This window comes from Symphalangus syndactylus, chromosome 7 (assembly GCF_028878055.3).
Source record: "Symphalangus syndactylus isolate Jambi chromosome 7, NHGRI_mSymSyn1-v2.1_pri, whole genome shotgun sequence".
In the NCBI taxonomy this organism is placed as follows: domain Eukaryota; kingdom Metazoa; phylum Chordata; class Mammalia; order Primates; family Hylobatidae; genus Symphalangus; species Symphalangus syndactylus.
Window position 1 is genome coordinate 146,677,735 of NC_072429.2, and position 72,089 is coordinate 146,749,823.

The window sequence follows — 72,089 nt, forward strand, 5'->3', positions numbered from 1 at the left end:
ATTCTGTGAAACTTCTTTCTGATCTGAGCATTCAGCTAACAGAGTTAAACCATACTTTTGATTGAGCAGTTTTGAAACACTCTGTCTGTAGAAAATGCAACTGGACATTCGTATCGCTAAGTGGGTAATTGTGGAAAAAAGAATATGTTCAAATATAAACTACACAGAAGCATTGTATGAAACTACTTTCTGTTCTGTGCATTCAACTAACAGAGTTGAACCTTACTTTTGATTGAGCCTTTCTGAAACACTCTTTCTGTAGAAACTGCAATTGGACATTCTGAGCGCTAAGAGGCCTCTATTGGGAAAAATAATATCTTCAAATAAAAACTACACAGCAGCATTGTGTGAAACTTATTTCTGATATGTTCATTAAGCTAACCGAGTTAAACCATACTTTTGATTGTGCAGTTCTGAACACTCTTTCTGTAGAAAATGCAAGTGGACATTCGGAGCGCTAAGAGGGTAATTGTGGAAAAAGGAATATATTAAAATATAAACTACACAGTAGCATTCTGTGAAAATTCTTTCTGTTCTGTGCATTCAACTAACAGAGTTGAACCTTACTTTTGATTGAGCCGTTCTGAAACACTCTTTCTGTAGAAACTGCAATTGGACATGCTAAGCGCTAAGAGGCCTACATTGGGAAAAAGAATATCTTCAAATAAAAACTACACAGATGCATTCTGTGAAACTTCTTTCTGATCTGTAAATTCAGTTAACAGAGATAAAGCATATTTTTGATTGAGCAGTTATGAAACACTCTTTTTGTAGAAAATGCAAGTGGAGATTCGGAGCGCTAAGAAGGTAATAGTGGAAAAAGGAATGTCTTCAAATATAAACTACACAGAATCATTCGGTGAAACTTCTTTCTGATCTGTGCATTCAGCTAACAGAGTTAAACCATACGTTTGATTGAGCAGATCTGAACACTCTTTCTGTAGAAAATGCAACTGGACATTTGGAGCGCTAAGAGCGTAGTAGTGGAAAAAGGAATATATTCAAATATAAACTACACAGAAGCATTCTGTGAAACTTCTTTCTGATCTGAGCATTCAGCTAACAGAGTTAAACCATACTTTTGATTGAGCAGTTTGGAAACACTCTGTCTGTAGAAAATGCAACTGGACATTCGTAGCGCTAAGTGGGTAATAGTGGAAAAAAGAATATGTTCAAATATAAACTACACAGAAGCATTGTATGAAACTTCTTTCTGTTCTGTGCATTCAACTAACAGAGTTGAACCTTACATTTGATTGAGCCGTTCTGAAACACTGTTTCTGTAGAAACTGCAATTGGACATTCTGAGCGCTAAGAGGCCTATATTGGGAAAAAGAATGTCTACAAATAAAAACTACACAGAAGAATTGTGTGAAACTTCTTTCTGTTCTCTTTGTTCAACTAAAAGAGTTGAACCTTAGTTTTGATTGAGCCGTTCTGAAACACTCTTTCTGTAGAAAATGCAAGTGGAGATTCGGAGCGCTAAGAGGGTAATAGTGGAAAAAGGAATGTCTCCACATATAAACTACACAGAATCATTCTGTGAAAATTCTTTCTGATCTGTGCATTCAGCTAACAGAGTTAAACCATACTTTTGATTGAGCAGATCTGAACTCTCTTTCTGTAGAAAATGCAACTGGACATTTGGAGCGCTAAGAGAGTAGTAGTGGAAAAAGGAATATATTCAAATATAAACTACACAGAAGCATTCTGTGAAACTTCTTTCTGATCTGAGCATTCAGCTAACAGATTTAAACCATACTTTTGATTGAGCAGTTTTCAAAAACTCTGTCTGTAGAAAATGCAACTGGACATTCGTAGCGCCAAGTGGGTAATAGTGGAAAAAAGAATATGTTCAAATATAAACTACACAGAAGCATTGTATGAAATTTCTTTCTGTTCTGTGCATTCAACTAACAGAGTTGAACCTTACTTTTGATTGAGCCTTTCTGAAACACTCTTTCTGTAGAAACTGCAATTGGACATTCTGAGCGCTAAGAGGCCTATATTGGGAAAAATAATATCTTCAAATAAAAACTACACAGAAGCATTGTGTGAAACTTATTTCTGATATGTTCATTAAGCTAACAGAGTTAAACCATACTTTTGATTGCGCAGTTCTGAACACTCTTTCTGTAGAAAATGCAAGTGGACATTCGGAGCGCTAAGAGGGTAATAGTGGAGAAAGGAATATATTCAAATATAAACTACACAGTAGCATTCTGTGAAAATACTTTCTGTTCTGTGCATTCAACTAACAGAGTTGAACCTTACTTTTGATTGAGCCGTTCTGAAACACTCTTTCTGTAGAAACTGCAATTGTACATGCTAAGCGCTAAGAGGCCTACATTGGGAAAAAGAATATCTTCAAATAAAAACTACACAGATGCATTCTGTGAAACTTATTTCTGATCTGTAAATTCAGTTAACAGAGATAAAACATATTTTTGATTGAGCAGTTATGAAACACTCTTTTTGTAGAAAATACAAGTGGAGATTCGGAGCGCTAAGAGGGTAATAGTGGAAAAAGGAATGTCTTCAAATATAAACTACACAGAATCATTCAGTGAAACTTCTTTCTGATCTGTGCATTCAGCTAACAGAGTTAAACCATACTTTTGATTGAGCAGATCTGAACACTCTTTCTGTAGAAAATGCAACTGGACATTTGGAGCGCTAAGAGCGTAGTAGTGGAAAAAGGAATATATTCAAATATAAACTACACAGAAGCATTCTGTGAAACTTCTTTCTGATCTGAGCATTCAGCTAACAGAGTTAAACCATCCTTTTGATTGAGCAGTTTTGAAACACTCTGTCTGTAGAAAATGCAACTGGACATTCGTAGCTCTAAGTGGGTAATAGTGGAAAAAAGAATATGTTCAAATATAAACTACACAGAAGCATTGTATGAAACTTCTTTCTGTTCTGTGCATTAAACTAACAGAGTTGAACCTTACTTTTGATTGAGCCGTTCTGAAACACTCTTTCTGTAGAAACTGCAATTGGACATTCTGAGCGCTAAGAGGCCTATATTGGGAAAAAGAATGTCTACAAATAAAAACTACACAGAAGAATTGTGTGAAACTTCTTTCTGTTCTGTTTGTTCAACTAAAAGAGTTGAACCTTAGTTTTGATTGAGCCGTTCTGAAACACTCTTTCTGTAGAAAATGCAAGTGGAGATTCGGAGCGCTAAGAGGGTAATAGTGGAAAAAGGAATGTCTCCAAATATAAACTACACAGAATCATTCTCTGAAACTTCTTTCTGATCTGTGAATTCAGCTAACAGAGTAAAACCATACTTTTGATTGAGCAGATCTGAACACTTTTTCTGTAGAAAATGCAACTGGACATTTGGAACGCTAAGGGAGTAGTAGTGGAAAAAGGAATATATTCAAATATAAACTACACAGAAGCATTCTGTGAAACTTCTTTCTGATCTGAGCATTCAGCTAACAGAGTTAAACCATACTTTTGATTGAGCAGTTTTGAAACACTCTGTCTGTAGGAAATGCAACTGGACATTCGTAGCGCCAAGTGGGTAATAGTGGAAAAAAGAATATCTTCAAATATAAACTACACAGAAGCATTGTATGAAATTTCTTTCTGTTCTGTGCATTCAACTAACAGAGTTGAACCTTACTTTTGATTGAGCCTTTCTGAAACACTCTTTCTGTAGAAACTGCAATTGGACATTCTGAGCGCTAAGAGGCCTATATTGGGAAAAATAATATCTTCAAATAAAAACTACACAGAAGCATTGTGTGAAACTTATTTCTGATATGTTCATTAAGCTAACAGAGTTAAACCATACTTTTGATTGCGCAGTTCTGAACACTCTTTCTGTAGAAAATGCAAGTGGACATTCGGAGCGCTAAGAGGGTAATAGTGGAGAAAGGAATATATTCAAATATAAACTACACAGTAGCATTCTGTGAAAATTCTTTCTGTTCTGTGCATTCAACTAACAGAGTTGAACCTTACTTTTGATTGAGCCATTCTGAAACACTCTTTCTGTAGAAACTGCAATTGGACATGCTAAGCGCTAAGAGGCCTACATTGGGAAAAAGAATATCTTCAAATAACAACTACACAGATGCATTCTGTGAAACTTATTTCTGATCCTTAAATTCAGTTAACAGAGATAAAACATATTTTTGATTGAGCAGTTATGAAACACTCCTTTTGTAGAAAATGCAAGTGGAGATTCGGAGCGCTAAGAGGGTAATAGTGGAAAAAGGAATGTCTCCAAATATAAACTACACAGAATCATTCTGTGAAACTTCTTTCTGATCTGTGCATTCAGCTAACAGAGTTAAACCATACTTTTGATTGAGCAGATCTGAACACTCTTTCTGTAGAAAATGCAACTGGACATTTGGAGCGCTAAGAGCGTAGTAGTGGAAAAAGGAATATATTCAAATATAAACTACACAGAAGCATTCTGTGAAACTTCTTTCTTATCTGAGCATTCAGCTAACAGAGTTAAACCATACTTTTGATTGAGCAGTTTGGAAACACTCTGTCTGTAGAAAATGCAACTGGACATTCGTAGCGCTAAGTGGGTAATAGTGGAAAAAAGAATATGTTCAAATATAAACTACACAGAAGCATTGTATGAAACTTCTTTCTGTTCTGTGCATTCAACTAACAGAGTTGAACCTTACTTTTGATTGAGCCGTTCTGAAACACTCTTTCTGTAGAAACTGCAATTGGACATTCTGAGCGCTAAGAGGCCTATATTGGGAAAAAGAATGTCTACAAATAAAAACTACACAGAAGAATTGTGTGAAACTTCTTTCTGTTCTGTTTGTTCAACTAAAAGAGTTGAACCTTAGTTTTGATTGAGCCGATCTGAAACACTCTTTCTGTAGAAAATGCAAGTGGAGATTCGGAGCGCTAAGAGGGTAATAGTCGAAAAAGGAATGTCTCCAAATATAAACTACACAGAATCATTCTGTGAAACTTGTTTCTGATCTGTGCATTCAGCTAACAGAGTTAAACCATACTTTTGATTGAGCAGATCTGAACACTCTTTCTGTAGAAAATGCAACTGGACATTTGGAGCGCTAAGAGAGTAGTAGTGTAAAAAGGAATATATTCAAATATAAACTACACAGAAGCATTCTGTGAAACTTCTTTCTGATCTGAGCATTCAGCTAACAGAGTTAAACCATACTTTTGATTGAGTAGTTTTGAAACACTCTGTCTGTAGAAAATGCAACTGGACATTCGTAGCGCCAAGTGGGTAATAGTGGAAAAAAGAATATGTTCAAATATAAACTACACAGAATCATTGTATGAAACTTCTTTCTGTTCTGTGCATTCAACTAACAGAGTTGAACCTTACTTTTGATTGAGCCTTTCTGAAACACTCTTTCTGTAGAAACTGCAATTGGACATTCTGAGCGCTAAGAGGCCTCTATTGGGAAAAATAATATCTTCAAATAAAAACTACACAGAAGCATTGTGTGAAACTTATTTCTGATATGTTCATTAAGCTAACAGAGTTAAACCATACTTTTGATTGCGCATTTCTGAACACTCTTTCTGTAGAAAATGCAAGTGGACATTCGGAGCGCTAAGAGGGTAATAGTGGAAAAAGGAATATATTCAAATATAAAATACACAGTAGCATTCTGTGAAAATTCTTTCTGTTCTGTGCATTCAACTAACAGAGTTGAACCTTACTTTTGATTGAGCCGTTCTGAAACACTCTTTCTGTAGAAACTGCAATTGGACATGCTAAGCGCTAAGAGGCCTACATTGGGAAAAAGAATATCTTCAAATAAAAACTACACAGATGCATTCTGTGAAACTTATTTCTGATCAGTAAATTCAGTTAACAGAGATAAAACATATTTTTGATTGAGCAGTAATGAAACACTCTTTTTGTAGAAAATGCAAGTGGAGATTCGGAGCGCTAAGAGGGTAATAGTGGAAAAAGGAATGTCTTCAAATATAAACTACACAGAATCATTCGGTGAAACTTCTTTCTCATCTGTGCATTCAGCTAACAGAGTTAAACCATACTTTTGATTGAGCAGATCTGAACACTCTTTCTGTAGAAAATGCAACTGGACATTTGGAGCGCTAAGAGCGTAGTAGTGGAAAAAGGAATATATTCAAATATAAACTACACAGAAGCATTCTGTGAAACTTCTTTCTGATCTGAGCATTCAGCTAACACAGTTAAACCATACTTTTGATTGAGCAGTTTTGAAACACTCTGTCTGTAGAAAATGCAACTGGACATTCGTAGCGCTAAGTGGGTAATAGTGGAAAAAAGAATATGTTCAAATATAAACTACACAGAAGCATTGTATGAAACTTCTTTCTGTTCTGTGCATTCAACTAACAGAGATGAACCTTACTTTTGATTGAGCCTTTCTGAAACACTCTTTCTGTAGAAACTGCAATTGGACATTCTGAGCGCTAAGAGGCCTATATTGGGAAAAAGAATGTCTACAAATAAAAACTACACAGAAGAATTGTGTGAAACTTCTTTCTGTTCTGTTTGTTCAACTAAAAGAGTTGAACCTTAGTTTTGATTGAGCCGTTCTGAAACACTCTTTCTGTAGAAAATGCAAGTGGAGATTCGGAGCGTTAAGAGGTTAATAGTGGAAAAAGGAATGTCTCCAAATATAAACTACACAGAATCATTCTGTGAAACTTCTTTCTGATCTGTGCATTCAGCTAACAGAGTTAAACCATACTTTTGATTGAGCAGATCTGAACACTCTTTCTGTAGAAAATGCAACTGGACATTTGGAGCGCTAAGAGAGTAGTAGTGGAAAAAGTAATATATTCAAATATAAACTACACAGAAGCATTCTGTGAAACTTCTTTCTGATCTGAGCATTCAGCTAACAGAGTTAAACCATACTTTTGATTGAGCAGTTTTGAAACACTCTGTCTGTAGAAAATGCAACTGGACATTCGTAGCGCTAAGTGGGTAATAGTGGAAAAAAGAATGTGTTCAAATATAAACTACACAGAAGCATTGTATGAAACTTCTTTCTGTTCTGTGCATTCAACTAACAGAGTTGAACCTTACTTTTGATTGAGCCTTTGTGAAACACTCTTTCTGTAGAAACTGCAATTGGACATTCTGAGCGCTAAGAGGCCTCTATTGGGAAAAATAATATCTTCAAATAAAAACTACACAGAAGCATTGTGTGAAACTTATTTCTGATATGTTCATTAAGCTAACAGAGTTAAACCATACTTTTGATTGCGCAGTTCTGAACACTCTTTCTGTAGAAAATGCAAGTGGACATTCGGAGCGCTAAGAGGGTAATAGTGGAAAAAGGAATATATTCAAATATAAACTACACAGTAGCATTCTGTGAAAATTCTTTCTGTTCTGTGCATTCAACTAACAGAGTTGAACCTTACTTTTGATTGAGCCGTTCTGAAACACTCTTTCTATAGAAACTGCCATTGGACATGCTAAGCGCTAAGAGGCCTACATTGGGAAAAAGAATATCTTCAAATAAAAACTACACAGATGAATTCTGTGAAACTTATTTCTGATCTGTAAATTCAGTTAACAGAGATAAAACATATTTTTGATTGAGCAGTTATGAAACACTCTTATTGTAGAAAATGCAAGTGGAGATTCGGAGCGCTAAGAGGGTAATAGTGGAAAAAGGAATGTCTTCAAATATAAACTACACGGAATCATTCGGTGAAACTTCTTTCTGATCTGTGCATTCAGCTAACAGAGTTAAACCATACTTTTGATTGAGCAGATCTGAACATTCTTTCTGTAGAAAATGCAACTGGACATTTGGAGCGCTAAGAGCGTAGTAGTGGAAAAAGGAATATATTCAAATATAAACTACACAGAAGCATTCTGTGAAACTTCTTTCTGATCTGAGCATTCAGCTAACAGAGTTAAACCATACTTTTGATTGAGCAGTTTTGAAACACTCTGTCTGTAGAAAATGCAACTGGACATTCGTAGCGCTAAGTGGGTAATAGTGGAAAAAAGAATATGTTCAAATATAAACTACACAGAAGCATTGTATGAAACTTCTTTCTGTTCTGTGCATTCAACTAACAGAGTTGAACCTTACTTTTGATTGAGCCGTTCTGAAACACTCTTTGTAGAAACTGCAATTGGACATTCTGAGCGCTAAGAGGCCTATATTGGGAAAAAGAATGTCTACAAATAAAAACTACACAGAAGAATTGTGTGAAACTTCTTTCTGTTCTGTTCGTTCAACTAAAAGAGTTGAACCTTAGTTTTGATTGAGCCGTTCTGAAACACACTTTCTGTAGAAAATGCAAGTGGAGATTCGGAGCGCTAACAGGGTAATAGTGGAAAAAGGAATGTCTCCAAATATAAACTACAGAGAATCATTCTGTGAAACTTCTTTTTGATCTGTGCCTTCAGCTAACAGAGTTAAACCATACTTTTGATTGAGCAGACCTGAACACTCTTTCTGTAGAAAATGCAACTGGACAATTGGAGCGCTAAGAGCGTAGTAGTGGAAAAAGGAATATATTCAAATATAAACTACACAGAAGCATTCTGTGAAACTTCTTTCTGATCTGAGCATTCAGCTAACAGAGTTAAACCATACTTTTGATTGAGCAGTTTTGAAACACTCTGTCTGTAGAAAATGCAACTGGACATTCGTAGCGCTAAGTGGGTAATAGTGGAAAAAAGAATATGTTCAAATATAAACTACACAGAAGCATGGTATGAAACTTGTTTCTGTTCTGTGCATTCAACTAACAGAGTTGAACCTTACATTTGTTTGAGCCTTTCTGAAACACTCTTTCTGTAGAAACTGCAATTGGACATTCTGAGCGCTAAGAGGGCTATATTGGGAAAAATAATATCTTCAAATAAAAAGTACACAGAAGCATTTTGTGAAACTTATTTCTGATATGTTCATTAAGCTAACAGAGTTAAACCATACTTTTGATTGCGCAGTTCTGAACACTCTTTCTGTAGAAAATGCAAGTGGACATTCGGAGCGCTAATAGGGTAATAGTGGAAAAAGGAATATATTCAAATATAAACTACACAGTAGCATTCTGTGAAAATTCTTTCTGTTCTGTGCATTCAACTAACAGAGTTGAACCTTACTTTTGATTGAGCCGTTCTGAAACACTCTTTCTGTAGAAACTCCAATTGGACATGATAAGCGCTAAGAGGCCTACATTGGGAAAAATAATATCTTCAAATAAAAACTACACAGATGCATTCTGTGAAACTTATTTCTGATCAGTAAATTCAGTTATCAGAGATAAAACATATTTTTGATTGAGCAGTTATGAAACACTCTTTTTGTAGAAAATGCAAGTGGAGATTCGGAGCGCTAAGAGGGTAATAGTGGAAAAAGGAATGTCTTCAAATATAAACTACACAGAATCATTCGGTGAAACTTCTTTCTGATCTGTGCATTCAGCTAACAGAGTTAAACCATACTTTTGATTGAGCAGATCTGAACACTCTTTCTGTAGAAAATGCAACTGGACATTTGGAGCGCTAAGAGCGTAGCAGTGGAAAAAGGAATATATTCAAATATAAACTACACAGAAGCATTCTGTGAAACTTCTTTCTGATCTGAGCATTCAGCTAACACAGTTAAACCATACTTTTGATTGAGCAGTTTTGAAACACTCTGTCTGTAGGAAATGCAACTGGACATTCGTAGCGCTAAGTGGGTAATAGTGGAAAAAAGAATATGTTCAAATATAAACTACACAGAAGCATTGTATGAAACTTCTTTCTGTTCTGTGCATTCAACTAACAGAGATGAACCTTACTTTTGATTGAGCCTTTCTGAAACACTCTTTCTGTAGAAACTGCAATTGGACATTCTGAGCGCTAAGAGGCCTATATTTGGAAAAAGAATGTCTACAAATAAAAACTACACAGAAGAATTGTGTGAAACTTCTTTCTGTTCTGTTTGTTCAACTAAAAGAGTTGAACCTTAGTTTTGATTAAGCCGTTCTGAAACACTCTTTCTGTAGAAAATGCAAGTGGAGATTCGGAGCGCTAAGAGGTTAATAGTGGAAAAAGGAATGTCTCCAAATATAAACTACACAGAATCATTCTGTGAAACTTGTTTCTGATCTGTGCATTCAGCTAACAGAGTTAAACCATACTTTTGATTGAGCAGATCTGAACACTCTTTCTGTAAAAAATGCAACTGGACATTTGGAGCGCTAAGAGAGTAGTAGTGGAAAAAGGAATATATTCAAATATAAACTACACAGAAGCATTCTGTGAATCTTCTTTCTGATCTGAGCATTCAGCTAACAGAGTTAAACCATACTTTTGATTGAGCAGTTTTGAAACACTCTGTCTGTAGAAAATGCAACCGGACATTCGTAGCGCCAAGTGGGTAATAGTGGAAAAAAGAATATGTTCAAATATAAACTACACAGAAGCCTTGTATGAAATTTCTTTTGTTCTGTGCATTCAACTAACAGAGTTGAACCTTACTTTTGATTGAGCCTTTCTGAAACACTCTTTCTGTAGAAACTGCAATTGGACATTCTGAGCGCTAAGAGGCCTATATTGGGAAAAATAATATCTTCAAATAAAAACTACACAGAAGCATTGTGTGAAACTTATTTCTGATATGTTCATTAAGCTAACAGAGTTAAACCATACTTTTGATTGCGCAGTTCTGAACACTCTTTCTGTAGAAAATGCAAGTGGACATTCGGAGCGCTAAGAGGGTAATAGTGGAGAAAGGAATATATTCAAATATAAACTACACAGTAGCATTCTGTGAAAATTCTTTCTGTTCTGTGCATTCAACTAACAGAGTTGAACCTTACTTTTGATTGAGCCGTTCTGAAACACTCTTTCTGTAGAAACTGCAATTGGACATGCTAAGCGCTAAGAGGCCTACATTGGGAAAAAGAATATCTTCAAATAAAAACTACACAGATGCATTCTGTGAAACTTATTTCTGATCTGTAAATTCAGTTAACAGAGATAAAACATATTTTTGATTGAGCAGTTATGAAAAACACTTTTTGTAGAAAATGCAAGTGGAGATTCGGAGCGCTAAGAGGGTAATATTGGAAAAAGGAATGTCTTCAAATATAAACTACACAGAATCATTCGGTGAAACTTCTTTCTGATCAGTGCATTCAGCTAACAGAGTTAAACCATACTTTTGATTGAGCAGATCTGAACACTCTTTCTGTAGAAAATGCAACTGGACATTTGGAGCGCTAAGAGCGTAGTAGTGGAAAAAGGAATATATTCAAATATAAACTACACAGAAGCATTCTGTGAAACTTCTTTCTGATCTGAGCATTCAGCTAACAGAGTTAAACCATACTTTTGATTGAGCAGTTTTGAAACACTCTGTCTGTAGAAAATGCAACTGGACATTCGTAGCGCTAAGTGGGTAATAGTGGGAAAAAGAATATGTTCAAATATAAACTACACAGAAGCATTGTATGAAACTTCTTTCTGTTCTGTGCATTCAACTAACAGAGTTGAACCTTACTTTTGATTGAGCCGTTCTGAAACACTCTCTCTGTAGAAACTGCAATTGGACATTCTGAGCGCTAAGAGGCCTATATTGGGAAAAAGAATGTCTACAAATAAAAACTACACAGAAGAATTGTGTGAAACTTCTTTCTGTTCTGTTTGTTCAACTAAAAGAGTTGAACCTTAGTTTTGATTGAGCCGTTCTGAAACACTCTTTCTGTAGAAAATGCAAGTGGAGATTCGGAGCGCTAAGAGGGTAATAGTGGAAAAAGGAATGTCTCCAAATATAAACTACACAGAATCATTCTGTGAAACTTCTTTCTGATCTGTGCATTCAGCTAACAGAGTTAAACCATACTTTTGATTGAGCAGATCTGAACACTCTTTCTGTAGAAAATGCATCTGGACATTTGGAGCGCTAAGAGAGTAGTAGTGGAAAAAGGAATATATTCAAATATAAACTACACAGAAGCATTCTGTGAAACTTATTTCTGATCTGAGCATTCAGCTAACAGAGTTAAACCATACTTTTGATTGAGCAGTTTTGAAACACTCTGTCTGTAGAAAATGCCACTGGACATTCGTAGCGCCAAGTGGGTAATAGTGGAAAAAAGAATATGTGCAAATATAAACTACACAGAAGCATTGTATGAAACTACTTTCTGTTCTGTGCATTCAACTAACAGAGTTGAACCTTACTTTTGATTGAGCCGTTCTGAAACACTCTTTCTGTAGAAACTGCAATTGGACATTCTGAGCGCTAAGAGGCCTATATTGGGAAAAAGAATGTCTACAAATAAAAACTACAGAGAATTGTGTGAAACTTTTTTCTGTTCTGTTTGTTCAACTAAAAGAGTTGAACCTTAGTTTTGATTGAGCCGTTCTGAAACACTCTTTCTGTAGAAAATGCAAGTGGAGGTTCGGAGCGCTAAGAGGGTAATAGTGGAAAAAGGAATGTCTCCAAATATAAACTACACAGAATCATTCTGTGAAACTTCTTTCTGATCTGTGCATTCAGCTAACAGAGTTAAACCATACTTTTGATTGAGCAGATCTGAACACTCTTTCTGTAGAAAATGCAACTGGACATTTGGGGCGCTAAGAGAGTAGTAGTGGAAAAAGGAATATATTCAAATATAAACTACACAGAAGTATTCTGTGAAACTTCTTTCTGATCTGAGCATTCAGCTAACAGAGTTAAACCATACTTTTGATTGAGCAGTTTTGAAACACTCTGTCTGTAGAAAATGCAACTGGACATTCGTAGCGCTAAGTGGGTAATAGTGGAAAAAAGAATATGTTCAAATATAAACTACACAGAAGCATTGTATGAAACATCTTTCTGTTCTGTGCATTCAACTAACAGAGTTGAACCTTACTTTTGATTGAGCCTTTCTGAAACACTCTTTCTGTAGAAACTGCAATTGGACATTCTGAGCGCTAAGAGGACTCTATTGGGAAAAATAATATCTTCAAATAAAAACTACACAGAAGCATTGTGTGAAACTTATTTCTGATATGTTCATTAAGCTAACAGAGTTAAACCATACTTTTGATTGCGCAGTTCTGAACACTCTTTCTGTAGAAAATGCAAGTGGACATTTGGAGCGCTAAGAGGGTAATTGTGGAAAAAGGAATATATTCAAATATAAACTACACAGTAGCATTCTGTGAAAATTCTTTCTGTTCTGTGCATTCAACTAACAGAGTTGAACCTTACTTTTGATTGAGCCGTTCTGAAACACTCTTTCTGTAGAAACTGCAATTGGACATGCTAAGCGCTAAGAGGCCTACATTGGGAAAAAGAATATCTTCAAATAAAAACTACACAGATGCATTCTGTGAAACTTATTTCTGATCTGTAAATTCAGTTAACAGAGATAAAACATATTTTTGATTGAGCAGTTATGAAACACTCTTTTTGTAGAAAATGCAAGTGGAGATTCGGAGCGCTAAGAGGGTAATAGTGGAAAAAGGAATGTCTTCAAATATAAACTACACGGAATCATTCGGTGAAACTTCTTTCTGTTCTGTGCATTCAGCTAAAAGAGTTAAACCATACTTTTGATTGAGCAGATCTGAACAATCTTTCTGTAGAAATTGAACTGGACATTTGGAGCGCTAAGAGCGTAGTAGTGGAAAAAGGAATATATTCAAATATAAACTACACAGAAGCATTCTGTGAAACTTCTTTCTGATCTGAGCATTCAGCTAACAGAATTAAACCATACTTTGATTGAGCAGTTTTGAAACACTCTGTCTGTAGAAAATGCAACTGGACATTCGTAGCGCTATGTGGGTAATAGTGGAAAAAAGAATATGTTCAAATATAAACTACACAGAAGCATTGTATGAAACTTCTTTCTGTTCTGTGCATTCAACTAACAGAGTTGAACCTTACTTTTGATTGAGCCGCTCTGAAACACTCTTTCTTTAGAAACTGCAATTGGACATTCTGAGCGCTAAGAGGCCTATATTGGGAAAAAGAATGTCTACAAATAAAAACTACACAGAAGAATTGTGTGAAACTTCTTTCTGTTCTGTTTCTTCAACTAAAAGAGTTGAACCTTAGTTTTGATTGAGCCGTTCTGAAACACTCTTTCTGTAGAAAATGCAAGTGGAGATTCGGAGCGCTAAGAGGGTAATAGTGGAAAAAGGAATGTCTCCAAATATAAACTACACAGAATCATTCTGTGAAACTTCTTTCTGATCTGTGCATTCAGCTAACAGAGTTAAACCATACTTTTGATTGAGCAGATCTGAACACTCTTTCTGTAGAAAATGCATCTGGACATTTGGAGCGCTAAGAGAGTAGTAGTGGAAAAAGGAATATATTCAAATATAAACTACACAGAAGCATTCTGTGAAACTTATTTCTGATCTGAGCATTCAGCTAACAGAGTTAAACCATACTTTTGATTGAGCAGTTTTGAAACACTCTGTCTGTAGAAAATGCCACTGGACATTCGTAGCGCCAAGTGGGTAATAGTGGAAAAAAGAATATGTGCAAATATAAACTACACAGAAGCATTGTATGAAACTACTTTCTGTTCTGTGCATTCAACTAACAGAGTTGAACCTTACTTTTGATTGAGCCGTTCTGAAACACTCTTTCTGTAGAAACTGCAATTGGACATTCTGAGCGCTAAGAGGCCTATATTGGGAAAAAGAATGTCTACAAATAAAAACTACAGAGAATTGTGTGAAACTTCTTTCTGTTCTGTTTGTTCAACTAAAAGAGTTGAACCTTAGTTTTGATTGAGCCGTTCTGAAACACTCTTTCTGTAGAAAATGCAAGTGGAGGTTCGGAGCGCTAAGAGGGTATTAGTGGAAAAAGGAATGTCTCCAAATATAAACTACACAGAATCATTCTGTGAAACTTCTTTCTGATCTGTGTATTCAGCTAACAGAGTTAAACCATACTTTTGATTGAGCAGACCTGAACACTCTTTCTGTAGAAAATGCAACTGGACAATTGGAGCGCTAAGAGCGTAGTAGTGGAAAAAGGAATATATTCAAATATAAACTACACAGAAGCATTCTGTGAAACTTCTTTCTGATCTGAGCATTCAGCTAACAGAGTTAAACCATACTTTTGATTGAGCAGTTTTGAAACACTCTGTCTGTAGAAAATGCAACTGGACATTCGTATCGCTAAGTGGGTAATTGTGGAAAAAAGAATATGTTCAAATATAAACTACACAGAAGCATTGTATGAAACTACTTTCTGTTCTGTGCATTCAACTAACAGAGTTGAACCTTACTTTTGATTGAGCCTTTCTGAAACACTCTTTCTGTAGAAACTGCAATTGGACATTCTGAGCGCTAAGAGGCCTCTATTGGGAAAAATAATATCTTCAAATAAAAACTACACAGCAGCATTGTGTGAAAATTATTTCTGATATGTTCATTAAGCTAACCGAGTTAAACCATACTTTTGATTGTGCAGTTCTGAACACTCTTTCTGTAGAAAATGCAAGTGGACATTCGGAGCGCTAAGAGGGTAATTGTGGAAAAAGGAATATATTAAAATATAAACTACACAGTAGCATTCTGTGAAAATTCTTTCTGTTCTGTGCATTCAACTAACAGAGTTGAACCTTACTTTTGATTGAGCCGTTCTGAAACACTCTTTCTGTAGAAACTGCAATTGGACATGCTAAGCGCTAAGAGGCCTACATTGGGAAAAAGAATATCTTCAAATAAAAACTACACAGATGCATTCTGTGAAACTTCTTTCTGATCTGAGCATTCAGCTAACAGAGTTAAACCATACTTTTGATTGAGCAGTTTTGAAACACTCTGTCTGTAGAAAATGCAACTGGACAATTGGAGCGCTAAGAGCGTAGTAGTGGAAAAAGGAATATATTCAAATATAAACTACACAGAAGCATTCTGTGAAACTTCTTTCTGATCTGAGCATTCAGCTAACAGAGTTAAACCATGCTTTTGATTGAGCAGTTTTGAAACACTCTGTCTGTAGAAAATGCAACTGGACATTCGTAGCGCTAAGTGGGTAATAGTGGAAAAAAGAATATGTTCAAATATAAACTACACAGAAGCATTGTATGAAACTTCTTTCTGTTCTGTGCATTCAACTAACAGAGTTGAACCTTACTTTTGATTGAGCCTTTCTGAAACACTCTTTCTGTAGAAACTGCAATTGGACATTCTGAGCGCTAAGAGGGCTATATTGGGAAAAATAATATCTTCAAATAAAAAGTACACAGAAGCATTTTGTGAAACTTATTTCTGATATGTTCATTAAGCTAACAGAGTTAAACCATACTTTTGATTGCGCAGTTCTGAACACTCTTTCTGTAGAAAATGCAAGTGGACATTCGGAGCGCTAATAGGGTAATAGTGGAAAAAGGAATATATTCAACTATAAACTACACAGTAGCATTCTGTGAAAATTCTTTCTGTTCTGTGCATTCAACTAACAGAGTTGAACCTTACTTTTGATTGTGCCGTTCTGAAACACTCTTTCTGTAGAAACTGCAATTGGACATGCTAAGCGCTAAGAGGCCTACATTGGGAAAAAGAATATCTTCAAATAAAAACTACACAGATGCATTCTGTGAAACATATTTCTGATCTGTAAATTCAGTTAACAGAGATAAAACATATTTTTGGTTGAGCAGTTATGAAACACTCTTTTTGTAGAAAATGCAAGTGGAGATTCGGAGCGCTAAGAGGGTAATAGTGGAAAAAGGAATGTCTTCAAATATAAACTACACGGAATCATTCGGTGAAACTTCTTTCTGATCTGTGCATTCAGCTAACAGAGTTAAACCATACTTTTGATTGAGCAGATCTGAACACTCTTTCTGTAGAAAATGCAACTGGACATTTGGAGCGCTAAGAGCGTAGTAGTGGAAAAAGGAATATATTCAAATATAAACTACACAGAAGCATTCTGTGAAACTTCTTTCTGATCTGAGCATTCAGCTAACAGAGTTAAACCATACATTTGATTCAGCAGTTTTGAAACACTCTGTCTGTAGAAAATGCAACTGGACATTCGTAGCGCTAAGTGGGTAATAGTGGAAAAAAGAATATGTTCAAATATAAACTACACAGAAGCATTGTATGAAACTTCTTTCTGTTCTGTGCATTCAACTAACAGAGTTGAACCTTACTTTTGATTGAGCCGTTCTGAAACACTCTTTCTGTAGAAACTGCAATTGGACATTCTGAGCGCTAAGAGGCCTATATTGGGAAAAAGAATGTCTACAAATAAAAACTACACAGAAGAATTGTGTGAAACTTCTTTCTGTTCTGTTTGTTCAACTAAAAGAGTTGAACCTTAGTTTTGATTGAGCCGTTCTGAAACACTCTTTCTGTAGAAAATGCAAGTGGAGATTCGGAGCGCTAAGAGGGTAATAGTGGAAAAAGGAATGTCTCCAAATATAAACTACACAGAATCATTCTGTGAAACTTCTTTCTGATCTGTGTATTCAGCTAACAGAGTTAAACCATACTTTTGATTGAGCAGATCTGAACACTCTTTCAGTAGAAAATGCAACTGGACATTTGGAGCGCTAAGAGAGTAGTAGTGGAAAAAGGAATATATTCAAATATAAACTACACAGAAGCATTCTGTGAAACTTCTTTCTGATCTGAGCATTCAGCTAACAGAGTTAAACCATACTTTTGATTGAGCAGTTTTGAAACACTCTGTCTGTAGAAAATGCAACTGGACATTCGTAGCGCTAAGTGGGTAATAGTGGAAAAAAGAATATGTTCAAATATAAACTACACAGAAGCCTTGTATGAAACTTCTTTCTGTTCTGTGCATTCAACTAACAGAGTTGAACCTTACGTTTGATTGAGCCGTTCTGAAACACTCTTTCTGTAGAAACTGCAATTGGACATTCTGAGTGCTAAGAGGCCTATATTGGGAAAAAGAATGTCTACAAATAAAAACTACACAGAATAATTGTGTGAAACTTCTTTCTGTTCTGTTTGTTCAACTAAAAGATTTGAACCTTAGTTTTGATTGAGCCGTTCTGAAACACTCTTCCTGTAGAAAATGCAAGTGGAGATTCGGAGCGCTAAGAGGGTAATAGTGGAAAAAGGAAGGTCTCCAAATATAAACTACACAGAATCATTCTGTGAAACTTCTTTCTGATCTGTGCATTCAGCTAACAGAGTTAAACCATACTTTTGATTGAGCAGATCTGAACACTCTTTCTGTAGAAAATGCAACTGGACAATTGGAGCGCTAAGAGCGTAGTAGTGGAAAAAGGAATATATTCAAATATAAACTACACAGAAGCATTCTGTGAAACTTCTTTCTGATCTGAGCATTCAGCTAACAGAGTTAAACCATACTTTTGATTGAGCAGTTTTGAAACACTCTGTCTGTAGAAAATGCAACTGGACATTCGTAGCGCTAAGTGGGTAATAGTGGAAAAAAGAATATGTTCAAATATAAACTACACAGAAGCATTGTATGAAACTTCTTTCTGTTCTGTGCATTCAACTAACAGAGTTGAACCTTACTTTTGATTGAGCCTTTCTGAAACACTCTTTCTGTAGAAACTGCAATTGGACATTCTGAGCGCTAAGAGGCCTATATTGGGAAAAATAATATCTTCAAATAAAAAGTACACGGAAGCATTGTGTGAAACTTCTTTCTGATATGTTCATTAAGCTAACAGAGTTAAACCATACTTTTGATTGCGCAGTTCTGAACACTCTTTCTGTAGAAAATGCAAGTGGACATTCGGAGCGCTAAGAGGGTAATAGTGGAAAAAGGAATATATTCAAATATAAACTACACAGTAGCATTCTGTGAAAATTCTTTCTGTTCTGTGCATTCAACTAACAGAGTTGAACCTTACTTTTGATTGAGCCGTTCTGAAACACTCTTTCTGTAGAAACTGCAATTGGACATGCTAAGCGCTAAGAGGCCTACATTGGGAAAAAGAATATCTTCAAATAAAAACTACACAGATGCATTCTGTGAAACTTATTTCTGATCTGTAAATTCAGTTAACAGAGATAAAACATATTTTTGATTGAGCAGTTATGAAACACTCCTTTGTAGAAAATGCAAGTGGAGATTCGGAGCGCTAAGAGGGTAATAGTGGAAAAAGGAATGTCTTCAAATATAAACTACACAGAATCATTCGGTGAAACTTCTTTCTGATCTGTGCATTCAGCTAACAGAGTTAAAGCATACTTTTGATTGAGCAGATCTGAACACTATTTCTGTAGAAAATGCAACTGGTCATTTGGAGCGCTAAGAGCGTAGTAGTGGAAAAAGGTATATATTCAAATATAAACTACACAGAAGCATTCTGTGAAACTTCTTTCTGATCTGAGCATTCAGCTAACAGAGTTAAACCATACTTTTGATTGAGCAGTTTTGAAACACTCTGTCTGTAGAAAATGCAACTGGACATTCGTAGCGCTAAGTGGGTAATAGTGGAAAAAAGAATATGTTCAAATATAAACTACACAGAAGCATTGTATGAAACTTCTTTCTGTTCTGTGCATTCAACTAACAGAGTTGAACCTTACTTTTGATTGAGCCATTCTGAAACACTCTTTGTAGAAACTGCAATTGGACATTCTGAGCGCTAAGAGGCCTATATTGGGAAAAAGAATGTCTAGAAATAAAAACTACACAGAAGAATTGTGTGAAACATCTTTCTGTTCTGTTTGTTCAACTAAAAGAGTTGAACCTTAGTTTTGATTGAGCCGTTCTGAAACACTCTTACTGTAGAAAATGCAAGTGGAGATTCGGAGCGCTAAGAGGGTAATAGTGGAAAAAGGAATGTCTACAAATATAAACTACACAGAATCATTCTGTGAAACTTCTTTCTGATCTGTGCATTCAGCTAACAGAGTTAAACCATACTTTTTATTGAGCAGATCTGAACACTCTTTCTGTAGAAAATGCAACTGGACATTGGGAGCGCTAAGAGAGTAGTAGTGGAAAAAGGAATATATTCAAATATAAACTACACAGAAGCATTCTGTGAAACTTCTTTCTGATCTGAGCATTCAGCTAACAGAGTTAAACCATACTTTTGATTGAGCAGTTTTGAAACACTCTGTCTGTAGAAAATGCAACTGGACATTCGTAGCGCCAAGTGGGTAATAGTGGAAAAAAGAATATATTCAAATATAAACTACACAGAAGCATTGTATGAAATTTCTTTCTGTTCTGTGCATTCAACTAATAGAGTTGAACCTTACTTTTGATTGAGCCTTTCTGAAACACTCTTTCTGTAGAAACTGCAATTGGACATTCTGAGCGCTAAGAGGCCTCTATTGGGAAAAATAATATCTTCAAATAAAAACTACACAGAAGCATTGTGTGAAACTTATTTCTGATATGTTCATTAAGCTAACAGAGTTAAACCATACTTTTGATTGCGCAGTTCTGAACACTCTTTCTGTAGAAAATGCAAGTGGACATTCGGAGCGCTAAGAGGGTAATAGTGGAAAAAGGAATATATTCAAATATAAACTACACAGTAGCATTCTGTGAAAATTCTTTCTGTTCTGTGCATTCAACTAACAGAGTTGAACCTTACTTTTGATTGAGCCGTTCTGAAACACTCTTTCTGTAGAAACTGCAATTGGACATGCTAAGCGCTAAGAGGCCTACATTGGGAAAAATAATATCTTCAAATAAAAACTACACAGATGCATGCTGTGAAACTTATTTCTGATCTGTAAATTCAGTTAACAGAGATAAAACATATTTTTGATTGAGCAGTTATGAAACACTCTTTTTGTAGAAAATGCAAGTGGAGATTCGGAGCGCTAAGAGGGTAATAGTGGAAAAAGGAATGTCTTCAAATATAAACTACACGGAATCATTCGGTGAAACTTCTTTCTGATCTGTGCATTCAGCTAACAGAGTTAAACCATACTTTTGATTGAGCAGATCTGAACACTCTTTCTGTAGAAAATGCAACTGGACATTTGGAGCGCTAAGAGCGTAGTAGTGGAAAAAGGAATATATTCAAATATAAACTACACAGAAGCATTCTGTGAAACTTCTTTCTGATCTGAGCATTCAGCTAACAGAGTTAAACCATACTTTTGATTGAGCAGTTTTGAAACACTCTGTCTGTAGAAAATGCAACTGGACATTCGTAGCGCTAAGTGGGTAATAGTGGAAAAAAGAATATGTTCAAATATAAACTACACAGAAGCATTGTATGAAACTTCTTTCTGTTCTGTGCATTCAACTAACAGAGTTGAACCTTACTTTTGATTGAGCCGCTCTGAAACACTCTTTCTTTAGAAACTGCAATTGGACATTCTGAGCGCTAATAGGCCTATATTGGGAAAAAGAATGTCTACGAATAAAAACTACACAGAAGAATTGTGTGAAAATTCTTTCTGTTCTGTTTGTTCAACTAAAAGAGTTGAACCTTAGTTTTGATTGAGCCGTTCTGAAACACTCTTTCTGTAGTAAATGCAAGTGGAGATTCGGAGCACTAAGAGGGTAATAGTGGAAAAAGGAATGTCTCCAAATATAAACTACACAGAATCATTCTGTGAAACTTCTTTCTGATCTGTGCATTCAGCTAACAGAGTTAAACCATACTTTTGATTCAGCAGATCTGAACACTCTTTCTGTAGAAAATGCAACTGGACATTTGGAGCGCTAAGAGAGTAGTAGTGGAAAAAGGAATATATTCAAATATAAACTACACAGAAGCATTCTGTGAAACTTTTTTCTGATCTGAGCATTCAGCTAACAGAGTTAAACCATACTTTTGATTGAGCAGTTTTGAAACACTCTGTCTGTAGAAAATGCAACTGGACATTCGTAGCGCTAAGTGGGTAATAGTGGAAAAAAGAATATGTTCAAATATAAACTACACAGAAGCATTGTATGAAACTTCTTTCTGTTCTGTGCATTCAACTAACAGAGTTGAACCTTACTTTTGATTGAGCCTTTCTGAAACACTCTTTCTGTAGAAACTGCAAATGGACATTCTGAGCGCTAAGAGGCCTCTATTGGGAAAAATAATATCTTCAAATAAAAACTACACAGAAGCATTGTGTGAAACTTATTTCTGATATGTTCATTAAGCTAACAGAGTTAAACCATACTTTTGATTGAGCAGATTTGAAACACTCTGTCGGTAGAAAATGCAACTGGACATTCGTAGCGCTAAGAGGGTAATAGTGGAAAAAGGAATATATTCAAATATAAACTACACAGTAGCATTCTGTGAAAATTCTTTCTGTTCTGTGCATTCAACTAACAGAGTTGAACCTTACTTTTGATTGAGCCGTTCTGAAACACTCTTTCTGTAGAAACTGCAATTGGACATGCTAAGCGCTAAGAGGCCTACATTGGGAAAAAGAATATCTTCAAATAAAAACTACACAGATGCATTCTGTGAAACTTATTTCTGATCTGTAAATTCAGTTAACAGAGATAAAACATATTTTTGATTGAGCAGTTATGAAACACTCTTTTTGTAGAAAATGCAAGTGGAGATTCGGAGCGCTAAGAGGGTAATAGTGGAAAAAGGAATGTCTTCAAATACAAACTACACAGAATCATTCGGTGAAACTTCTTTCTGATCTGTGCATTCAGCTAACAGAGTTAAACCATACTTTTGATTGAGCAGATCTGAACACTCTTTCTGTAGAAAATGCAACTGGACATTTGGAGCGCTAAGAGCGTAATAGTGGAAAAAGGAATATATAAAAATATAAACTACACAGAAGCATTCTGTGAAACTTCTTTCTGTTCTGTGCATTCAACTAACAGAGTTGAACCTTACTTTTGATTGAGCCGTTCTGAAACACTCTTTCTGTAGAAACTGCAATTGGACATGCTAAGCGCTAAGAGGCCTACATTGGGAAAAAGAATATCTTCAAATAAAAACTACACAGATGCATTCTGTGAAACTTATTTCTGATCTGTAAATTCAGTTAACAGAGATAAAACATATTTTTGATTGAGCAGTTATGAAACACTCCTTTGTAGAAAATGCAAGTGGAGATTCGGAGCGCTAAGAGGGTAATAGTGGAAAAAGGAATGTCTTCAAATATAAACTACACAGAATCATTCGGTGAAACTTCTTTCTGATCTGTGCATTCAGCTAACAGAGTTAAAGCATACTTTTGATTGAGCAGATCTGAACACTATTTCTGTAGAAAATGCAACTGGACATTTGGAGCGCTAAGAGCGTAGTAGTGGAAAAAGGTATATATTCAAATATAAACTACACAGAAGCATTCTATGAAACTTCTTTCTGATCTGAGCATTCAGCTAACAGAGTTAAACCATACTTTTGATTGAGCAGTTTTGAAACACTCTGTCTGTAGAAAATGCAACTGGACATTCGTAGCGCTAAGTGGGTAATAGTGGAAAAAAGAATATGTTCAAATATAAACTACACAGAAGCATTGTATGAAACTTCTTTCTGTTCTGTGCATTCAACTAACAGAGTTGAACCTTACTTTTGATTGAGCCATTCTGAAACACTCTTTGTAGAAACTGCAATTGGACATTCTGAGCGCTAAGAGGCCTATATTGGGAAAAAGAATGTCTAGAAATAAAAACTACACAGAAGAATTGTGTGAAACATCTTTCTGTTCTGTTTGTTCAACTAAAAGAGTTGAACCTTAGTTTTGATTGAGCCGTTCTGAAACACTCTTACTGTAGAAAATGCAAGTGGAGATTCGGAGCGCTAAGAGGGTAATAGTGGAAAAAGGAATGTCTACAAATATAAACTACACAGAATCATTCTGTGAAACTTCTTTCTGATCTGTGCATTCAGCTAACAGAGTTAAACCATACTTTTTATTGAGCAGATCTGAACACTCTTTCTGTAGAAAATGCAACTGGACATTGGGAGCGCTAAGAGAGTAGTAGTGGAAAAAGGAATATATTCAAATATAAACTACACAGAAGCATTCTGTGAAACTTCTTTCTGATCTGAGCATTCAGCTAACAGAGTTAAACCATACTTTTGATTGAGCAGTTTTGAAACACTCTGTCTGTAGAAAATGCAACTGGACATTCGTAGCGCCAAGTGGGTAATAGTGGAAAAAAGAATATATTCAAATATAAACTACACAGAAGCATTGTATGAAATTTCTTTCTGTTCTGTGCATTCAACTAATAGAGTTGAACCTTACTTTTGATTGAGCCTTTCTGAAACACTCTTTCTGTAGAAACTGCAATTGGACATTCTGAGCGCTAAGAGGCCTCTATTGGGAAAAATAATATCTTCAAATAAAAACTACACAGAAGCATTGTGTGAAACTTATTTCTGATATGTTCATTAAGCTAACAGAGTTAAACCATACTTTTGATTGCGCAGTTCTGAACACTCTTTCTGTAGAAAATGCAAGTGGACATTCGGAGCGCTAAGAGGGTAATAGTGGAAAAAGGAATATATTCAAATATAAACTACACAGTAGCATTCTGTGAAAATTCTTTCTGTTCTGTGCATTCAACTAACAGAGTTGAACCTTACTTTTGATTGAGCCGTTCTGAAACACTCTTTCTGTAGAAACTGCAATTGGACATGCTAAGCGCTAAGAGGCCTACATTGGGAAAAATAATATCTTCAAATAAAAACTACACAGATGCATTCTGTGAAACTTATTTCTGATCTGTAAATTCAGTTAACAGAGATAAAACATATTTTTGATTGAGCAGTTATGAAACACTCTTTTTGTAGAAAATGCAAGTGGAGATTCGGAGCGCTAAGAGGGTAATAGTGGAAAAAGGAATGTCTTCAAATATAAACTACACGGAATCATTCGGTGAAACTTCTTTCTGATCTGTGCATTCAGCTAACAGAGTTAAACCATACTTTTGATTGAGCAGATCTGAACACTCTTTCTGTAGAAAATGCAACTGGACATTTGGAGCGCTAAGAGCGTAGTAGTGGAAAAAGGAATATATTCAAATATAAACTACACAGAAGCATTCTGTGAAACTTCTTTCTGATCTGAGCATTCAGCTAACAGAGTTAAACCATACTTTTGATTGAGCAGTTTTGAAACACTCTGTCTGTAGAAAATGCAACTGGACATTCGTAGCGCTAAGTAGGTAATAGTGGAAAAAAGAATATGTTCAAATATAAACTACACAGAAGCATTGTATGAAACTTCTTTCTGTTCTGTGCATTCAACTAACAGAGTTGAACCTTACTTTTGATTGAGCCTTTCTGAAACACTCTTTCTGTAGAAACTGCAATTGGACATTCTCAGCGCTAAGAGGCCTATATTGGGAAAAATAATATCTTCAAATAAAAACTACACAGAAGCATTGTGTGAAACTTATTTCTGATATGTTCATTAAGCTAACAGAGTTAAACCATACTTTTGATTGCGCAGTTCTGAACACTCTTTCTGTAGAAAATGCAAGTGGACATTCGGAGCGCTAAGAGGGTAATAGTGGAAAAAGGAATATATGCAAATATAAACTACACAGTAGCATTCTGTGAAAATTCTTTCTGTTCTGTGCATTCAACTAACAGAGTTGAACCTTACTTTTGATTGAGCCGTTCTGAAACACTCTTTCTGTAGAAACTGCAATTGGACATTCTGAGCGTTAAGAGGCCTATATTGGGAAAAAGAATGTCTACAAATAAAAACTACACAGAAGAATTGTGTGAAACTTCTTTCTGTTCTGTTTGTTCAACTAAAAGAGTTGAACCTTAGTTTTGATTGAGCCGTTCTGAAACACTCTTTCTGTAGAAAATGCAAGTGGAGATTCGGAGCGCTAAGAGGGTAATAGTGGAAAAAGGAATATATTCAAATATAAACTACACAGTAGCATTGTATGAAACTTCTTTCTGTTCTGTGCATTGAACTAACAGAGTTGAACCTTACTTTTGATTGAGCGGTTCTGAAACACTCTTTCTGTAGAAACTGCAATTGGACATGCTAAGCGCTAAGAGGCCTACATTGGGAAAAAGAATATCTTCAAATAAAAACTACACAGATGCATTCTGTGAAAGTTATTTCTGATCTGTAATTTCAGTTAACAGAGATAAAACATATTTTTGATTGAGCAGTTATGAAACACTCTTTTTGTAGAAAATGCAAGTGGAGATTCGGAGCGCTAAGAGGGTAATAGTGGAAAAAGGAATGTCTTCAAATATAAACTACACAGAATCATTCGGTGAAACTTCTTTCTGATCTGTGCATTCAGCTAACAGAGTTAAACCATACTTTTGATTGAGCAGATCTGAACACTCTTTCTGTAGAAAATGCAACTGGACATTTGGAGCGCTAAGAGCGTAGTAGTGGAAAAAGGAATATATTCAAATATAAACTACACAGAAGCATTCTGTGAAACTTCTTTCTGATCTGAGCATTCAGCTAACAGAGTTAAACCATACTTTTGATTGAGCAGTTTTGAAACACTCTGTCTGTAGAAAATGCAACTGGACATTCGTAGCGCTAAGTGGGTAATAGTGGAAAAAAGCATATGTTCAAATATAAACTACAGAGAAGCATTGTATGAAACTTCGTTCTGTTCTGTGCATTCAACTAACAGAGTTGAACCTTACTTTTCATTGAGCCGTTCTGAAACACTCTTTCTGTAGAAACTGCAATTGGACATTCTGAGAGCTAAGAGGCCTATATTGGGAAAAAGAATGTCTACAACTAAAAACTACACAGAAGAATTGTGTGAAACTTCTTTCTGTTCTGTTTGTTCAACTAAAAGAGTTGAACCTTAGTTTTGATTGAGCCGTTCTGAAACACTCTTTATGTAGAAAATGCAAGTGGAGATTCGGAGCGCTAAGAGGGTAATAGTGGAAAAAGGAATGTCTCCAAATATAAACTACACAGAATCATTCGGTGAAACTTCTTTCTGATCTGTGCATTCAGCTAACAGAGTTAAACATTACTTTTGATTGAGCAGATCTGAACACTCTTTCTGTAGAAAATGCAACTGGACATTTGGAGCGCTAAGAGAGTAGTAGTGGAAAAAGGAATATATTCAAATATAAACTACACAGAAGCATTCTGTGAAACTTCTTTCTGATCTGAGCATTCAGCTAACAGAGTTAAACCATACTTTTGATTGAGTAGTTTTGAAAAACTCTGTCTGTAGAAAATGCAACTGGACATTCGTAGCGCTAAGTGGGTAATAGTGGAAAAAAGAATATGTTCAAATATAAACTACAGAGAAGCATTGTATGAAACTTCTTTCTGTTCTGTGCATTCAACTAGCAGAGTTGAACCTTACTTTTGATTGAGCCTTTCTGAAACACTCTTTCTGTAGAAACTGCAATTGGATATTCTGAGCGCTAAGAGGCCTATATTGGGAAAAAGAATGTCTACAAATAAAAACTACACAGAAGAATTGTGTGAAACTACTTTCTGTTCTGTTTGTTCAACTAAAAGTGTTGAACCTTAGTTTTGATTGAGCCGTTCTGAAACACTCTTTCTGTAGAAACTGCAATTGGACATGCTAAGCGCTAAGAGGCCTACATTGGGAAAAAGAATATCTTCAAATAAAAACTACACAGATGCATTCTGTGCAACTTATTTCTGATCTGTAAATTCAGTTAACAGAGATAAAACATATTTTTCATTGAGCAGTTATGAAACACTCTTTTTGTAGAAAATGAAAGTGGAGATTCGGAGCGCTAAGAGGGTAATAGTGGAAAAAGGAATGTCTTCAAACATAAACTACACAGAATCATTCGGTGAAACTTCTTTCTGATCTGTGGATTCAGCTAACAGAGTTAAACCATACTTTTGATTGAGCAGATCTGAACACTCTTTCTGTAGAAAATGCAACTGGACATTTGGAGCGCTAAGAGCGTATTAGTGGAAAAAGGATTATATTCAAATATAAACTACACAGAAGCATTCTGTGAAACTTCTTTCTGATCTGAGCATTCAGCTAACAGAGTTAAACCATACTTTTGATTGAGCAGTTTTGAAACAGTCTGTCTGTAGAAAATGCAACTGGACATTCGTAGCGCTAAGTGGGTAATAGTGGAAAAAAGAATATGTTCCAATATAAACTACACAGAATCATTGTATGAAACTTCTTTCTGTTCTGTGCATTCAACTAACAGAGTTGAACCTTACTTTTGATTGAGCCGTTCTGAAACACTCTTTCTGTAGAAACTGCAATTGGACATTCTGAGCGCTAAGAGGCCTATATTGGGAAAAAGAATGTCTACAAATAAAAACTACACAGAAGAATTGTGTGAAACTTCTTTCTGTTCTGTTTGTTCAAATAAAAGAGTTGAACCTAAGTTTTGATTGAGCCGTTCTGAAACACTCTTTCTGTAGAAAATGCAAGTGGAGATTCGGAGCGCTAAGAGGGTAATAGTGGAAAAAGGAATGTCTCCAAATATAAACTACACAGAATCATTCTGTGAAACTTCTTTCTGATCTGTGCATTCAGCTAACAGAGTTAAACCATACTTTTGATTCAGCAGATCTGAACACTCTTTCTGTAGAAAATGCAACTGGACATTTGGAGTGCTAAGAGAGTAGTAGTGGAAAAAGGAATATATTCAAATATAAACTACACAGAAGCATTCTGTGAAACTTCTTTCTGATCTGAGCATTCAGCTAACAGAGTTAAACCATACTTTTGATTGAGCAATTTTGAAACACTCTGTCTGTAGAAAATGCAACTGGACATTCGTAGCGCTAAGTGGGTAATAGTGGAAAAAAGAATATGTTCAAATATAAACTACACAGAAGCATTGTATGAAACTTCTTTCTGTTCTGTGCATTCAACTAACAGTGTTGAACCTTACTTTTGATTGAGCCTTTCTGAAACACTCTTTCTGTAGAAACTGCAATTGGACATTCTGAGCGCTAAGAGGCCTCTATTGGGAAAAATAATATCTTCAAATAAAAACTACACAGAAGCATTCTGTGAAACTTATTTCTGATCTGTAAATTCAGTTAACAGAGATAAAACATATTTTTGATTGAGCAGTTATGAAACACTCTTTTTGTAGAAAATGCAAGTGGAGATTCGGAGCGCTAAGAGGGTAATAGTGGAAAAAGGAATGTCTTCAAATATAAACTACACATAATCATTCGGTGAAACTTCCTTCTGATCTGTGCATTCAGCTAACAGAGTTAAACCATACTTTTGATTGAGCAGATCTGAACACTCTTTCTGTTGAAAATGCAACTGGACATTTGGAGCGCTAAGAGCGTAGTAGTGGAAAAAGGAATATATTCAAATATAAACTACACAGAAGCATTCTGTGAAACTTCTTTCTGATCTGAGCATACAGCTAACAGAGTTAAACCATACTTTTGATTGAGCAGTTTTGAAACACTCTGTCTGTAGAAAATGCAACTGGACATTCATAGCGCTAAGTGGGTAATAGTGGAAAAGAGAATATGTTCAAATATAAACTACACAGAAGCATTGTAGGAAACTTCTTTCTGTTCTGTGCATTCAACTAACAGAGTTGAACCTTACTTTTGATTAAGCCTTTCTGAATCACTCTTTCTGTAGAAACTGCAATTGGACATTCTGAGCGCTAAGAGGCCTATATTGGGAAAAAGAATGTCTACAAATAAAAACTACACAGAAGAATTGTGTGAAACTTCTTTCTGTTCTGTTTGTTCAACTAAAAGAGTTGAAACTTAGTTTTGATTGAGCCGTTCTGAAACACTCTTTCTGTAGAAAATGCAAGTGGAGATTCAGAGCGCTAAGAGGGTAATAGTGGAAAAAGGAATGTCTCCAAATATAAACTACACAGAATCATTCTGTGAAACTTCTTTCTGATCTGTGCATTCAGCTAACAGAGTTAAACCATACTTTTGATTGAGCAGATCTGAACACTCTTTCTGTAGAAAATGCAACTGGACATTTGGAGCACTAAGAGAGTAGTAGTGGAAAAAGGAATATATTCAAATATAAACTACACAGAAGCATTCTGTGAAACTTCTTTCTGATCTGAGCATTCAGCTAACAGAGTTAAACCATACTTTTGATTGAGCAGTTTTGAAACACTCTGTCTGTAGAAAATGCAACTGGACATTCGTAGCGCTAAGTGGGTAATAGTGGAAAAAAGAATATGTTCAAATATAAACTACACAGAAGCATTGTATGAAACTTCTTTCTGTTCTGTGCATTCAACTAACAGAGTTGAACCTTACTTTTGATTGAGCCTTTCTGAAACACTCTTTCTGTAGAAACTGCAATTGGACATTCTTAGCGCTAAGAGGCCTATATTGGGAAAAATAATATCTTCAAATAAAAACTACACAGAAGCATTGTGTGAAACTTATTTCTGATATGTTCATTAAGCTAACAGAGTTAAACCATACTTTTGATTGCGCAGTTCTGAACACTCTTTCTGTAGAAAATGCAAGTGGACATTCGGAGCGCTAAGAGGGTAATAGTGGAAAAAGGAATATATTCAAATATAAACTACACAGTAGCATTCTGTGAAAACTCTTTCTGTTCTGTGCATTCAACTAACAGAATTGAACCTTACTTTTGATTGAGCCGTTCTGAAACACTCTTTCTGTAGAAACTGCAATTGGACATGCTAAGCGCTAAGAGGCCTACATTGGGAAAAAGAATATCTTCAAATAAAAACTACACAGATGCATTCTGTGAAACTTATTTCTGATCTGTAAATTCAGTTAACAGAGATAAAACATATTTTTGATTGAGCAGTTATGAAACACTCTTTTTGTAGAAAATGCAAGTGGATATTCGGAGCGCTAAGAGGGTAATAGTGGAAAAAGGAATGTCTTCAAATATAAACTACAGAGAATCATTCGGTGAAACTTCTTTCTGATCTGTGCATTCAGCTAACAGAGTTAAACCATACTTTTGATTGAGCAGATCTGAACACTCTTTCTGTAGAAAATGCAACTGGACATTTTGAGCGCTAAGAGCGTAGTAGTGGAAAAAGGAATATATTCAAATATAAACTACACAGAAGCATTCTGTGAAACTTCTTTCTGATGTGAGCATTCAGCTAACAGAGTTAAACCATACTTTTGATTGAGCAGTTTTGAAACACTCTGTCTGTAGAAAATGCAACTGGACATTCGTAGCGCTAAGTGGGTAATAGTGGAAAAAAGAATATGTTCCAATATAAACTACACAGAAGCATTGTATGAAACTTCTTTCTGTTCTGTGCATTCAACTAACAGAGTTGAACCTTACTTTTGATTGAGCCGTTCTGAAACACTCTTTCTGTAGAAACTGCAATTGGACATTCTGAGCGCTAAGAGGCCTATATTGGGAAAAAGAATGTCTACAAATAAAAACTACACAGAAGAATTGTGTGAAACTTCTTTCTGTTCTGTTTGTTCAAATAAAAGAGTTGAACCTAAGTTTTGATTGAGCCGTTCTGAAACACTCTTTCTGTAGAAAATGCAAGTGGAGATTCGGAGCGCTAAGAGGGTAATAGTGGAAAAAGGAATGTCTCCAAATATAAACTACACAGAATCATTCTGTGAAACTTCTTTCTGATCTGTGCATTCAGCTAACAGAGTTAAACCATACTTTTGATTCAGCAGATCTGAACACTCTTTCTGTAGAAAATGCAACTGGACATTTGGAGTGCTAAGAGAGTAGTAGTGGAAAAAGGAATATATTCAAATATAAACTACACAGAAGCATTCTGTGAAACTTCTTTCTGATCTGAGCATTCAGCTAACAGAGTTAAACCATACTTTTGATTGAGCAGTTTTGAAACACTCTGTCTGTAGAAAATGCAACTGGACATTCGTAGCGCTAAGTGGGTAATAGTGGAAAAAAGAATATGTTCAAATATAAACTACACAGAAGCATTGTATGAAACTTCTTTCTGTTCTGTGCATTCAACTAACAGAGTTGAACCTTACTTTTGATTGAGCCTTTCTGAAACACTCTTTCTGTAGAAACTGCAATTGGACATTCTCAGCGCTAAGAGGCCTATATTGGGAAAAATAATATCTTCAAATAAAAACTACACAGAAGCATTGTGTGAAACTTATTTCTGATATGTTCATTAAGCTAACAGAGTTAAACCATACTTTTGATTGCGCAGTTCTGAACACTCTTTCTGTAGAAAATGCATGTGGACATTCGGAGCGCTAAGAGGGTAATAGTGGAAAAAGGAATATATGCAAATATAAACTACACAGTAGCATTCTGTGAAAATTCTTTCTGTTCTGTGCATTCAACTAACAGAGTTGAACCTTACTTTTGATTGAGCCGTTCTGAAACACTCTTTCTGTAGAAACTGCAATTGGACATTCTGAGCGTTAAGAGGCCTATATTGGGAAAAAGAATGTCTACAAATAAAAACTACACAGAAGAATTGTGTGAAACTTCTTTCTGTTCTGTTTGTTCAACTAAAAGAGTTGAACCTTAGTTTTGATTGAGCCGTTCTGAAACACTCTTTCTGTAGAAAATGCAAGTGGAGATTCGGAGCGCTAAGAGGGTAATAGTGGAAAAAGGAATATATTCAAATATAAACTACACAGTAGCATTGTATGAAACTTCTTTCTGTTCTGTGCATTGAACTAACAGAGTTGAACCTTACTTTTGATTGAGCGGTTCTGAAACACTCTTTCTGTAGAAACTGCAATTGGACATGCTAAGCGCTAAGAGGCCTAAATTGGGAAAAAGAATATCTTCAAATAAAAACTACACAGATGCATTCTGTGAAAGTTATTTCTGATCTGTAATTTCAGTTAACAGAGATAAAACATATTTTTGATTGAGCAGTTATGAAACACTCTTTTTGTAGAAAATGCAAGTGGAGATTCGGAGCGCTAAGAGGGTAATAGTGGAAAAAGGAATGTCTTCAAATATAAACTACACAGAATCATTCGGTGAAACTTCTTTCTGATCTGTGCATTCAGCTAACAGAGTTAAACCATACTTTTGATTGAGCAGATCTGAACACTCTTTCTGTAGAAAATGCAACTGGACATTTGGAGCGCTAAGAGCGTAGTAGTGGAAAAAGGAATATATTCAAATATAAACTACACAGAAGCATTCTGTGAAACTTCTTTCTGATCTGAGCATTCAGCTAACAGAGTTAAACCATACTTTTGATTGAGCAGTTTTGAAACACTCTGTCTGTAGAAAATGCAACTGGACATTCGTAGCGCTAAGTGGGTAATAGTGGAAAAAAGCATATGTTCAAATATAAACTACAGAGAAGCATTGTATGAAACTTCGTTCTGTTCTGTGCATTCAACTAACAGAGTTGAACCTTACTTTTCATTGAGCCGTTCTGAAACACTCTTTCTGTAGAAACTGCAATTGGACATTCTGAGAGCTAAGAGGCCTATATTGGGAAAAAGAATGTCTACAACTAAAAACTACACAGAAGAATTGTGTGAAACTTCTTTCTGTTCTGTTTGTTCAACTAAAAGAGTTGAACCTTAGTTTTGATTGAGCCGTTCTGAAACACTCTTTATGTAGAAAATGCAAGTGGAGATTCGGAGCGCTAAGAGGGTAATAGTGGAAAAAGGAATGTCTCCAAATATAAACTACACAGAATCATTCGGTGAAACTTCTTTCTGATCTGTGCATTCAGCTAACAGAGTTAAACATTACTTTTGATTGAGCAGATCTGAACACTCTTTCTGTAGAAAATGCAACTGGACATTTGGAGCGCTAAGAGAGTAGTAGTGGAAAAAGGAATATATTCAAATATAAACTACACAGAAGCATTCTGTGAAACTTCTTTCTGATCTGAGCATTCAGCTAACAGAGTTAAACCATACTTTTGATTGAGTAGTTTTGAAAAACTCTGTCTGTAGAAAATGCAACTGGACATTCGTAGCGCTAAGTGGGTAATAGTGGAAAAAAGAATATGTTCAAATATAAACTACAGAGAAGCATTGTATGAAACTTCTTTCTGTTCTGTGCATTCAACTAGCAGAGTTGAACCTTACTTTTGATTGAGCCTTTCTGAAACACTCTTTCTGTAGAAACTGCAATTGGATATTCTGAGCGCTAAGAGGCCTATATTGGGAAAAAGAATGTCTACAAATAAAAACTACACAGAAGAATTGTGTGAAACTACTTTCTGTTCTGTTTGTTCAACTAAAAGTGTTGAACCTTAGTTTTGATTGAGCCGTTCTGAAACACTCTTTCTGTAGAAACTGCAATTGGACATGCTAAGCGCTAAGAGGCCTACATTGGGAAAAAGAATATCTTCAAATAAAAACTACACAGATGCATTCTGTGCAACTTATTTCTGATCTGTAAATTCAGTTAACAGAGATAAAACATATTTTTCATTGAGCAGTTATGAAACACTCTTTTTGTAGAAAATGAAAGTGGAGATTCGGAGCGCTAAGAGGGTAATAGTGGAAAAAGGAATGTCTTCAAACATAAACTACACAGAATCATTCGGTGAAACTTCTTTCTGATCTGTGGATTCAGCTAACAGAGTTAAACCATACTTTTGATTGAGCAGATCTGAACACTCTTTCTGTAGAAAATGCAACTGGACATTTGGAGCGCTAAGAGCGTATTAGTGGAAAAAGGATTATATTCAAATATAAACTACACAGAAGCATTCTGTGAAACTTCTTTCTGATCTGAGCATTCAGCTAACAGAGTTAAACCATACTTTTGATTGAGCAGTTTTGAAACAGTCTGTCTGTAGAAAATGCAACTGGACATTCGTAGCGCTAAGTGGGTAATAGTGGAAAAAAGAATATGTTCATATATAAACTACACAGAATCATTGTATGAAACTTCTTTCTGTTCTGTGCATTCAACTAACAGAGTTGAACCTTACTTTTGATTGAGCCGTTCTGAAACACTCTTTCTGTAGAAACTGCAATTGGACATTCTGAGAGCTATGAGGCCTATATTGGGAAAAAGAATGTCTACAAATAAAAACTACACAGAAGAATTGTGTGAAACTTCTTTCTGTTCTGTTTGTTCTACTAAAAGAGTTGAACCTTAGTTTTGATTGAGCCGTTCTGAAACACTCTTTATGTAGAAAATGCATGTGGAGATTCGGAGCGCTAAGAGGGTAATAGTGGAAAAAGGAATGTCTCCAAATATAAACTACACAGAATCATTCTGTGAAACTTCTTTCTGATCTGTGCATTCAGCTAACAGAGTTAAACCATACTTTTGATTGAGCAGTTTTGAAACACTCTGTCTGTAGTAAATGCAACTGGACATTCGTAGCGCTAAGTGGGTAATAGTGGAAAAAAGAATATGTTCAAATATAAACTACACAGAAGCATTGTATGAAACTTCTTTCTGTTCTGTGCATTCAACTAACAGAGTTGAACCTTACTTTTGATTGAGCCTTTCTGAAACACTCTTTCTGTAGAATCTGCAATTGGACATTCTGAGCGCTAAGAGGCCTATATTGGGAAAAATAATATCTTCAAATAAAAACTACACAGAAGCATTGTGTGAAACTTATTTCTGATATGTTCATTAAGCTAACAGAGTTAAACCATACTTTTGATTGCGCAGTTCTGAACACTCTTTCTGTAGAAAATGCAAGTGGACATTCGGAGCGCTAAGAGGGTAATAGTGGAAAAAGGGATATATTCAAATATAAACTACACAGTAGCATTCTGTGAAAATTCCTTCTGTTCTGTGCATTCAACTAACAGAGTTGAACCTTACTTTTGATTGAGCCGTTCTGAAACACTCTTTCTGTAGAAACTGCAATTGGACATGCTAAGCGCTAAGAGGCCTACATTGGGAAAAAGATTATCTTCAAATAAAAACTACACAGATGCATTCTGTGCAACTTATTTCTGATCTGTAAATTCAGTTAACAGAGATAAAACATATTTTTGATTGAGCAGTTATGAAACACTCTTTTTGTAGAAAATGCAAGTGGAGATTCGGAGCGCTAAGAGGGTAATAGTGGAAAAAGGAATGTCTTCAAATATAAACTACACAGAATCATTCGGTGAAACTTCTTTCTGATCTGTGCATTCAGCTAACAGAGTTAAACCATATTTTTGATTGAGCAGATCTGAACACACTTTCTGTTGAAAATGCAACTGGACATTTGGAGCGCTAAGAGCGTATTAGTGGAAAAAGGAATATATTCAAATATAAACTACACAGAAGCATTCTGTGAAACTTTTTTCTGATCTGAGCATTCAGCTAACAGAGTTAAACCATACTTTTGATTGAGCAGTTTTGAAACACTCTGTCTGTAGAAAATGCAACTGGACATTCGTAGCGCTAAGTGGGTAATAGTGGAAAAGAGAATATGTTCAAATATAAACTACACAGAAGCATTGTAGGAAACTTCTTTCTGTTCTGTGCATTCAACTAACAGTGTTGAACCTTACTTTTGATTGAGCCTTTCTGAAACACTCTTTCTGTAGAAACTGCAATTGGACATTCTGAGCGCTAAGAGGCCTCTATTGGGAAAAATAATATCTTCAAATAAAAACTACACAGAAGCATTCTGTGAAACTTATTTCTGATCTGTAAATTCAGTTAACAGAGATAAAACATATTTTTGATTGAGCAGTTATGAAACACTCTTTTTGTAGAAAATGCAAGTGGAGATTCGGAGCGCTAAGAGGGTAATAGTGGAAAAAGGAATGTCTTCAAATATAAACTACACATAATCATTCGGTGAAACTTCCTTCTGATCTGTGCATTCAGCTAACAGAGTTAAACCATACTTTTGATTGAGCAGATCTGAACACTCTTTCTGTTGAAAATGCAACTGGACATTTGGAGCGCTAAGAGCGTAGTAGTGGAAAAAGGAATATATTCAAATATAAACTACACAGAAGCATTCTGTGAAACTTCTTTCTGATCTGAGCATACAGCTAACAGAGTTAAACCATACTTTTGATTGAGCAGTTTTGAAACACTCTGTCTGTAGAAAATGCAACTGGACATTCATAGCGCTAAGTGGGTAATAGTGGAAAAGAGAATATGTTCAAATATAAACTACACAGAAGCATTGTAGGAAACTTCTTTCTGTTCTGTGCATTCAACTAACAGAGTTGAACCTTACTTTTGATTAAGCCTTTCTGAATCACTCTTTCTGTAGAAACTGCAATTGGACATTCTGAGCGCTAAGAGGCCTATATTGGGAAAAAGAATGTCTACAAATAAAAACTACACAGAAGAATTGTGTGAAACTTCTTTCTGTTCTGTTTGTTCAACTAAAAGAGTTGAAACTTAGTTTTGATTGAGCCGTTCTGAAACACTCTTTCTGTAGAAAATGCAAGTGGAGATTCAGAGCGCTAAGAGGGTAATAGTGGAAAAAGGAATGTCTCCAAATATAAACTACACAGAATCATTCTGTGAAACTTCTTTCTGATCTGTGCATTCAGCTAACAGAGTTAAACCATAGTTTTGATTGAGCAGATCTGAACACTCTTTCTGTAGAAAATGCAACTGGACATTTGGAGCGCTAAGAGAGTAGTAGTGGAAAAAGGAATATATTCAAATATAAACTACACAGAAGCATTCTGTGAAACTTCTTTCTGATCTGAGCATTCAGCTAACAGAGTTAAACCATACTTTTGATTGAGCAGTTTTGAAACACTCTGTCTGTAGAAAATGCAACTGGACATTCGTAGCGCTAAGTGGGTAATAGTGGAAAAAAGAATATGTTCAAATATAAACTACACAGAAGCATTGTATGAAACTTCTTTCTGTTCTGTGCATTCAACTAACAGAGTTGAACCTTACTTTTGATTGAGCCTTTCTGAAACACTCTTTCTGTAGAAACTGCAATTGGACATTCTTAGCGCTAAGAGGCCTATATTGGGAAAAATAATATCTTCAAATAAAAACTACACAGAAGCATTGTGTGAAACTTATTTCTGATATGTTCATTAAGCTAACAGAGTTAAACCATACTTTTGATTGCGCAGTTCTGAACACTCTTTCTGTAGAAAATGCAAGTGGACATTCGGAGCGCTAAGAGGGTAATAGTGGAAAAAGGAATATATTCAAATATAAACTACACAGTAGCATTCTGTGAAAACTCTTTCTGTTCTGTGCATTCAACTAACAGAATTGAACCTTACTTTTGATTGAGCCGTTCTGAAACACTCTTTCTGTAGAAACTGCAATTGGACATGCTAAGCGCTAAGAGGCCTACATTGGGAAAAAGAATATCTTCAAATAAAAACTACACAGATGCATTCTGTGAAACTTATTTCTGATCTGTAAATTCAGTTAACAGAGATAAAACATATTTTTGATTGAGCAGTTATGAAACACTCTTTTTGTAGAAAATGCAAGTGGATATTCGGAGCGCTAAGAGGGTAATAGTGGAAAAAGGAATGTCTTCAAATATAAACTACAGAGAATCATTCGGTGAAACTTCTTTCTGATCTGTGCATTCAGCTAACAGAGTTAAACCATACTTTTGATTGAGCAGATCTGAACACTCTTTCTGTAGAAAATGCAACTGGACATTTTGAGCGCTAAGAGCGTAGTAGTGGAAAAAGGAATATATTCAAATATAAACTACACAGAAGCATTCTGTGAAACTTCTTTCTGATGTGAGCATTCAGCTAACAGAGTTAAACCATACTTTTGATTGAGCAGTTTTGAAACACTCTGTCTGTAGAAAATGCAACTGGACATTCGTAGCGCTAAGTGGGTAATAGTGGAAAAAAGAATATGTTCCAATATAAACTACACAGAAGCATTGTATGAAACTTCTTTCTGTTCTGTGCATTCAACTAACAGAGTTGAACCTTACTTTTGATTGAGCCGTTCTGAAACACTCTTTCTGTAGAAACTGCAATTGGACATTCTGAGCGCTAAGAGGCCTATATTGGGAAAAAGAATGTCTACAAATAAAAACTACACAGAAGAATTGTGTGAAACTTCTTTCTGTTCTGTTTGTTCAAATAAAAGAGTTGAACCTAAGTTTTGATTGAGCCGTTCTGAAACACTCTTTCTGTAGAAAATGCAAGTGGAGATTCGGAGCGCTAAGAGGGTAATAGTGGAAAAAGGAATGTCTCCAAATATAAACTACACAGAATCATTCTGTGAAACTTCTTTCTGATCTGTGCATTCAGCTAACAGAGTTAAACCATACTTTTGATTCAGCAGATCTGAACACTCTTTCTGTAGAAAATGCAACTGGACATTTGGAGTGCTAAGAGAGTAGTAGTGGAAAAAGGAATATATTCAAATATAAACTACACAGAAGCATTCTGTGAAACTTCTTTCTGATCTGAGCATTCAGCTAACAGAGTTAAACCATACTTTTGATTGAGCAGTTTTGAAACACTCTGTCTGTAGAAAATGCAACTGGACATTCGTAGCGCTAAGTGGGTAATAGTGGAAAAAAGAATATGTTCAAATATAAACTACACAGAAGCATTGTATGAAACTTCTTTCTGTTCTGTGCATTCAACTAACAGAGTTGAACCTTACTTTTGATTGAGCCTTTCTGAAACACTCTTTCTGTAGAAACTGCAATTGGACATTCTCAGCGCTAAGAGGCCTATATTGGGAAAAATAATATCTTCAAATAAAAACTACACAGAAGCATTGTGTGAAACTTATTTCTGATATGTTCATTAAGCTAACAGAGTTAAACCATACTTTTGATTGCGCAGTTCTGAACACTCTTTCTGTAGAAAATGCATGTGGACATTCGGAGCGCTAAGAGGGTAATAGTGGAAAAAGGAATATATGCAAATATAAACTACACAGTAGCATTCTGTGAAAATTCTTTCTGTTCTGTGCATTCAACTAACAGAGTTGAACCTTACTTTTGATTGAGCCGTTCTGAAACACTCTTTCTGTAGAAACTGCAATTGGACATTCTGAGCGTTAAGAGGCCTATATTGGGAAAAAGAATGTCTACAAATAAAAACTACACAGAAGAATTGTGTGAAACTTCTTTCTGTTCTGTTTGTTCAACTAAAAGAGTTGAACCTTAGTTTTGATTGAGCCGTTCTGAAACACTCTTTCTGTAGAAAATGCAAGTGGAGATTCGGAGCGCTAAGAGGGTAATAGTGGAAAAAGGAATATATTCAAATATAAACTACACAGTAGCATTGTATGAAACTTCTTTCTGTTCTGTGCATTGAACTAACAGAGTTGAACCTTACTTTTGATTGAGCGGTTCTGAAACACTCTTTCTGTAGAAACTGCAATTGGACATGCTAAGCGCTAAGAGGCCTACATTGGGAAAAAGAATATCTTCAAATAAAAACTACACAGATGCATTCTGTGAAAGTTATTTCTGATCTGTAATTTCAGTTAACAGAGATAAAACATATTTTTGATTGAGCAGTTATGAAACACTCTTTTTGTAGAAAATGCAAGTGGAGATTCGGAGCGCTAAGAGGGTAATAGTGGAAAAAGGAATGTCTTCAAATATAAACTACACAGAATCATTCGGTGAAACTTCTTTCTGATCTGTGCATTCAGCTAACAGAGTTAAACCATACTTTTGATTGAGCAGATCTGAACACTCTTTCTGTAGAAAATGCAACTGGACATTTGGAGCGCTAAGAGCGTAGTAGTGGAAAAAGGAATATATTCAAATATAAACTACACAGAAGCATTCTGTGAAACTTCTTTCTGATCTGAGCATTCAGCTAACAGAGTTAAACCATACTTTTGATTGAGCAGTTTTGAAACACTCTGTCTGTAGAAAATGCAACTGGACATTCGTAGCGCTAAGTGGGTAATAGTGGAAAAAAGCATATGTTCAAATATAAACTACAGAGAAGCATTGTATGAAACTTCGTTCTGTTCTGTGCATTCAACTAACAGAGTTGAACCTTACTTTTCATTGAGCCGTTCTGAAACACTCTTTCTGTAGAAACTGCAATTGGACATTCTGAGAGCTAAGAGGCCTATATTGGGAAAAAGAATGTCTACAACTAAAAACTACACAGAAGAATTGTGTGAAACTTCTTTCTGTTCTGTTTGTTCAACTAAAAGAGTTGAACCTTAGTTTTGATTGAGCCGTTCTGAAACACTCTTTATGTAGAAAATGCAAGTGGAGATTCGGAGCGCTAAGAGGGTAATAGTGGAAAAAGGAATGTCTCCAAATATAAACTACACAGAATCATTCGGTGAAACTTCTTTCTGATCTGTGCATTCAGCTAACAGAGTTAAACATTACTTTTGATTGAGCAGATCTGAACACTCTTTCTGTAGAAAATGCAACTGGACATTTGGAGCGCTAAGAGAGTAGTAGTGGAAAAAGGAATATATTCAAATATAAACTACACAGAAGCATTCTGTGAAACTTCTTTCTGATCTGAGCATTCAGCTAACAGAGTTAAACCATACTTTTGATTGAGTAGTTTTGAAAAACTCTGTCTGTAGAAAATGCAACTGGACATTCGTAGCGCTAAGTGGGTAATAGTGGAAAAAAGAATATGTTCAAATATAAACTACAGAGAAGCATTGTATGAAACTTCTTTCTGTTCTGTGCATTCAACTAGCAGAGTTGAACCTTACTTTTGATTGAGCCTTTCTGAAACACTCTTTCTGTAGAAACTGCAATTGGATATTCTGAGCGCTAAGAGGCCTATATTGGGAAAAAGAATGTCTACAAATAAAAACTACACAGAAGAATTGTGTGAAACTACTTTCTGTTCTGTTTGTTCAACTAAAAGTGTTGAACCTTAGTTTTGATTGAGCCGTTCTGAAACACTCTTTCTGTAGAAACTGCAATTGGACATGCTAAGCGCTAAGAGGCCTACATTGGGAAAAAGAATATCTTCAAATAAAAACTACACAGATGCATTCTGTGCAACTTATTTCTGATCTGTAAATTCAGTTAACAGAGATAAAACATATTTTTCATTGAGCAGTTATGAAACACTCTTTTTGTAGAAAATGAAAGTGGAGATTCGGAGCGCTAAGAGGGTAATAGTGGAAAAAGGAATGTCTTCAAACATAAACTACACAGAATCATTCGGTGAAACTTCTTTCTGATCTGTGGATTCAGCTAACAGAGTTAAACCATACTTTTGATTGAGCAGATCTGAACACTCTTTCTGTAGAAAATGCAACTGGACATTTGGAGCGCTAAGAGCGTATTAGTGGAAAAAGGATTATATTCAAATATAAACTACACAGAAGCATTCTGTGAAACTTCTTTCTGATCTGAGCATTCAGCTAACAGAGTTAAACCATACTTTTGATTGAGCAGTTTTGAAACAGTCTGTCTGTAGAAAATGCAACTGGACATTCGTAGCGCTAAGTGGGTAATAGTGGAAAAAAGAATATGTTCATATATAAACTACACAGAATCATTGTATGAAACTTCTTTCTGTTCTGTGCATTCAACTAACAGAGTTGAACCTTACTTTTGATTGAGCCGTTCTGAAACACTCTTTCTGTAGAAACTGCAATTGGACATTCTGAGAGCTATGAGGCCTATATTGGGAAAAAGAATGTCTACAAATAAAAACTACACAGAAGAATTGTGTGAAACTTCTTTCTGTTCTGTTTGTTCTACTAAAAGAGTTGAACCTTAGTTTTGATTGAGCCGTTCTGAAACACTCTTTATGTAGAAAATGCATGTGGAGATTCGGAGCGCTAAGAGGGTAATAGTGGAAAAAGGAATGTCTCCAAATATAAACTACACAGAATCATTCTGTGAAACTTCTTTCTGATCTGTGCATTCAGCTAACAGAGTTAAACCATACTTTTGATTGAGCAGATCTGAACACTCTTTCTGTAGAAAATGCAACTGGACATTTGGAGCGCTAAGAGAGTAGTAGTGGAAAAAGGAATATATTCAAATATAAACTACACAGAAGCATTCTGTGAAACTTCTTTCTGATCTGAGCATTCAGCTAACAGAGTTAAACCATACTTTTGATTGAGCAGTTTTGAAACACTCTGTCTGTAGTAAATGCAACTGGACATTCGTAGCGCTAAGTGGGTAATAGTGGAAAAAAGAATATGTTCAAATATAAACTACACAGAAGCATTGTATGAAACTTCTTTCTGTTCTGTGCATTCAACTAACAGAGTTGAACCTTACTTTTGATTGAGCCTTTCTGAAACACTCTTTCTGTAGAATCTGCAATTGGACATTCTGAGCGCTAAGAGGCCTATATTGGGAAAAATAATATCTTCAAATAAAAACTACACAGAAGCATTGTGTGAAACTTATTTCTGATATGTTCATTAAGCTAACAGAGTTAAACCATACTTTTGATTGCGCAGTTCTGAACACTCTTTCTGTAGAAAATGCAAGTGGACATTCGGAGCGCTAAGAGGGTAATAGTGGAAAAAGGGATATATTCAAATATAAACTACACAGTAGCATTCTGTGAAAATTCCTTCTGTTCTGTGCATTCAACTAACAGAGTTGAACCTTACTTTTGATTGAGCCGTTCTGAAACACTCTTTCTGTAGAAACTGCAATTGGACATGCTAAGCGCTAAGAGGCCTACATTGGGAAAAAGATTATCTTCAAATAAAAACTACACAGATGCATTCTGTGCAACTTATTTCTGATCTGTAAATTCAGTTAACAGAGATAAAACATATTTTTGATTGAGCAGTTATGAAACACTCTTTTTGTAGAAAATGCAAGTGGAGATTCGGAGCGCTAAGAGGGTAATAGTGGAAAAAGGAATGTCTTCAAATATAAACTACACAGAATCATTCGGTGAAACTTCTTTCTGATCTGTGCATTCAGCTAACAGAGTTAAACCATATTTTTGATTGAGCAGATCTGAACACACTTTCTGTTGAAAATGCAACTGGACATTTGGAGCGCTAAGAGCGTATTAGTGGAAAAAGGAATATATTCAAATATAAACTACACAGAAGCATTCTGTGAAACTTTTTTCTGATCTGAGCATTCAGCTAACAGAGTTAAACCATACTTTTGATTGAGCAGTTTTGAAACACTCTGTCTGTAGAAAATGCAACTGGACATTCGTAGCGCTAAGTGGGTAATAGTGGAAAAGAGAATATGTTCAAATATAAACTACACAGAAGCATTGTAGGAAACTTCTTTCTGTTCTGTGCATTCAACTAACAGAGTTGAACCTTACTTTTGATTGAGCCGTTCTGAAACACTCTTTCTGTAGAAACTGCAATTGGACATTCTGAGCGCTAAGAGGCCTATATTGGGAAAAAGAATGTCTACAAATAAAAACTACACAGAAGAATTGTGTGAAACTTCTTTCTGTTCTGTTTGTTCAACTAAAAGAGTTGAAACTTAGTTTTGATTGAGCCGTTCTGAAACACTCTTTCTGTAGAAAATGCAAGTGGAGATTCAGAGCGCTAAGATGGTAATAGTGGAAAAAGGAATGTCTCCAAATATAAACTACACAGAATCATTCTGTGAAACTACTTTCTGATCTGTGCATTCAGCTAACAGAGTTAAACCATACTTTTGATTGAGCAGATCTGAACACTCTTTCTGTAGAAAATGCAACTGGACATTTGGAGCGCTAAGAGAGTAGTAGTGGAAAAAGGAATATATTCAAATATAAACTACACAGAAGCATTCTGTGAAACTTCTTTCTGATCTGAGCATTCAGCTAACAGAGTTAAACCATACTTTTGATTGAGCAGTTTTGAAACACTCTGTCTGTAGAAAATGCAACTGGACATTCGTAGCGCTAAGTGGGTAATAGTGGAAAAAAGAATATGTTCAAATATAAACTACACAGAAGCATTGTATGAAACTTCTTTCTGTTCTGTGCATTCAACTAACAGAGTTGAACCTTACTTTTGATTGAGCCTTTCTGAAACACTCTTTCTGTAGAAACTGCAATTGGACATTCTTAGCGCTAAGAGGCCTATATTGGGAAAAATAATATCTTCAAATAAAAACTACACAGAAGCATTGTGTGAAATTTATTTCTGATATGTTCATTAAGCTAACAGAGTTAAACCATACTTTTGATTGCGCAGTTCTGAACACTCTTTCTGTAGAAAATGCAAGTGGACATTCGGAGCGCTTAGAGGGTAATAGTGGAAAAAGGAATATATTCAAATATAAACTACACAGTAGCATTCTGTGAAAACTCTTTCTGTTCTGTGCATTCAACTAACAGAGTTGAACCTTACTTTTGATTGAGCCGTTCTGAAACACTCTTTCTGTAGAAACTGCAATTGGACATTCTGAGCGCTAAGAGGCCTATATTGGGAAAAAGAATGTCTACAAATAAAAACTACACAGAAGAATTGTGTGAAACTTCTTTCTGTTCTGTTTGTTCAAATAAAAGATTTGAACCTAAGTTTTGATTGAGCCGTTCTGAAACACTCTTTCTGTAGAAAATGCAAGTGGAGATTCGGAGCGCTAAGAGGGTAATAGTGGAAAAAGGAATGTCTCCAAATATAAACTACACAGAATCATTCTGTGAAACTTCTTTCTGATCTGTGCATTCAGCTAACAGAGTTAAACCATACTTTTGATTCAGCAGATCTGAACACTCTTTCTGTAGAAAATGCAAATGGACATTTGGAGTGCTAAGAGAGTAGTAGTGGAAAAAGGAATATATTCAAATATAAACTACACAGAAGCATTCTGTGAAACTTCTTTCTGATCTGAGCATTCAGCTAACAGAGTTAAACCATACTTTTGATTGAGCAGTTTTGAAACACTCTGTCTGTAGAAAATGCAACTGGACATTCGTAGCGCTAAGTGGGTAATAGTGGAAAAAAGAATATGTTCAAATATAAACTACACAGAAGCATTGTATGAAACTACTTTCTGTTCTGTGCATTCAACTAACGGAGTTGAACCTTACTTTTGATTGAGCCTTTCTGAAACACTCTTTCTGTAGAAACTGCAATTGGACATTCTGAGCGCTAAGAGGCCTATATTGGGAAAAATAATATCTTCAAATAAAAACTACACAGAAGCATTGTGTGAAACTTATTTCTGATATGTTCATTAAGCTAACAGAGTTAAACCATACTTTTGATTGCGCAGTTCTGAACACTATTTCTGTAGAAAATGCAAGTGGACATTCGGAGCGCTAAGAGGGTAATAGTGGAAAAAGGAATATATTCAAATATAAACTACACAGTAGCATTCTGTGAAAATTCTTTCTGTTCTGTGCATTCAACTAACAGAGTTGAACCTTACTTTTGATTGAGCCGTTCTGAAACACTCTTTCTGTAGAAACTGCAATTGGACATGCTAAGCGATAAGAGGCCTACATTGGGAAAAAGAATATCTTCAAATAAAAACTACACAGATGCATTCTGTGAAACTTATTTCTGATCTGTAAATTCAGTTAACAGAGATAAAACATATTTTTGATTGAGCAGTTATGAAACACACTTTTTGTAGAAAATGCAAGTGGAGATTCGGAGCGCTAAGAGGGTAATAGTGGAAAAAGGAATGTCTTCAAATATAAACTACACAGAATCATTCGGTGAAACTTCTTTCTGATCTGTGCATTCAGCTAACAGAGTTAAACCATACTTTTGATTGAGCAGATCTGAACACTCTTTCTGTTGAAAATGCAACTGGACATTTGGAGCGCTAAGAGCGTATTAGTGGAAAAAGGAATATATTCAAATATAAACTACACAGAAGCATTCTGTGAAACTTCTTTCTGATCTGAGCATTCAGCTAACAGAGTTAAACCATACTTTTGATTGAGCAGTTTTGAAACACTCTGTCTGTAGAAAATGCAACTGGACATTCGTAGCGCTAAGTGGGTAATAGTGGAAAAAAGAATATGTTCAAATATAAACTACACAGAAGTATTGTATGAAACTTCTTTCTGTTCTGTGCATTCAACTTACAGAGTTGAACCTTACTTTTGATTGAGCCGTTCTGAAACACTCTTTCTGTAGAAACTGCAATTGGACATTCTGAGCGCTAAGAGGCCTATATTGGGAAAAAAAAGTCTACAAATAAAAACTACACAGAAGAATTGTGTGAAACTTCTTTCTGTTCTGTTTGTTCAACTAAAAGAGTTGAACCTGAGTTTTGATTGAGCCGTTCTGAAACACTCTTTCTGTAGAAAATGCAAGTGGAGATTCAGAGCGCTAAGAGGGTAATAGTGGAAAAAGGAATGTCTCCAAATATAAACTACACAGAATCATTCTGTGAAACTTCTTTCTGGTCTGTGCATTCAGCTAACAGAGTTAAACCATACTTTTGATTGCGCAGTTCTGAGCACTCTTTCTGTAGAAAATGCAAGTGGACATTCGTAGCGCTAAGAGGGTAATAGTGGAAAAAGGAATATATTCAAATATAAACTACACAGTAGCATTCTGTGAAAATTCTTTCTGTTCTGTGCATTCAACTAACAGAGTTGAACCATACTTTTGATTGAGCAGTTTTGAAACACTCTGTCTGTAGAAAATGCAACTGGACAGTCGTAGCGCTAAGTGGGTAATAGTGGAAAAAAGAATATGTTCAAATATAAACTACACAGAAGCATTGTATGAAACTTCTTTCTGTTCTGTGCATTCAACTAACAGAGTTGAACCTTACTTTTGATTGAGCCGTTCTGAAACACTCTTTCTGTAGAAACTGCAATTGGACATTCTGAGCGCTAAGAGGCCTATATTGGGAAAAAGAATGTCTACAAATAAAAACTACACAGAAGAATTGTGTGAAACTTCTTTCTGTTCGGTTTGTTCAACTAAAAGAGTTGAACCTTAGTTTTGATTGAGCCGTCCTGAAACACTCTTTCTGTAGAAAATGCAAGTGGAGATTCAGAGCGCTAAGAGGGTAATAGTGGAAAAAGGAATGTCTCCAAATATAAACTACACAGAATCATTCTGTGAAACTTCTTTCTGATCTGTGCATTCAGCTAACAGAGTTAAACCATAATTTTGATTGAGCAGATCTGAACACTCTTTCTGTAGAAAGTGCAACTGGACATTTGGAGCGCTAAGAGAGTAGTAGTGGAAAAAGGAATATATTCAAATATAAACTACACAGAAGCATTCTGTGAAACTTCTTTCTGATCTGAGCATTCAGCTAACAGAGTTAAACCATACTTTTGATTGAGCAGTTTTGAAACACTCTGTCTGTAGAAAATGCAACTGGACATTCGTAGCGCTAAGTGGGTAATAGTGGAAAAAAGAATATGTTCAAATATAAACTACACAGAAGCATTGTATGAAACTTCTTTCTGTTCTGTGCATTCAACTAACAGAGTTGAACCTTACTTTTGATTGAGCCTTTCTGAAACACTCTTTCTGTAGAAACTGCAATTGGACATTCTTAGCGCTAAGAGGCCTATATTGGGAAAAATAATATCTTCAAATAAAAACTACACAGAAGCATTGTGTGAAACTTATTTTTGATATTTTCATTAAGCTAACAGAGTTAAACCATACTTTTGATTGCGCAGTTCTGAACACTCTTTCTGTAGAAAATGCAAGTGGACATTCGGAGCGCTAAGAGGGTAATAGTGGAAAAAGGAATATATTCAAATATAAACTACACAGTAGCATTCTGTGAAAACTCTTTCTGTTCTGTGCATTCAACTAACAGAGTTGAACCTTACTTTTGATTGAGCCGTTCTGAAACACTCTTTCTGTAGAAACTGCAATTGGACATGCTAAGCGCTAAGAGGCCTACATTGGGAAAAAGAATATCTTCAAATAAAAAATACACAGATGCATTCTGTGAAACTTATTTCTGATCTGTAAATTCAGTTAACAGAGATAAAACATATTTTTGATTGAGCAGTTATGAAACACTCTTTTTGTAGAAAATGCAAGTGGATATTCGGAGCGCTAAGAGGGTAATAGTGGAAAAAGGAATGTCTTCAAATATAAACTACACAGAATCATTCGGTGAAACTTCTTTCTGATCTGTGCATTCAGCTAACAGAGTTAAACCATACTTTTGATTGAGCAGATCTGAACACTCTTTCTGTAGAAAGTGCAACTGGACATTTGGAGCGCTAAGAGAGTAGTAGTGGAAAAAGGAATATATTCAAATATAAACTACACAGAAGCATTCTGTGAAACTTCTTTCTGATGTGAGCATTCAGCTAACAGAGTTGAACCTTACTTTTGATTGAGCCGTTCTGAAACACTCTTTCTGTAGAAACTGCAATTGGACATTCTGAGCGCTAAGAGGCCTATATTGGGAAAAAAAAGTCTACAAATAAAAACTACACAGAAGAATTGTGTGAAACTTCTTTCTGTTCTGTTTGTTCAACTAAAAGAGTTGAACCTTAGTTTTGATTGAGCCGTTCTGAAATACTCTTTCTGTAGAAAATGCAAGTGGAGATTCAGAGCGCTAAGAGGGTAATAGTGGAAAAAGGAATGTCTCCAAATATAAACTACACAGAATCATTCTGTGAAACTTCTTTCTGGTCTGTGCATTCAGCTAACAGAGTTAAACCATACTTTTGATTGCGCAGTTCTGAACACTCTTTCTGTAGAAAATGCAAGTGGACATTCGGAGCGCTAAGAGGGTAATAGTGGAAAAAGGAATATATTCAAATATAAACTACACAGTAGCATTCTGTGAAAATTCTTTCTGTTCTGTGCATTCAACTAACAGAGTTGAACCATACTTTTGATTGAGCAGTTTTGAAACACTCTGTCTGTAGAAAATGCAACTGGACAGTCGTAGCGCTAAGTGGGTAATAGTGGAAAAAATAATATGTTCAAATATAAACTACACAGAAGCATTGTATGAAACTTCTTTCTGTTCTGTGCATTCAACTAACAGAGTTGAACCTTACTTTTGATTGAGCCGTTCTGAAACACTCTTTCTGTAGAAACTGCAATTGGACATTCTGAGCGCCAAGAGGCCTATATTGGGAAAAAGAATGTCTACAAATAAAAACTACACAGAAGAATTGTGTGAAACTTCTTTCTGTTCTGTTTGTTCAACTAAAAGAGTTGAACCTTAGTTTTGATTGAGCCGTTCTGAAACACTCTTTCTGTAGAAAATGCAACTGGACATTCGTAGCGCTAAGTGGGTAATAGTGGAAAAAAGAATATGTTCAAATATAAACTACACAGAAGCATTGTATGAAACTACTTTCTGTTCTGTGCATTCAACTAACAGAGTTGAACCTTACTTTTGATTGAGCCTTTCTGAAACACTCTTTCTGTAGAAACTGCAATTGGACATTCTGAGCGCTAAGAGGCCTATATTGGGAAAAATAATATCTTCAAATAAAAACTACACAGAAGCATTGTGTGAAACTTATTTCTGATATGTTCATTAAGCTAACAGAGTTAAACCATACTATTGATTGCGCAGTTCTGAACACTCTTTCTGTAGAAAATGCAAGTGGACATTCGGAGCGCTAAGAGGGTAATAGTGGAAAAAGGAATATATTCAAATATAAACTACACAGTAGCATTCTGTGAAAACTCTTTCTGTTCTGTGCATTCAACTAACAGAATTGAACCTTACTTTTGATTGAGCCGTACTGAAACACTCTTTCTGTAGAAACTGCAATTGGACATGCTAAGCGCTAAGAGGCCTACATTGGGAAAAAGAATATCTTCAAATAAAAACTACACAGATGCATTCTGTGAAACTTATTTCTGATCTGTAAATTCAGTTAACAGAGATAAAACATATTTTTGATTGAGCAGTTATGAAACACTCTTTTTGTAGAAAATGCAAGTGGATATTCGGAGCGCTAAGAGGGTAATAGTGGAAAAAGGAATGTCTTCAAATATAAACTACAGAGAATCATTCGGTGAAACTTCTTTCTGATCTGTGCATTCAGCTAACAGAGTTAAACCATACTTTTGATTGAGCAGATCTGAACACTCTTTCTGTAGAAAATGCAACTGGACATTTTGAGCGCTAAGAGCGTAGTAGTGGAAAAAGGAATATATTCAAATATAAACTACACAGAAGCATTCTGTGAAACTTCTTTCTGATGTGAGCATTCAGCTAACAGAGTTAAACCATACTTTTGATTGAGCAGTTTTGAAACACTCTGTCTGTAGAAAATGCAACTGGACATTCGTAGCGCTAAGTGGGTAATAGTGGAAAAAAGAATATGTTCCAATATAAACTACACAGAAGCATTGTATGAAACTTCTTTCTCTTCTGTGCATTCAACTAACAGAGTTGAACCTTACTTTTGATTGAGCCGTTCTGAAACACTCTTTCTGTAGAAACTGCAATTGGACATTCTGAGCGCTAAGAGGCCTATATTGGGAAAAAGAATGTCTACAAATAAAAACTACACAGAAGAATTGTGTGAAACTTCTTTCTGTTCTGTTTGTTCAAATAAAAGAGTTGAACCTAAGTTTTGATTGAGCCGTTCTGAAACACTCTTTCTGTAGAAAATGCAAGTGGAGATTCGGAGCGCTAAGAGGGTAATAGTGGAAAAAGGAATGTCTCCAAATATAAACTACACAGAATCATTCTGTGAAACTTCTTTCTGATCTGTGCATTCAGCTAACAGAGTTAAACCATACTTTTGATTCAGCAGATCTGAACACTCTTTCTGTAGAAAATGCAAATGGACATTTGGAGTGCTAAGAGAGTAGTAGTGGAAAAAGGAATATATTCAAATATAAACTACACAGAAGCATTCTGTGAAACTTCTTTCTGATCTGAGCATTCAGCTAACAGAGTTAAACCATACTTTTGATTGAGCAGTTTTGAAACACTCTGTCTGTAGAAAATGCAACTGGACATTCGTAGCGCTAAGTGGGTAATAGTGGAAAAAAGAATATGTTCAAATATAAACTACACAGAAGCATTGTATGAAACTACTTTCTGTTCTGTGCATTCAACTAACAGAGTTGAACCTTACTTTTGATTGAGCCTTTCTGAAACACTCTTTCTGTAGAAACTGCAATTGGACATTCTGAGCGCTAAGAGGCCTATATTGGGAAAAATAATATCTTCAAATAAAAACTACACAGAAGCATTTTGTGAAACTTATTTCTGATATGTTCATTAAGCTAACAGAGTTAAACCATACTTTGGAATGCGCAGTTCTGAACACTATTTCTGTAGAAAATGCAAGTGGACATTCGGAGCGCTAAGAGGGTAATAGTGGAAAAAGGAATATATTCAAATATAAACTACACAGTAGCATTCTGTGAAAATTCTTTCTGTTCTGTGCATTCAACTAACAGAGTTGAACCTCACTTTTGATTGAGCCGTTCTGAAACACTCTTTCTGTAGAAACTGCAATTGGACATGCTAAGCGCTAAGAGGCCTACATTGGGAAAAAGAATATCTTCAAATAAAAACTACACAGATGCATTCTGTGAAACTTATTTCTGATCTGTAAATTCAGTTAACAGAGATAAAACATATTTTTGATTGAGCAGTTATGAAACACACTTTTTGTAGAAAATGCAACTGGACATTCGTAGCGCTAAGTGGGTAATAGTGGAAAAAAGAATATGTTCAAATATAAACTACACAGAAGTATTGTATGAAACTTCTTTCTGTTCTGTGCATTCAAATTACAGAGTTGAACCTTACTTTTGATTGAGCCGTTCTGAAACACTCTTTCTGTAGAAACTGCAATTGGACATTCTGAGCGCTAAGAGGCCTATATTGGGAAAAAAAAGTCTACAAATAAAAACTACACAGAAGAATTGTGTGAAACTTTTTTCTGTTCTGTTTGTTCAACTAAAAGAGTTGAACCTTAGTTTTGATTGAGCCGTTCTGAAACACTCTTTCTGTAGAAAATGCAAGTGGAGATTCAGAGCGCTAAGAGGGTAATAGTGGAAAAAGGAATGTCTCCAAATATAAACTACACAGAATCATTCTGTGAAACTTCTTTCTGGTCTGTGCATTCAGCTAACAGAGTTAAACCATACTTTTGATTGCGCAGTTCTGAACACTCTTTCTGTAGAAAATGCAAGTGGACATTCGGAGCGCTAAGAGGGTAATAGTGGAAAAAGGAATATATTCAAATATAAACTACACAGTAGCATTCTGTGAAAATTCTTTCTGTTCTGTGCATTCAACTAACAGAGTTGAACCATACTTTTGATTGAGCAGTTTTGAAACACTCTGTCTGTAGAAAATGCAACTGGACAGTCGTAGCGCTAAGTGGGTAATAGTGGAAAAAATAATATGTTCAAATATAAACTACACAGAAGCATTGTATGAAACTTCTTTCTGTTCTGTGCATTCAACTAACAGAGTTGAACCTTACTTTTGATTGAGCCGTTCTGAAACACTCTTTCTGTAGAAACTGCAATTGGACATTCTGAGCGCCAAGAGGCCTATATTGGGAAAAAGAATGTCTACAAATAAAAACTACACAGAAGAATTGTGTGAAACTTCTTTCTGTTCTGTTTGTTCAACTAAAAGGGTTGAACCTTAGTTTTGATTGAGCCGTTCTGAAACACTCTTTCTGTAGAAAATGCAACTGGAGATTTGGAGCGCTAAGAGCGTAGTAGTGGAAAAAGGAATATATTCATATATAAACTACACAGAAGCATTCTGTGAAACTTCTTTCTGATCTGAGCATTCAGCTAACAGAGTTAAACCATACTTTTGATTGAGCACTTTTGAAACACTCTGTCTGTAGAAAATGCAACTGGACATTCGTAGCACTAAGTGGGTAATAGTGGAAAAAAGAATATGTTCAAATATAAACTACACAGAAGCATTGTATGAAACTTTTTACTGTTCTGTGCATTCAACTAACAGAGTTGAACCTTACTTTTGATTGAGCCGTTCTGAAACACTCTTTCTGTAGAAACTGCAATTGGACATTCTGAGCGCTAAGAGGCCTATATTGGGAAAAAGAATGTCTACAAATAAAAACTACACAGAAGAATTGTGTGAAACTTCTTTCTGTTCGGTTTGTTCAACTAAAAGAGTTGAACCTTAGTTTTGATTGAGCCGTTCTGTAACAGTCTTTCTGTAGAAAATGCAAGTGGAGATTCGGAGCGCTAAGAGGGTAATAGTGGAAAAAGGAATGTCTCCAAATATAAACTACACAGAATCATTCTGTGAAACTTCTTTCTGATCTGTGCATTCAGCTAACAGAGTTAAACCATACTTTTGATTGAGCAGATCTGAACACTCTTTCTGTAGAAAATGCAACTGGACATTTGGAGCGCTAAGAGAGTAGTAGTGGAAAAAGGTATATATTCAAATATAAACTACGCAGAAGCATTCTGTGAAACTTCTTTCTGATCTGAGCATTCAGCTAACAGAGTTAAACCATACTTTTGATTGAGCAGTTTTGAAACACTCTGTCTGTAGAAAATGCAACTGGACATTCGTAGCGCTAAGTGGGTAATAGTGGAAAAAAGAATATGTTCAAATATAAACTACACAGAAGCATTGTATGAAACTTCTTTCTGTTCTGTGCATTCAACTAACAGAGTTGAACCTTACTTTTGATTGAGCCTTTCTGAAACACTCTTTCTGTAGAAACTGCAATTGGACATTCTGAGCGCTAAGAGGCCTCTATTGGGAAAAATAATATCTTCAAATAAAAACTACACAGAAGCATTGTGTGAAACTTATTTCTGATATGTTCATTAAGCTAACAGAGTTAAACCATACTTTTGATTGCGCAGTTCTGAACACTCTTTCTGTAGAAAATGCAAGTGGACATTCGGAGCGCTAAGAGGGTAATAGTGGAAAAAGAACATATTCAAATATAAACTACACAGTAGCATTCTGTGAAAATTCTTTCTGTTCTGTGCATTCAACTAACAGAGTTGAACCTTACTTTTGATTGAGCCGTTCTGAAACACTCTTTCTGTAGTAACTGCAATTGGACATGCTAAGCGCTAAGAGGCCTACATTGGGAAAAAGAATATCTTCAAATAAAAACTACACAGATGCATTCTGTGAAACTTATTTCTGATCTGTAAATTCAGTTAACAGATATAAAACATATTTTTGATTGAGCAGTTATGAAACACTCTTTTTGTAGAAAATGCAAGTGGAGATTCGGAGCGCTAAGGGGGTAACAGTGGAAAAATGAATGTCTTCAAATATAAACTACACAGAATCATTCGGTGAAACTTATTCCTGATCTGTGCATTCAGCTAACAGAGTTAAACCATACTTTTGATTGAGCAGATCTGAACACTCTTTCTGTAGAAAATGCAACTGGACATTTGGAGCGCTAAGAGCGTAGTAGTGGAAAAAGGAATATATTCAAATATACACTACACAGAAGCATTCTGTGAAACTTCTTTCTGATCTGAGCATTCAGCTAACAGAGTTAAACCATACTTTTGATTGAGCAGTTTTGAAACACTCTGTCTGTAGAAAATGCAACTGGACATTCGTAGCGCTAAGTGGGTAATAGTGGAAAAAAGAATATGTTCAAATATAAACTACACAGAAGCATTGTATGAAACTTCTTTCTGTTCTGTGCATTCAACTAACAGAGTTGAACCTTACTTTTGATTGAGCCGTTCTGAAACACTCTTTCTGTAGAAACTGCAATTGGACATTCTGAGCGCCAAGAGGCCTATATTGGGAAAAAGAATGTCTACAAATAAAAACTACACAGAAGAATTTTGTGAAACTTCTTTCTGTTCTGTTTGTTCAACTAAAAGAGTTGAACCTTAGTTTTGATTGAGCCGTTCTGAAACACTCTTTCTGTAGAAAATGCAACTGGAGGTTTGGATCGCTAAGAGCGTAGTAGTGGAAAAAGGAATATATTCAAATATAAACTACACAGAAGCATTCTGTGAAACTTCTTTCTGATCTGAGCATTCAGCTAACAGAGTTAAACCATGCTTTTGATTGAGCAGTTTTGAAACACTCTGTCTGTAGAAAATGCAACTGGACATTCGTAGCACTAAGTGGGTAATAGTGGAAAAAAGAATATGTTCAAATATAAACTACACAGAAGCATTGTATGAAACTTTTTTCTGTTCTGTGCATTCAACTAACAGAGTTGAACCTTACTTTTGATTGAGCCGTTCTGAAACACTCTTTCTGTAGAAACTGCAATTGGACATTCTGAGCGCTAAGAGGCCTATATTGGGAAAAAGAATGTCTACAAATAAAAACTACACAGAAGAATTGTGTGAAACTTCTTTCTGTTCAGTTTGTTCAACTAAAAGAGTTGAACCTTAGTTTTGATTGAGCCGTTCTGAAACAGTCTTTCTGTAGAAAATGCAAGTGGAGATTCGGAGCGCTAAGAGGGTAATAGTGGAAAAAGGAATGTCTCCAAATATAAACTACACAGAATCATTCTTTGAAACTTCTTTCTGATCTGTGCATTCAGCTAACAGAGTTAAACCATACTTTTGATTGAGCAGATCTGAACACTCTTTCTGTAGAAAATGCAACTGGACATTTGGAGCGCTAAGAGAGTAGTAGTGGAAAAAGGAATATATCCAAATATAAACTACACAGAAGCATTCTGTGAAACTTCTTTCTGATCTGAGCATTCAGCTAACAGAGTTAAACCATACTTTTGATTGAGCAGTTTTGAAACACTCTGTCTGTAGAAAATGCAACTGGACATTCGTAGCGCTAAGTGGGTAATAGTGGAAAAAAGAATATGTTCAAATATAAACTACACAGAAGCATTGTATGAAACTTCTTTCTGTTCTGTGCATTCAACTAACAGAGTTGAACCTTACTTTTGATTGAGCCTTTCTGAAACACTCTTTCTGTAGAATCTGCAATTGGACATTCTGAGCGCTAAGAGGCCTCTATTGGGAAAAATAATATCTTCAAATAAAAACTACACAGAAGCATTGTGTGAAACTTATTTCTGATATGTTCATTAAGCTAACAGAGTTAAACCATACTTTTGATTGCGCAGTTCTGAACACTCTTTCTGTAGAAAATGCAAGTGGACATTCGGAGCGCTAAGAGGGTAATAGTGGAAAAAGGAACATATTCAAATATAAACTACACAGTAGCATTCTGTGAAAACTCTTTCTGTTCTGTGCATTCAACTAACAGAGTTGAACCTTACTTTTGATTGAGCCGTTCTGAAACACTCTTTCTGTAGAAACTGCAATTGGACATGCTAAGCGCTAAGAGGCCTACATTGGGAAAAAGAATATCTTCAAATAAAAACTACACAGATGCATTCTGTGAAACTTATTTCTGATCTGTAAATTCAGTTAACAGAGATAAAACATATTTTTGATTGAGCAGTTATGAAACACTCTTTTTGTAGAAAATGCAAGTGGATATTCGGAGCGCTAAGAGGGTAATAGTGGAAAAAGGAATGTCTTCAAATATAAACTACACAGAATCATTCGGTGAAACTTCTTTCTGATCTGTGCATTCAGCTAACAGAGTTAAACCATACTTTTGATTGAGCAGATCTGAACACTCTTTCTGTAGAAAATGCAACTGGACATTTGGAGCGCTAAGAGCGTAGTAGTGGAAAAAGTAATATATTCAAATATAAACTACACAGAAGCATTCTGTGAAACTTCTTTCTGATCTGAGCATTCAGTTAACAGAGTTAAACCATACTTTTGATTGAGCAGTTTTGAAACACTCTGTCTGTAGAAAATGCAACTGGACATTCGTAGCGCTAAGTGGGTAATAGTGGAAAAAAGAATATGTTCAAATATAAACTACACAGAAGCATTGTATGAAATTTCTTTCTGTTCTGTGCATTCAACTAACAGAGTTGAACCTTACTTTTGATTGAGCCGTTCTGAAACACTCTTTCTGTAGAAACTGCAATTGGACATTCTGAGCGCCAAGAGGCCTATATTGGGAAAAAGAATGTCTACAAATAAAAACTACACAGAAGAATTGTGTGAAACTTCTTTCTGTTCTGTTTGTTCAACTAAAAGAGTTGAACCTTAGTTTTGATTGAGCCGTTCTGAAACACTCCTTCTGTAGAAAATGCAACTGGAGGTTTGGATCGCTAAGAGCGTAGTAGTGGAAAAAGGAATATATTCAAATATAAACTACACAGAAGCATTCTGTGAAACTTCTTTCTGATCTGAGCATTCAGCTAACAGAGTTAAGCCATACTTTTGATTGAGCAGTTTTGAAACACTCTGTCTGTAGAAAATGCAACTGGACATTCGTAGCACTAAGTGGGTAATAGTGGAAAAAAGAATATGTTCAAATATAAACTACACAGAAGCATTGTATGAAACTTTTTTCTGTTCTGTGCATTCAACTAACAGAGTTGAACCTTACTTTTGATTGAGCTGTTCTGAAACACTCTTTCTGTAGAAACTGCAATTGGACATTCTGAGCGCTAAGAGGCCTATATTGGGAAAAAGAATGTCTACAAATAAAAACTACACAGAAGAATTGTGTGAAACTTCTTTCTGTTCAGTTTGTTCAACTAAAAGAGTTGAACCTTAGTTTTGATTGAGCCGTTCTGTAACAGTCTTTCTGTAGAAAATGCAAGTGGAGATTCGGAGCGCTAAGAGGGTAATAGTGGAAAAAGGAATGTCTCCAAATATAAACTACACAGAATCATTCTGTGAAACTTCTTTCTGATCTGTGCATTCAGCTAACAGAGTTAAACCATACTTTAGATTGAGCAGATCTGAACACTCTTTCTGTAGAAAATGCAACTGGACATTTGGAGCGCTAAGAGAGTAGTAGTGGAAAAAGGAATATATTCAAATATAAACTACACAGAAGCATTCTGTGAAACTTCTTTCTGATCTGAGCATTCAGCTAACAGAGTTAAAACATACTTTTGAATGAGCAGTTTTGAAACACTCTGTCTGTAGAAAATGCAACTGGACATTCGTAGCGCTAAGTGGGTAATAGTGGAAAAAAGAATATGTTCAAATATAAACTACACAGAAGCATTGTATGAAACTTCTTTCTGTTCTGTGCATTCAACTAACAGAGTTGAACCTTACTTTTGATTGAGCCTTTCTGAAACACTCTTTCTGTAGAAACTGCAATTGGACATTCTGAGCGCTAAGAGGCCTCTATTGGGAAAAATAATATCTTCAAATAAAAACTACACAGAAGCATTGTGTGAAACTTATTTCTGATATGTTCATTAAGCTAACAGAGTTAAACCATACTTTTGATTGCGCAGTTCTGAACACTCTTTCTGTAGAAAATGCAAGTGGACATTCGGAGCGCTAAGAGGGTAATAGTGGAAAAAGGAACATATTCAAATATAAACTACACAGTAGCATTCTGTGAAAATTCTTTCTGTTCTGTGCATTCAACTAACAGAGTTGAACCTTACTTTTGATTGAGCCGTTCTGAAACACTCTTTCTGTAGTAACTGCAATTGGACATGCTAAGCGCTAAGAGGCCTACATTGGGAAAAAGAATATCTTCAAATAAAAACTACACAGATGCATTCTGTGAAACTTATTTCTGATCTGTAAATTCAGTTAACAGATATAAAACATATTTTTGATTGAGCAGTTATGAAACACTCTTTTTGTAGAAAATGCAAGTGGAGATTCGGAGCGCTAAGAGGGTAACAGTGGAAAAATGAATGTCTTCAAATATAAACTACACAGAATCATTCGGTGAAACTTATTCCTGATCTGTGCATTCAGCTAACAGAGTTAAACCATACTTTTGATTGAGCAGATCTGAACACTCTTTCTGTAGAAAATGCAACTGGACATTTGGAGCGCTAAGAGCGTAGTAGTGGAAAAAGTAATATATTCAAATATAAACTACACAGAAGCATTCTGTGAAACTTCTTTCTGATCTGAGCATTCAGCTAACAGAGTTAAACCATACTTTTGATTGAGCAGTTTTGAAACACTCTGTCTGTAGAAAATGCAACTGGACATTCGTAGCGCTAAGTGGGTAATAGTGGAAAAAAGAATATGTTCAAATATAAACTACACAGAAGCATTGTATGAAACTTCTTTCTGTTCTGTGCATTCAACTAACAGAGTTGAACCTTACTTTTGAATGAGCCGTTCTGAAACACTCTTTCTGTAGAAACTGCAATTGGACATTCTGAGCGCTAAGAGGCCTATATTGGGAAAAAGAATGTCTACAAATAAAAACTACACAGAAGAATTGTGTGAAACTTCTTTCTGTTCTGTTTGTTCAACTAAAAGAGTTGAACCTTAGTTTTGATTGAGCCGTTCTGAAACACTCTTTCTGTAGAAAATGCAAGTGGAGATTCGGAGCGCTAACAGGGTAGTAGTGGAAAAAGGAATATATTCAAATATAAACTACACAGAAGCATTCTGTGAAACTTCTTTCTGATCTGAGCATTCAGCTAACAGAGTTAAACCATACTTTTGATTGAGCAGTTTTGAAACACTCTGTCTGTAGAAAATGCAACTGGACATTCGAAGCACTAAGTGGGTAATAGTGGAAAAAAGAATATGTTCAAATATAAACTACACAGAAGCATTGTATGAAACTTCTTTCTGTTCTGTGCATTCAACTAACAGAGTTGAACCTTACTTTTGATTGAGCCGTTCTGAAACACTCTTTCTGTAGAAACTGCAATTGGACATTCTGAGCGCTAAGAGGCCTATATTGGGAAAAAGGATGTCTACAAATAAAAACTACACAGAAGAATTGTGTGAAACTTCTTTCTGTTCTGTTTGTTCAACTAAAAGAGTTGAACCTTAGTTTTGTTTGAGCCGTTCTGAAACACTCTTTCTGTAGAAAATGCAAGTGGAGATTCGGAGCGCTAAGAGGGTAATAGTGGAAAAAGGAATGTCTCCAAATATAAACTACACAGAATCATTCTGTGAAACTTCTTTCTGATCTGTGCATTCAGCTAACAGAGTTAAACCATACTTTTGATTGAGCAGATCTGAACACTCTTTCTGTTGAAAATGCAACTGGACATTTGGAGCGCTAAGAGCGTAGTAGTGGAAAAAGGAATATATTCAAATATAAACTACACAGAATCATTCTGTGAAACTTCTTTCTGATCTGAGCATTCAGGTAACAGAGTTAAACCGTACTTTTGATTGAGCAGTTTTGAAACACTCTGTCTGTAGAAAATGCAACTGGACATTCGTAGCGCTAAGTGGGTAATAGTGGAAAAAAGAATATGTTCAAATATAAACTACACAGAAGCATTGTATGAAACTTCTTTCTGTTCTGTGCATTCAACTAACAGAGTTGAACCTTACTTTTGATTGAGCCTTTCTGAAACACTCTTTCTGTAGAAACTGCAATTGGACATTCTGAGCGCTAAGAGGCCTCTATTGGGAAAAATAATATCTTCAAATAAAAACTACACAGAAGCATTGTGTGAAACTTATTTCTGATATGTTCATTAAGCTAAGAGAGTTAAACCATAGTTTTGATTGCGCAGTTCTGAACACTCTTTCTGTAGAAAATGCAAGTGGACATTCGGAGCGCTAAGAGGGTAATAGTGGAAAAAGGAATATATTCAAATATAAACTACACAGTAGCATTCTGTGAAAATTCTTTCTGTTCTGTGCATTCAACTAACAGAGTTGAACCTTACTTTTGATTGAGCCGTTCTGAAACACTCTTTCTGTAGTAACTGCAATTGGACATGCTAAGCGCTAAGAGGACTACATTGGGAAAAAGAATATCTTCAAATAAATACTACACAGATGCACTCTGTGAAACTTATTTCTGATCTGTAAATTCAGTTAACAGAGATAAAACATATTTTTGATTGAGCAGTTATGAAACACTCTTTTTGTAGAAAATGCAAGTGGAGATTCGGAGCGCTAAGAGGGTAATAGTGGAAAAAGGAATGTCTTCAAATATAAACTACACAGAATCATTCGGTGAAACTTCTTTCTGATCTGTGCATTCAGCTAACAGAGTTAAACCATACTTTTGATTGAGCAGATCTGAACACTCTTTCTGTTGAAAATGCAACTGGACATTTGGAGCGGTAAGAGCGTAGTAGTGGAAAAAGGAATATATTCAAATATAAACTACACAGAAGCATTCTGTGAAACTTCTTTCTGATCTGAGCATTCAGCTAACAGAGTTAAACCATACTTTTGATTGAGCAGTTTTGAAACACTCTGTCTGTAGAAAATGCAACTGGACATTCGTAGCGCTAAGTGGGTAATAGTGGAAAAAAGAATATGTTCAAATATAAACTACACAGAAGCATTGTATGAAACTTCTTTCTGTTCTGTGCATTCAACTAACAGAGTTGAACCTTACTTTTGATTGAGCCGTTCTGAAACACTCTTTCTGTAGAAACTGCAATTGGACATTCTGAGCGCTAAGAGGCCTATATTGGGAAAAAGAATGTCTACAAATAAAAACTACACAGAAGAATTGTGTGAAACTTCTTTCTGTTCTGTTTGTTCAACTAAAAGAGTTGAACCTTAGTTTTGATTGAGCCGTTCTGAAACACTCATTCTGTAGAAAATGCAAGTGGAGATTCGGAGCGCTAAGAGGGTAATAGTGGAAAAAGGAATGTCTCCAAATATAAACTACACAGAATCATTCTGTGAAACTTCTTTCTTGTCTGTGCATTCAGCTAACAGAGTTACACCATACTTTTGATTGAGCAGATCTGAACATTCTTTCTGTAGAAAATGCAACTGGACATTTGGAGCGCTAAGAGAGTAGTAGTGGAAAAAGGAATATATTCAAATATAAACTACACAGAAGCATTCTGTGAAATTTCTTTCTGATCTGAGCATTCAGCTAACAGAGTTAAACCATACTTTTGATTGAGCAGTTTTGAAACACTCTGTCTGTAGAAAATGCAACTGGACATTCGTAGCGCTAAGTGGGTAATAGTGGAAAAAAGAATATGTTCAAATATAAACTACACAGAAGCATTGTATGAAACTTCTTTCTGTTCTGTGCATTCAACTAACAGAGTTGAACCTTACATTTGATTGAGCCTTTCTGAAACACTCTTTCTGTAGAAACTGCAATTGGACATTCTGAGCGCTAAGAGGCCTCTATTGGGAAAAATAATATCTTCAAATAAAAACTACACAGAAGCATTGTGTGAAACTTATTTCTGATATGTTCATTAAGCTAACAGAGTTAAACCATACTTTTGATTGCGCAGTTCTGAACACTCTTTCTGTAGAAAATGCAAGTGGACATTCGGAGCGCTAAGAGGGTAATAGTGGAAAAAGGAATATATTCAAATATAAACTACACAGTAGCATTCTGTGAAAATTCTTTCTGTTCTGTGCATTCAACTAACAGAGTTGAACCTTACTTTTGATTGAGCCGTTCTGAAACACTCTTTCTGTAGAAACTGCAATTGGACATGCTAAGCGCTAAGAGGCCTACATTGGGATAAAGAATATCTTCAAATAAAAACTACACAGATGCATTCTGTGAAACTTATTTCTGATCTGTAAATTCAGTTAGCAGAGATAAAACATATTTTTGATTGAGCAGTTATGAAACACTCTTTTTGTAGAAAATGCAAGTGGAGATTCGGAGCGCTAAGAGGGTAATAGTGGAAAAAGGAATGTCTTCAAATATAAACTACACAGAATCATTCGGTGAAACTTCTTTCTGATCTGTGCATTCAGCTAACAGAGTTAAACCATACTTTTGATTGAGCAGATCTGAACACTCTTTCTGTTGAAAATGCAACTGGACATTTGGAGCGCTAAGAGCGTAGTAGTGGAAAAAGGAATATATTCAAATATAAACTACACAGAAGCATTCTGTGAAACTTCTTTCTGATCTGAGCATTCAGCTAACAGAGTTAAACCATACTTTTGATTGAGCAGTTTTGAAACACTCTGTCTGTAGAAAATGCAACTGGACATTCGTAGCGCTAAGTGGGTAATAGTGGAAAAAAGAATATGTTCAAATATAAACTACACAGAAGCATTGTATGAAACTTCTTTCTGTTCTGTGCATTCAACTAACAGAGTTGAACCTTACTTTTGATTGAGCCGTTCTGAAACACTCTTTCTGTAGAAACTGCAATTGGACATTCTGAGAGCTAAGAGGCCTATATTGGGAAAAAGAATGTCTACAAATAAAAACTACACAGAAGAATTGTGTGAAACTTCTTTCTGTTCTGTTTGTTCAACTAAAAGAGTTGAACCTTAGTTTTGATTGAGCCGTTCTGAAACACTCTTTCTGTAGAAAATGCAAGTGGAGATTCGGAGCGCTAAGAGGGTAATAGTGGAAAAAGGAATGTCTCCAAATATAAACTACACAGAATCATTCTGTGAAACTTCTTTCTGGTCTGTCCATTCAGCTAACAGAGTTAAACCATACTTTTGATTGAGCAGATCTGAACATTCTTTCTGTAGAAAATGCAACTGGACATTTGGAGCGCTAAGAGAGTAGTAGTGGAAAAAGGAATATATTCAAATATAAACTACACAGAAGCATTCTGTGAAACTTCTTTCTGATCTGAGCATTCAGCTAACAGAGTTAAACCATACTTTTGATTGAGCAGTTTTGAAACACTCTGTCTGTAGAAAATGCAACTGGACATTCGTAGCGCTAAGTGGGTAATAGTGGAAAAAAGAATATGTTCAAATATAAACTACACAGAAGCATTGTATGAAACTTCTTTCTGTTCTGTGCATTCAACTAACAGAGTTGAACTTTACTTTTGATTGAGCCTTTCTGAAACACTCTTTCTGTAGAAACTGCAATTGGACATTCTGAGCGCTAAGAGGCCTCTATTGGGAAAAATAATATCTTCAAATAAAAACTACACAGAAGCATTGTGTGAAACTTATTTCTGATATGTTCATTAAGCTAACAGAGTTAAACCATACTTTTGATTGCGCAGTTCTGAACACTCTTTCTGTAGAAAATGCAAGTGGACATTCGGAGCGCTAAGAGGGTAATAGTGGAAAAAGGAATATATTCAAATATAAACTACACAGTAGCATTCTGTGAAAATTCTTTCTGTTCTGTGCATTCAACTAACAGAGTTGAACCTTACTTTTGATTGAGCCGTTCTGAAACACTCTTTCTGTAGAAACTGCAATTGGACATGCTAAGCGCTAAGAGGCCTACATTGGGAAAAAGAATATCTTCAAATAAAAACTACACAGATGCACTCTGTGAAACTTATTTCTGATCTGTAAATTCAGTTAACAGAGATAAAACATATTTTTGATTGAGCAGTTATGAAACACTCTTTTTGTAGAAAATGCAAGTGGAGATTCGGAGCGCTAAGAGGGTAATAGTGGAAAAAGGAATGTCTTCAAATATAAACTACACAGAATCATTCGGTGAAACTTCTTTCTGATCTGTGCATTCAGCTAACAGAGTTAAACCATACTTTTGATTGAGCAGATCTGAACACTCTTTCTGTGGAAAATGCAACTGGACATTTGGAGCGGTAAGAGCGTAGTAGTGGAAAAAGGAATATATTCAAATATAAACTACACAGAAGCATTCTGTGAAACTTCTTTCTGATCTGAGCATTCAGCTAACAGAGTTAAACCATACTTTTGATTGAGCAGTTTTGAAACACTCTGTCTGTAGAAAATGCAACTGGACATTCGTAGCGCTAAGTGGGTAATAGTGGAAAAAAGAATATGTTCAAATATAAACTACACAGAAGCATTGTATGAAACTTCTTTCTGTTCTGTGCATTCAACTAACAGAGTTGAACCTTACTTTTGATTGAGCCGTTCTGAAACACTCTTTCTGTAGAAACTGCAATTGGACATTCTGAGCGCTAAGAGGCCTATATTGGGAAAAAGAATGTCTACAAATAAAAACTACACAGAAGAATTGTGTGAAACTTCTTTCTGTTCTGTTTGTTCAACTAAAAGAGTTGAAACTTAGTTTTGATTGAGCCGTTCTGAAACACTCTTTCTGTAGAAAATGCAAGTGGAGATTCGGAGCGCTAAGAGGGTAGTAGTGGAAAAAGGAATATAATCAAATATAAACTACACAGAAGCATTCTGTGAAACTTCTTTCTGATCTGAGCATTCAGCTAACAGAGTTAAACCATACTTTTGATTGAGCAGTTTTGAAACACTCTGTCTGTAGAAAATGCAACTGGACATTCGTAGCACTAAGTGGGTAATAGTGGAAAAAAGAATATGTTCAAATATAAACTACACAGAAGCATTGTATGAAACTTCTTTCTGTTCTGTGCATTCAACTAACAGAGATAAACCTTACTTTTGATTGAGCCGTTCTGAAACACTCTTTCTGTAGAAACTGCAATTGGACATTCTGAGCGCTAAGAGGCCTATATTGGGAAAAAGAATGTCTACAAATAAAAACTACACAGAAGAATTGTGTGAAACTTCTTTCTGTTCTGTTTGTTCAACTAAAAGAGTTGAACCTTAGTTTTGTTTGAGCCGTTCTGAAACACTCTTTCTGTAGAAAATGCAAGTGGAGATTCGGAGCGCTAAGAGGTTAATAGTGGAAAAAGGAATGTCTCCAAATATAAACTACACAGAATCATTCTGTGAAACTTCTTTCTGATCTGTGCATTCAGCTAACAGAGTTAAACCATACTTTTGATTGAGCAGATCTGAACACTCTTTCTGTTGAAAATGCAACTGGACATTTGGAGCGCTAAGAGCGTAGTAGTGGAAAAAGGAATATATTCAAATATAAACTACACAGAAGCATTCTGTGAAACTTCTTTCTGATCTGAGCATTCAGCTAACAGTGTTAAACCATACTTTTTATTGAGCAGTTTTGAAACACTCTGTCTGTAGAAAATGCAACTGGATATTCGTAGCGCTAAGTGGGTAATAGTGGAAAAAAGAATATGTTCAAATATAAACTACACAGAAGAATTGTATGAAACTTCTTTCTGTTCTGTGCATTCAACTAACAGAGTTGAACCTTACTTTTGATTGAGCCATTCTGAAACACTCTTTCTGTAGAAACTGCAATTGGACATTCTGAGCGCTAAGAGGCCTACATTGGGAAAAAGTATATCTTCAAATAAAAACTACACAGATGCATTCTGTGAAACTTATTTCTGATCTGTAAATTCAGTTAACAGAGATAAAACATATTTTTGATTGAGCAGTTATGAAACACTCTTTTTGTAGAAAATGCAATTGGAGATTCGGAGCGATAAGAGGGTAATAGTGGAAAAAGGAATGTCTTCAAATATAAACTACACAGAATCATTCGGTGAAACTTCTTTCTCATCTGTGCATTCAGCTAACAGAGTTAAACCATACTTTTGATTGAGCAGATCTGAACACTCTTTCTGTAGAAAATGCAACTGGACATTTGGAGCGCTAAGAGCGTAGTAGTGGAAAAAGGAATATATTCAAATATAAACTACACAGAAGCATTCTGTGAAACTTTTTTCTGATCTGAGCATTCATCTAACAGAGTTAAACCATACTTTTGATTGAGCAGTTTTGAAACACTCTGTCTGTAGAAAATGCAACTGGACATTCGTAGTGCTAAGTGGGTAATAGTGGAAAAAAGAATATGTTCAAATATAAACTACACAGAAGCATTGTATGAAACTTCTTTCTGTTCTGTGCATTCAACTAACAGAGTTGAACCTTACTTTTGATTGAGCCGTTCTGAAACACTCTTTCTGTATAAACTGCAATTGGACATTCTGAGCGCTAAGAGGCCTATATTGGGAAAAAGAATGTCTACAAATAAAAACTACAAAGAAGAATTGTGTGAAACTTCTTTCTGTTCTGTTTGTTCAACTAAAAGAGTTGAACCTTAGTTTTGATTGAGCCGTTCTGAAACACTCTTTCTGTAGAAAATGCAAGTGGAGATTCGGAGCGCTAAGAGGGTAATAGTGGAAAAAGGAATGTCTCCAAATATAAACTACACAGAATCATTCTGTGAAACTTCTTTCTGATCTGTGCATTCAGCTAACAGAGTTAAACCATACTTTTGATTGAGCAGATCTGAACTCTCTTTCTGTAGAAAATGCAACTGGACATTTGGAGCGCTAAGAGAGTAGTAGTGGAAAAAGGAATACATTCAAATATAAACTACACAGAAGGATTCTGTGAAACGTCTTTCTGATCTGAGCATTCAGCTAACAGAGTTAAACCATACTTTTGATTGAGCAGTTTTGAAACACTCTGTCTGTAGAAAATGCAACTGGACATTCGTAGCGCTAAGTGGGTAATAGTGGAAAAAAGAATATTTTCAAATATAAACTACACAGAAGCAGTGTATGAAACTTCTTTCTGTTCTGTGCATTCAACTAACAGAGTTGAACCTTACTTTTGATTGAGCCTTTCTGAAACACTCTTTCTGTAGAAACTGCAATTGGACATTCTGAGCGCTAAGAGGCCTCTATTGGGAAAAATAATATCTTCAACTAAAAACTACACAGAAGCATTGTGTGAAACTTCTTTCTGATATGTTCATTAAGCTAACAGAGTTAAACCATACTTTTGATTGCGCAGTTCTGAACACTCTTTCTGTAGAAAATGCAAGTGGACATTCGGAGCGCTAAGAGGGTAATAGTGGAAAAAGGAATATATTCAAATATAAACTACACAGTAGCATTTTGTGAAAATTCTTTCTGTTCTGTGCATTCAACTAACAGAGTTGAACCTTACTTTTGATTGAGCCGTTCTGAAACACTCTTTCTGTAGAAACTGCAATTGGACATGCTAAGCGCTAAGAGGCCTACATTGGGAAAAAGAATATCTTCAAATAAAAACTACACAGATGCATTCTGTGAAACTTATTTCTGATCTGTAAATTCAGTTAACAGAGATAAAACATATTTTTGATTGAGCAGTTATGAAACACTCTTTTTGTAGAAAATGCAAGTGGAGATTCGGAGCGCTAAGAGGGTAATAGTGGAAAAAGGAATGTCTTCAAATATAAACTACACAGAATCATTCGGTGAAACTTCTTTCTGATCTGTGCATTCAGCTAACAGAGTTAAACCATACTTTTGATTGAGCAGATCTGAACACTCTTTCTGTTGAAAATGCAACTGGACATTTGGAGCGCTAAGAGCGTAGTAGTGGAAAAAGGAATATATTCAAATATAAACTACACAGAAGCATTCTGTGAAACTTCTTTCTGATCTGAGCATTCAGCTAACAGAGTTAAACCATACTTTTGATTGAGCAGTTTTGAAACACTCTGTCTGTAGAAAATGCAACTGGACATTCGTAGCGCTAAGTGGGTAATAGTGGAAAAAAGAATATGTTCAAATATAAACTACACAGAAGCATTGTATGAAACTTCTTTCTGTTCTGTGCATTCAACTAACAGAGTTGAACCTTACTTTTGATTGAGCCGTTCTGAAACACTCTTTCTGTAGAAACTGCAATTGGACATTCTGAGCGCTAAGAGGCCTATATTGGGAAAAAGAATGTCTACAAATAAAAACTACACAGAAGAATTGTGTGAAACTTCTTTCTGTTCTGTTTGTTCAACTAAAAGAGTTGAACCTTAGTTTTGATTGAGCCGTTCTGAAACACTCATTCTGTAGAAAATGCAAGTGGAGATTCGGAGCGCTAAGAGGGTAATAGTGGAAAAAGGAATGTCTCCAAATATAAACTACACAGAATCATTCTGTGAAACTTCTTTCTTGTCTGTGCATTCAGCTAACAGAGTTACACCATACTTTTGATTGAGCAGATCTGAACATTCTTTCTGTAGAAAATGCAACTGGACATTTGGAGCGCTAAGAGAGTAGTAGTGGAAAAAGGAATATATTCAAATATAAACTACACAGAAGCATTCTGTGAAATTTCTTTCTGATCTGAGCATTCAGCTAACAGAGTTAAACCATACTTTTGATTGAGCAGTTTTGAAACACTCTGTCTGTAGAAAATGCAACTGGACATTCGTAGCGCTAAGTGGGTAATAGTGGAAAAAAGAATATGTTCAAATATAAACTACACAGAAGCATTGTATGAAACTTCTTTCTGTTCTGTGCATTCAACTAACAGAGTTGAACCTTACATTTGATTGAGCCTTTCTGAAACACTCTTTCTGTAGAAACTGCAATTGGACATTCTGAGCGCTAAGAGGCCTCTATTGGGAAAAATAATATCTTCAAATAAAAACTACACAGAAGCATTGTGTGAAACTTATTTCTGATATGTTCATTAAGCTAACAGAGTTAAACCATACTTTTGATTGCGCAGTTCTGAACACTCTTTCTGTAGAAAATGCAAGTGGACATTCGGAGCGCTAAGAGGGTAATAGTGGAAAAAGGAATATATTCAAATATAAACTACACAGTAGCATTCTGTGAAAATTCTTTCTGTTCTGTGCATTCAACTAACAGAGTTGAACCTTACTTTTGATTGAGCCGTTCTGAAACATTCTTTCTGTAGAAACTGCAATTGGACATGCTAAGCGCTAAGAGGCCTACATTGGGATAAAGAATATCTTCAAATAAAAACTACACAGATGCATTCTGTGAAACTTATTTCTGATCTGTAAATTCAGTTAGCAGAGATAAAACATATTTTTGATTGAGCAGTTATGAAACACTCTTTTTGTAGAAAATGCAAGTGGAGATTCGGAGCGCTAAGAGGGTAATAGTGGAAAAAGGAATGTCTTCAAATATAAACTACACAGAATCATTCGGTGAAACTTCTTTCTGATCTGTGCATTCAGCTAACAGAGTTAAACCATACTTTTGATTGAGCAGATCTGAACACTCTTTCTGTTGAAAATGCAACTGGACATTTGGAGCGCTAAGAGCGTAGTAGTGGAAAAAGGAATATATTCAAATATAAACTACACAGAAGCATTCTGTGAAACTTCTTTCTGATCTGAGCATTCAGCTAACAGAGTTAAACCATACTTTTGATTGAGCAGTTTTGAAACACTCTGTCTGTAGAAAATGCAACTGGACATTCGTAGCGCTAAGTGGGTAATAGTGGAAAAAAGAATATGTTCAAATATAAACTACACAGAAGCATTGTATGAAACTTCTTTCTGTTCTGTGCATTCAACTAACAGAGTTGAACCTTACTTTTGATTGAGCCGTTCTGAAACACTCTTTCTGTAGAAACTGCAATTGGACATTCTGAGAGCTAAGAGGCCTATATTGGGAAAAAGAATGTCTACAAATAAAAACTACACAGAAGAATTGTGTGAAACTTCTTTCTGTTCTGTTTGTTCAACTAAAAGAGTTGAACCTTAGTTTTGATTGAGCCGTTCTGAAACACTCTTTCTGTAGAAAATGCAAGTGGAGATTCGGAGCGCTAAGAGGGTAATAGTGGAAAAAGGAATGTCTCCAAATATAAACTACACAGAATCATTCTGTGAAACTTCTTTCTGGTCTGTCCATTCAGCTAACAGAGTTAAACCATACTTTTGATTGAGCAGATCTGAACATTCTTTCTGTAGAAAATGCAACTGGACATTTGGAGCGCTAAGAGAGTAGTAGTGGAAAAAGGAATATATTCAAATATAAACTACACAGAAGCATTCTGTGAAACTTCTTTCTGATCTGAGCATTCAGCTAACAGAGTTAAACCATACTTTTGATTGAGCAGTTTTGAAACACTCTGTCTGTAGAAAATGCAACTGGACATTCGTAGCGCTAAGTGGGTAATAGTGGAAAAAAGAATATGTTCAAATATAAACTACACAGAAGCATTGTATGAAACTTCTTTCTGTTCTGTGCATTCAACTAACAGAGTTGAACTTTACTTTTGATTGAGCCTTTCTGAAACACTCTTTCTGTAGAAACTGCAATTGGACATTCTGAGCGCTAAGAGGCCTCTATTGGGAAAAATAATATCTTCAAATAAAAACTACACAGAAGCATTGTGTGAAACTTATTTCTGATATGTTCATTAAGCTAACAGAGTTAAACCATACTTTTGATTGCGCAGTTCTGAACACTCTTTCTGTAGAAAATGCAAGTGGACATTCGGAGCGCTAAGAGGGTAATAGTGGAAAATGGAATATATTCAAATATAAACTACACAGTAGCATTCTGTGAAAATTCTTTCTGTTCTGTGCATTCAACTAACAGAGTTGAACCTTACTTTTGATTGAGCCGTTCTGAAACACTCTTTCTGTAGAAACTGCAATTGGACATGCTAAGCGCTAAGAGGCCTACATTGGGAAAAAGAATATCTTCAAATAAAAACTACACAGATGCACTCTGTGAAACTTATTTCTGATCTGTAAATTCAGTTAACAGAGATAAAACATATTTTTGATTGAGCAGTTATGAAACACTCTTTTTGTAGAAAATGCAAGTGGAGATTCGGAGCGCTAAGAGGGTAATAGTGGAAAAAGGAATGTCTTCAAATATAAACTACACAGAATCATTCGGTGAAACTTCTTTCTGATCTGTGCATTCAGCTAACAGAGTTAAACCATACTTTTGATTGAGCAGATCTGAACACTCTTTCTGTGGAAAATGCAACTGGACATTTGGAGCGGTAAGAGCGTAGTAGTGGAAAAAGGAATATATTCAAATATAAACTACACAGAAGCATTCTGTGAAACTTCTTTCTGATCTGAGCATTCAGCTAACAGAGTTAAACCATACTTTTGAT